This window comes from Syngnathus typhle, linkage group LG9 (assembly GCF_033458585.1).
Source record: "Syngnathus typhle isolate RoL2023-S1 ecotype Sweden linkage group LG9, RoL_Styp_1.0, whole genome shotgun sequence".
In the NCBI taxonomy this organism is placed as follows: Eukaryota; Metazoa; Chordata; class Actinopteri; order Syngnathiformes; family Syngnathidae; genus Syngnathus; species Syngnathus typhle.
Window position 1 is genome coordinate 8,250,709 of NC_083746.1, and position 64,320 is coordinate 8,315,028.

The 64,320-nt window shown below is 40.5% G+C and overlaps 5 protein-coding genes across 8 annotated transcripts; 1 reads left to right on the forward strand and 4 right to left on the reverse strand.

Annotated features, from left to right (window-relative positions):
* Positions 1-902: 902 nt before the first annotated feature.
* Positions 903-5,854, reverse strand: gmppaa (GDP-mannose pyrophosphorylase Aa). 2 transcript variants are annotated; one of them, XM_061287440.1, is made up of 13 exons: positions 5,695-5,854; positions 5,454-5,551; positions 5,253-5,356; positions 4,940-5,132; positions 4,737-4,796; positions 4,529-4,659; positions 4,382-4,396; positions 2,833-2,967; positions 2,651-2,748; positions 2,532-2,578; positions 2,366-2,458; positions 1,979-2,147; positions 903-1,891 (listed from the first exon to the last, which is right to left on the reverse strand). In XM_061287440.1, exons 1-13 carry the CDS (start codon positions 5,732-5,734, stop codon positions 1,791-1,793), a joined length of 1,284 nt encoding a protein of 427 aa, XP_061143424.1. In that variant the 5' UTR covers positions 5,735-5,854; the 3' UTR covers positions 903-1,790. The 2 variants fall into 2 exon arrangements, with proteins under 2 accessions (XP_061143424.1, XP_061143425.1); XM_061287441.1 differs by lacking the exon at positions 4,382-4,396.
* A 375-nt stretch (positions 5,855-6,229) lies between these two features.
* Positions 6,230-10,123, reverse strand: pnkd (PNKD metallo-beta-lactamase domain containing). Its single transcript, XM_061287552.1, has 9 exons — positions 9,963-10,123; positions 9,507-9,622; positions 9,144-9,256; positions 9,004-9,062; positions 8,600-8,692; positions 8,149-8,312; positions 7,818-7,904; positions 7,479-7,594; positions 6,230-7,274 (listed from the first exon to the last, which is right to left on the reverse strand). The coding sequence occupies exons 1-9, from the start codon at positions 10,115-10,117 to the stop codon at positions 7,101-7,103; spliced, it is 1,077 nt and encodes a 358-aa protein (XP_061143536.1). The 5' UTR covers positions 10,118-10,123; the 3' UTR covers positions 6,230-7,100.
* Positions 10,124-10,630: 507 nt separating this feature from the next.
* On the forward strand, positions 10,631-13,553 carry LOC133159823 (protein lifeguard 3-like). Its single transcript, XM_061287200.1, has 12 exons — positions 10,631-10,706; positions 10,931-11,188; positions 11,260-11,327; positions 11,388-11,452; positions 11,529-11,582; positions 11,685-11,735; positions 11,800-11,839; positions 11,950-11,987; positions 12,080-12,167; positions 12,473-12,568; positions 12,679-12,732; positions 12,847-13,553. The coding sequence occupies exons 2-12, from the start codon at positions 10,939-10,941 to the stop codon at positions 12,994-12,996; spliced, it is 954 nt and encodes a 317-aa protein (XP_061143184.1). The 5' UTR covers positions 10,631-10,706; positions 10,931-10,938; the 3' UTR covers positions 12,997-13,553.
* dars1 (aspartyl-tRNA synthetase 1) lies at positions 13,237-27,373 on the reverse strand. Its single transcript, XM_061287198.1, has 18 exons — positions 27,225-27,373; positions 24,397-24,508; positions 23,889-23,918; positions 23,642-23,699; positions 23,039-23,131; positions 22,354-22,456; positions 20,499-20,601; positions 20,306-20,386; positions 18,843-18,902; positions 17,070-17,181; positions 16,473-16,607; positions 15,375-15,522; positions 14,838-14,984; positions 14,681-14,723; positions 14,515-14,595; positions 14,323-14,434; positions 13,908-13,979; positions 13,237-13,702 (listed from the first exon to the last, which is right to left on the reverse strand). Exons 1-18 carry the CDS (start codon positions 27,245-27,247, stop codon positions 13,611-13,613), a joined length of 1,605 nt encoding a protein of 534 aa, XP_061143182.1. The 5' UTR covers positions 27,248-27,373; the 3' UTR covers positions 13,237-13,610.
* A 3,002-nt stretch (positions 27,374-30,375) lies between these two features.
* Positions 30,376-32,338, reverse strand: LOC133159978 (C-X-C chemokine receptor type 4-like). 3 transcript variants are annotated; one of them, XM_061287462.1, is made up of 2 exons: positions 32,184-32,338; positions 30,376-31,950 (listed from the first exon to the last, which is right to left on the reverse strand). In XM_061287462.1, exon 2 carries the CDS (start codon positions 31,915-31,917, stop codon positions 30,799-30,801), a length of 1,119 nt encoding a protein of 372 aa, XP_061143446.1. In that variant the 5' UTR covers positions 31,918-31,950; positions 32,184-32,338; the 3' UTR covers positions 30,376-30,798. The 3 variants fall into 3 exon arrangements, with proteins under 3 accessions (XP_061143446.1, XP_061143447.1, XP_061143445.1); XM_061287463.1 differs by having other exon boundaries at positions 30,376-31,923; positions 32,184-32,333; XM_061287461.1 differs by having other exon boundaries at positions 30,376-31,953; positions 32,184-32,333.
* Positions 32,339-64,320: the final 31,982 nt, after the last annotated feature.

Below are 64,320 nucleotides of genomic sequence, written 5' to 3' on the forward strand. Positions count from 1 at the left end.
CTTTTGAGTCTAATTATTGTTACCTTTGTAGCCGGCACATCCCGAGGGGTTGCCGTGTTTTTGCCGGGGAATGGCATGATAATCGATTATTCATCGATATTATATGAATACACGCTGCCGAGTTACACAATAAATGGATCATAGAAGGAAGCCGAGCCCTCACCTATTGCCCGTGGAGACACTTACACCTGCAAGGTTCTTAAGTGTGATGTTTCTCGACTATTTTACGGACATGATTGTGTTTGACAGGTTAGTCTTTCCTGCAATTACTGTGAGCCTTTCCATCGTCAAGACGAAAAACAACATTAGCGCCTGAACGAGAAAACAAAAAAATTCACAGCACACTGTACATTGATACCATTTTTTTTTTTTTGCCTTTTAATTCAAGGGAAAAACATCTTAGCGGGTATAACGATGAATTTGTGTCAAAGCAGGTGACTGATGAAATGGTACATTTGGATTAAATGTTTGAGGTCAATTTAAAGTTGAAACTGTTAAATATCTTGTGTACTTGCCTAAAGTCAGCTGGGATAGATCCCTTCTCATGACCCTAATAAGAACTACTGCTATGGAAAAGTGATAGTTGCTACAAAAAGCACATAAGGTCACTTTAGAGACATTTCCACCTGCGAGGCTCTAAAATGCACCACGTCCGTATTATTTTACTGACATGATTGTCTTTGGCAGGTTGTCCTTCCTTGAAATTACTGCGAGTATTTCCATTGCCAAGAAGAAAAACTAATTTAGTGACCGAGGCGGGGAAACAACATACAAAAAAATAGAGGGCATCAAAAGTGGGTCAACTTCATTTGGACTAAGTGAAAAATAATATTAGTGACATTGTGTGGCACTAAAAGTGAATGTGTAAGTCACATGACATACAAACTCAAAGGAAACACTCGTTGTACAACTTGTATCAGTTTAATATGGTGATGCTATTTTACAGAATCCCCTTCGGATGCATTAAAGCAAGTCATTTGCAAGTAAAACTAACTCCGGCTCCACTATCCCAATTTTCACGTCCCCCAAATGCCGCAATAATTGAAACTAAAGTGCAGAAGTGATCATGATGGTTTCAAGTGCTTATTAAGTAAATGTTAATCTGACATATCCGCCGATGGATGCAGAGTTCCTCCAGTGATTGCAAATGCTCAGATGCGTTGTTGATTTTATGAAAGGAGTGCGGGCCCCCTGCTATGCGCGCACACACACACACACACACACACATAAAAAAAATAAACTACGTGATTGCAATCTCATTATTAAGTCTCTAATTTATTTTTGCTGCTAGTCAGTTTTACACTTAACACACTAAAAGGTTTTAATCAAAGCGCCGCGCAAAAGCTCCCCTCTAATTTTCTACCAACACTCACTAGTTCGTCATTTTTATTTACTTACAATTACTGTTCTTGCATTAGACTCTCAAGTTTGTCCTTGCGGGAGAAACATAATGTGCTCGTCCATAAACCTCTTTTTACATCATATTAACATCAAGCAAATATATTACTCTTGCTCTGGCGGTAAATTAACAGTTTGGTCAAGTTAATAACTTTGACCCCCCCCCCTCCACCGACGGCACTTTTCAAGGTGAATCAACATGTGTGATTGCTCTTTCTTTGACGATGCGTGAAGCCTTGAGGACAAACACATAAAAATCTATCTTTCAAAACAGCCTAATGAATGTCCCATATCTTCCCTCCTGACATCTTATAAACAGTAACTCAAGAGCAGTGCCTTCGGCGTGATCCCCACCGGTGAGGGAATAACAACGCGAGGGTGAAAGGAGGAAGCTAGAGAATAATTTGGTTTTTGAAGCTGCGGTTGAGGTCTTTGTGCGGCAGGACAATCGCGTTGAGGATTATCACCTCTCTTGGAATGGACACATTACAACCTGCGGGCGAGTATAAAAAATTCGTGTGGCAACTATCACGACAAGTGAAACAATGCGCGGCCCAAATGGCATATAAGGAAATGTTACCGAGGATAGTGATGGACGGTGTGAGTTTTCCTTCTCTGAAGAGGGTCTCGCTGTCAATTTTTGCGTAGGGGTCATTGGGGTTGGGGTCACTGGGAGTTCCTTCCACCCGTGCCCATTTTCCAATCGTGCTATCCCATCCTACAACGCTGTGGAGGACGCAGCAATGGTCCTAGAGGAGAAAATATAGATACAAACATAAATCAATGAACGCTAAACCATTTTGCAGGCAAAATCATAACAGGGATTTGCGTTATAAGAGTTTTATTTTGGAGCGTGTGTCCAAGTCACACATCTGAAAAGTTTCACATGCAAACCACATTTGAAAGCAAAATGCCAATAACAGAGCTGCCTGAAGAGATTTGTCATTTGCGTAGTGTTTTGGCTTACCTGTAGAGTCGCACCGTGGAGGATAATGGATTCTCGAACTCTGACCCCAGCACCAATGGTAACGCCAGTACCGATGGTGACATTAGGACCCAACTGCACGATGACATATTGCTTTAGATCTCTCTTGTGCTTTCACAGAATAAAAACAATGTTGAATGATGCTTACCACAGCAGTGGGGTCAATGTTGGCGGTGGGATGAATATAAACATCACCTAGAGAACAAAAGAGGCCATTTTAAAGCGGTCGGGTCGCCGCCGTGTTGAAAGACAATAAGGCTGCCGTACCGCTTATTTTCGGCCCTCCAACTTTATTGGAGGCCAGCCTTTCCGGATGACTTTTATGATACTGGTTGAGGTACAATCGACTGGCATAAATTGCAGACCTGTGGAGGGGGGGGGGGGAATTCATATCAAACACATTTCATCAGCTAGACTGGAAGAAAATGACGTTCACGTCTTTCACTCACCCTGCCGATTTTATCTGGCTCCAGAATCGAAGTGTTTTATAAACGTAGATTTTGCCCTGTCCGGCGAGGGCGGTGAAAATGTCCTGCTCCAACCTGATGGCTTCCGCTCTGTGCCAGCCGTTGTTTGTTTCCTCTCTGCCAGACATAAAAATGTGACGTTATGCCTCTGATTTGACAATAGAAATATTTTTGTGTGCCGACATAATTGTTTCTGGTCAAGACCTGTTTTTGGATTAAACCAATAAAACAAACTGATGGTTGAAAAGTCTCCTCCTTTTGGGAAAAAAAAGGAAAATTGTGCCATGGCATAATCTTTTTAATAGAGCTCTTCGCTCTATATGTGACGAGCCACTCGGATGATAAGCTGAAAATCCAGACGAAAATTCATCAAACGTTCTCCAAAGCAGCACTCAGAAGCAAACGCGAGCACAAGTTTGAGTTTAAACGCATCACTTGTCAGCTCGGGGGTTCAAACCAAAGCCGAGCCAACATTTGATCAAAACCTTAAGTGGATGGCTCTCCATACTAATCAGGATCTCTCTAAAAGTGAATTGTGAGAGCCAAGAGATGAAACAGAACGTTAAATATTGATGAAAAGAACATGTTTAAGGATTCCACCCATAATGGGAGATTTGCCAAAAAGGGGAGGTATGGTTCGAGGCAAAGTCAGCCCTGTGAGATTTTGCCCTGAATCCACTTTCATTCCTTTCCAAGTTCCAGGATCAGAAAATATGCTGATTCAGTACTAATTTTCATTTTGGTGGATTCTTGGTTAAGTATGCAGTATGGCTTGAGTTTTCTCTTTTAAGACCTTGCGGCACAATATTTAAGCACGCAAAACAAAATTGTAAAGTGTAAACCCACCAAAAAATAGTTGGGGTTTTTTCCCCCAGTTGTGTAGCCAGAGTACAGAGTTGATTATGATTATTTGTTTAAGATGATTGAGAAAAGGAACTGTGTTTTCTTCTCTACGTCACTTCCAAAACAAATGTTTACTTTATCAAGTTCAAGAACCAATCGTTTGACCACGTGCAGAATCTCCTCACACAAATATTTGCCAACTTCACAGTGCAGTAGTACAAAGTGCGGAAAAGGAAACAAAACAGAGAAAAGTGTGACAATCAACCAGCTCTTTTTTTGTTTCAGTAAGCAAGTCCTAACTTTCAGGTGTCGCTCCAACATAAACCTGAGCCATTTTTTTTTTTTAATGTTGTCTCAGGAGGGATTTTATTTTTTCCTCAGGGATTTTCTTGGGGAAAAAAAGCCCAAAACATTATCAAGATTGATAAACCAATTCCAAATTTCTGATCTGGTGAACTTTTCAGAGGCCTAAAAAAAAAGGTAGTGGAACATTTTAATTATGCCTGTTCTTGTGATAGCTTTGCAACAGTATCTCACTTAAACTTTGTTTCTAAAAAAGATAGCGAAAGAAGAGCATGGCAACAATCACAAAGCCTCCTATGCAAACTCAGCCATAGTTGCTAAGTAACGCACACCAAACTATGAGTGCTCTAACACCACGCCGTGCAGTTGACATGTACCAACTTACCCATCATATGGAAAACTGATGATTGTGTGGGCAAACACAAATCATAATGGGGGAAGGAAGGGGAAAGAAAGACAAATGAGGACAACCAAAATCACCCAAAAAAAGAAGACACACACAGATCCCTGCCAGGCGGTTCCCCCAACTCACAGCAGCATATCTTGTTGATTTTTCTGGAAGACCGCTCCAATATGCTGGAAGATTTCCGGATTAAAGAGGTAGATACCACAGTTGATGATGTCGCTCACAAATGTGCTGGGCTTTTCCACATAATGCAACACCTAATGAGCATACAGAAAGACCGTTATGATTTGAAGCGGATGAGTACGTATGGAAATAAATCAGGGAGGTTATATACCTCATTTGTTTCCTCATTTTCAACTATACAGCCATAATTCAGGGATTGTTTTCTGTTTGCCTGAGAAAGGGAAATGGCAGCGTGGAAAAAGTGAAATCTTTTGGAATAATATCACAAGATTTAAAGCGCTACAATATTACATGGCAGTGAGGACAAAAAAAAAAAATTCCATAACAAGACAAGTGCCAATAGGGAAAACTCACTGTTGTTCCGAGTATAACAAAGCTGTTTGGTTCTCCGTGTTCTTTCTGGAAGCTGAGCATCTCTGTCAGAGGAAAGGCAGCGCACACATCAGCATTAAGGACAAAGAAAGCCTGAGGGCCACCAGCGATGATTTGATCTCTGAAGTGATAGATGCCCCCTCCTGTACCCAGAGCTGCATATTCTTGCAAATACCTGCGGTGCACAAGAAAATCGGAGTTGTGGTTAGTATGCAAGAGATGTGTAGCTGCAGGACGAGGTACAAGCATTCCACAAAGTGCAAAACCAACGGTGTGATTTTAATTTCTTTTTTACCTGATTGGAATTTTAAACTCCTGTTGTGCAGTCAAAAGAAATCTGCTCAGCTCTTCATTAGGTTGGTAAAAGCCAATGAGCAGGATCTCTTTCATATTTGGTAACTTGGGGGGGGGGGGGGGGGACACACAAAAATAAGTTGATGAATACTGACAAGAGTTTTAACAGTTTGAATGCTGCCATAAACTTGGCAATGCTCACCTTGGCGCATGCTTCGATGTGATGTTGCAGCATAGGCACACCAGCTACTGGGAATAAAGGTTTGGGGACTTCAAATGACAGTGGTCTAAACCTTGTGCCTGCAAAAGAAACACATTTTGCATGTTATCGTTGCGCCACGTCAGCTAAATATAACCTTACCAACGTAGCATTGAGTTTTAGCACTAGCGATTTAAATGCCTGGAAAAGAAAAGGCAGTGTGTGCAAAAGACAATGCGCTCACCTTTCTGAGGCCCTCCTATTAAAATAACAGCTTTCAGCATTTTGATCAGCAAGATATGATTTGATTCTGCACCAAAACAGTGACAAATACACGCTGATGCTACTCCTGGGATATCTACTTCCGCATACAAATGATGACGTAGTTCGAAGTGTAAAACCCGGATGGAAGTACGGATTGGAGTGCAATAAAAAACGAGATTAAAATAAAAGTAAAATAAGAAATACATTTTGAATCGTTTCTCAGGAGAAGTCTGTTTTAGATCACACTAATTCCATTAATTTAGTGTTCATCTGCACCAACATTATTCCAGCCCAAAAGTATCAATTATTGTATTGCCGCAATGCTTATTCTAATATTGTTTAAATTGGACGACAGTATCATATCGCAATTTTGTTCCTGTAGCATTTGATAGTCATGTGTGATAGTTTATCTTTGCAAAATATCTCCTATTTGTTGTTTATGTTGAGTAGATCTGAAGAAGTGGGAAAAAAAAAGAGTCAGCTGTCAGGCTAGAAAGCTCGCAAAAGGCAACAAACAGTTTCAATGGTAAAAGTTTACTTGAATATTTCCTCATTAAAACATAACCTAAAGTCAAAGTGTTTCCCGTGCGGTTGTGTTCTGAACTCAAACATATGCAAATCAGATATGCAACTGCATCAAACAACCCGAATAATATTTTAGTCAACAGTCACCAGGGGATATTCTGCTTTGGTTTTAAACTTCCAGACAGAAACTAGCATCTAAAGCGCTTTCATATCTTGCAGGTTAGTTCTTTCCCCAGCTTTCCCACAAACACACAAGCTGCATTCTATTTTCTCTCTCCAACAGTCAACTGAAAGAATACATGTGCTATTATACGGAGGGATTTGTATCACAGTACAATGAACTGATAAACATACAATAAATCAAAACATGTATAAAGATTATTTTCCAAAATGTTATGCTGTTTCGTGAAAGCATTCTTTTTGACAATGCAGGTCAAGTGCAAACGTCAGTCACATTTAATTATAATTGCATCTTTAAACATCAAGTCCATTCGCATTGGAAAACATCATGTACCATATAAACGTCATAGCTCCAAGTGCCTATTAAATTTCAAGTAGCTCACACTATATGTACATTATATGGGAAGTGCTGAGGCTCACTCACCATTCCTCATTTGTGATTGCTTCATTAATGAAATCTCACTTAAACTCTTGACGTCACACTAACAACAGTTGTCCAGGAAACAATAGAGTGCAATAAAACTTTTCCACACAAACCCAAGTTGACGTACAGTACATGTAAGGTTGGGCTCGACCTTGCATTCTAAAGCAAAGCTCAGCCTTGGCTTATCTTTAGACCGTATCAACCAAGATAACAAGGCGTACGTCGACTGTTCCATCGTCGGGCTTCAGCTCTCATTGTCATCTTCTGCTGTGCTGGTCTTTGCGTCGACGCAGCTCCTCCAGGATGCGAGCCCGAAACTCAGTCCAGTCCTCGTTCTCCATCTGCTGGACTCCGAGCGCCAGATGGAGGTCTGTGCAGTGAGTGCGCAGGAAAGGATTGTACGCCTTCTCCTCTCCAATTGTTGAAGGGCACTAAAAAGCAAGGAGGGGATTTTGAATGAATACTTTTATTTAGCAACACATGCCGATGTTCTTTTCTCTTCCGTGCATATTGTATCCTGCAATGAGCATGTGACAACAACCAGGCCTGACACATTGCTAGGTGATAAGGCTTCGCTTCCGGGATCTGGAAAAACATTGTGCAGCATGACGAGAGCGCCGATGTATGATTCTCACCGTGCAGCGCTTCAGGCCTCGCTGCTGCAGCACCCACTGATATTTGTTTTCCATGGCTGCATTGCGTGGCTCCACCTCAGTGGCGAACAGCAGATTGTCCGTGGCATATTCGTGACCTGAGGGTGACCGGTGTGCAGGCATTCGTGTGGCCCCAACAAAAACAAGCATTAGCTTGCCAGCATAATAACACTTGAGTGCACACTTTGCATTTAAAGTGACATTAATTGTGTGATAATTGCAGCTTTGTCGTGAGTGCAAATTGCATCAATGCACATCCACAACACATTAACATTGACGTACGTTAGCGTGTTTATGTGCGTGTGTGTGAGAGCTTCCTACCGGGCCAAAGAAGAGTATCATCACTTAAGGAGCCGACAGTGTCGAGCGATGACAACATTGTTGTGGCGCTGCCCTCAAACATCCTCCCTTCAAACAACAAAAGTGCACTTGACACAAGTAGCTTGTTTTGTTTTTTTATTACACTTCTTTTTTGTAAACCGTGGCAGAAAGGAAGACAGGGACAGCAGTTGCAACTCAAAAATTAAGAGTCCCTTAAATTTGCCACTATCACATTTCTTTGTTTTTCAATACTACATTTATGGCTGAAACAATTAATCAAATAACTTTTTGCATATAAATCATTTGATTAATTATTTTAGGCCCTACTTACCGCATCCTGAGAGAAAGACCAGGTCACCAGAGAAAATACTTTTTGGAGCACCCGGTACCTGGCCATCCAGCAAGTAGATCATGTGGCCCACTGTGTGTCCTGGCGTGAAGAGGGCCTTGAAGTGCAAACAACCGACTGTTACCGAGTCCTTGTGTGAGAGAGGGCTAAAAAAAACAAAAAAAAAACAATCAAACACCGGTGACGACATGACACACCTAGCACTTTGGATAAGGGTGCAGAAAGAAATGTATTATTCAGCACGTTAACTGTGAAGCGCATACCATTAGCTGAACGCGATAGAATTATTCATAGGAGAAAAACATGACATTATTTGTCGACCTTCTCAACAAACACAGTTACAACATGCGCTTCGGTGCAGTTCATCGGGCCACGATGATTCACTGCGATGCACTCTCTTCACGAGTGTTAAAATGAGCAAGCTGGAACTTACTGCGTCAGGCCGGGAATGTTATCGGCTGCATTTCCATAAACTCGACATGCGCTATGACGCTTTTTCAGCAATTTGTTTCCCCCGCTGTGATCCCTGTAGATAACACAGACAGTGGCAACCGGACGTGGTGATTCGACTCGACAATTCCTTTTAACCTGTTTTGGGTGATTTGTGGAGAGCAAGCAGATGGGGTCAAACATGATATAGAAGCTCACCGGGTAGTTAACCTATGAAGCTTGACTGTTTACACTGTATACTTCATGGATTTATACTTTGAGTGCAAATCTGAATGAATCATTCAGTAGATTATTTTGTATAGTGCTTTTCAAATTTGCACTACCTGCTTTTTATCCACATTTGTTGTTTATACAGGGCGATATTAAAAATAACATTAAAAAACTCACCAATGCTTGTGTGTACAGAGGATGGCTTCTAGTGTCACGCCCTCCTCCTCGAGCACAGCCTTAAAGGTTGATAAAGCTGTTATTGATCAACACAAATATAAATAATCAGGGGGAAAAAGCACCGTACAAAACCAGGTTACCTGAACAGTTTGAGGGTCTGCCGGGTCTACAACAGCCGCTACGCTAGAGGTGGTGTCAATAATGAGATAGCTGTAGTTGTCTGACAGAACAGAGATGGGAATGATTTTCATACCTGTAGGAAAGCAAAGGACAAAATGTACACTGGCAACACACTTAATCATTTACTGCTAGACAGATCTAGCCATTCATTTGCTTTAGGGGTCACGGTGAGCTGGAGCCCATCATGTATGTTTTAGGGAAGCCCCATACAAACATATAGAGAAGATGCAAACTCAATGCAGGAAGACCAGAGACAGAAAGTAACCCCTGAATCTGCTGATAGATTTAACCTAAATGAAATATTTAGATATTCCATGTCATACCAGTAAATTGCATTGGCAGAACTGTGGAGTGTCCAGTTGGGTAGCGTTCCCGAGCTTTTCTCATCTGCCTCTTGTAAAACATGTACCCGAGAAGGGTCTTGGTGTACAATGTGTATCTGATTTAGAAAAATAAAATAAAGAAAGAGAAAATATATTAGAGCCAGGCAGATGCAAAGGACAAACAATGACATTATGATCCTCATAATAATCTGTCATTAACAATATTAGTATTGTTATTGTTACAAGCATACTGTTTGACATTTGGGTGCCTAAACTTTAAAATGTATACAACACTAACAGAGTGTCCTTCACAAGCTTTTTAAATGATAGTCATGAATGTAATGTTGTTAAATGACCTCAGAGCTAACGCTAGATGTTGCTACGCTAAAGCGAATCAACCAAACGAACACACAACACTACGGTATATTGTTGCAATGGAAGCGAGAACAAACTTACGCTATTCTGAATAATGGCTTCTCTGTGCGAGCCATTATTTTGCTAAATATTTTCCTCCAAAGTAGCTGTGCGGTGCGTCTGAAGCGAACAAATAGACATAATGAGACGAACGATACGGAGACAGTGATAGGTAGAACCCAGTCAGGAAGCGCCATCACGTCTGAGCCAGGAAGAACGTGATGACATCATAGCTACGCGCCGTACGTAAAAATAAAATTAAAAATGTCTTTTACTATTAATAAGTAATGCTAATAAACGCAATAAAAGACAATAGTCCAAATTTAAAAAAAAAATAGGGGTTGATGAGTTAAGTGTCTAATTTCCTTGCGTTTTGTTCCTCACACCCATCAAAATTAGATCAAATAAAAGTTATTGTGCTATGGCTGATACAGTAACAAAATTAACATTATTAAAATGATTCAGCACAGAAAAAACAATTCATATCTGCTAGCGGTCCAATGGTCTGATCCTTAGAGAATGTCAGGGCCATTTTGTTAACAAATAATAATAATTATTATTATTATTAGATAAATATTACAATAAGAGAATTTAACTTATAATTTGGCAGTAAAACATTACCTCATTTTTTTTTCTTTAAAAAGGATTAGAATGTGCAACAGGAGTATCCGTCATATGACACAGTGTTGACTAGTGTAAGTTACAAAACACATATCCTATGACACTGAGGACCAAGGTGCACATTTAGGAAAGTGCAGAGCACAGGGGACAGAGCCGCTGAAACAAGTAAGAAACATCAAATTTATTACGCTTTATTCATCTTGTACACTGTGAACTAGTCCATCATGTAATATCTAAATACCATTGTATACCTTTCTCGATAGCACAATAATTGCACAATCGAGCCCCACTAATAAATGAATCAGCTTGTATATGAAACGAGGGTTCAAAACTGAGCAATCAAGCCATTCTCTCGTCTGTAAAATGTCCAAATCCTCTTACTTTACAAGGTGCAACCATGACATCTAAAGTGGATAATCCTCCAGCCTATGAAGATGCATTGCAAGATCCAAAGTACGAGCCCACCCCGCTGCAGCATGGTTCATCTGACGCGCCGCCTCCATCCGACAGTCCTGGCCCTGGCATGTACCCCGGCCCTCCCGGCTACTGGAGCCAGGCCGGCATGTGGGCAGCGCCTGGCCTCTCTCCATCTGGGATGCCCACCACAATACCCACTCTGTCTGCCAGCATAACTGCAACCAACCCAAGTCAGGAGCAAATGTGACGCATGACCTCCTATTTGTGCGCACTATACATGCTGTCTCATCCTAATTTGCAGGAGAAATGGAGGGCTTTCTAAGCACGCAGTGGGACAGTACATCTGTTCGACACGCTTTTATCAGAAAGGTAGGGCTGCTCATCATGCGTTTCATCTTATTGGATCTAAAATGTGTGCTTGTTTGGCAGGTGTATTTAATTTTAGCAGCTCAGCTCACCGTCACCTTTTCAGTTGTGGCCGTCTTTACATTTGTGTAAGCGCGGACACAATATCAAACCTCTGATGTCTCGTCTACTTTCTGAGTGATCTCTCTATTTGCACATCTTCAGGGAGCCAGTCAAGATGTTTGTTATCAGGTATCCTGGAATCTACTGGGCATCTTTGTGAGTTACAAAATGATTTTGTTAAAAATTGTAATTGCAGCCATTCAACTGGATGGAGTTTAGTTGTTCTTATGCAACTTGAATGTTTTGTCTTTTTTTTAGAGTGGTTTACTTTATCGTTTACTGCATTCTCATATGCTGCAAAGAGCCAAGGTACCTTTAAAAGCTACGATTATGAGTTCGTTGCATGCATGGATTGATTACAATGTGTGTCTAGGAGGCGCTTTCCATGGAATCTGGTGTTGTTGGGAGTTTTTGTGAGTACTTGATTATACATCAGAAGCCATGTTTGATTTAGCAGAGCCTTAAGCAGCATGTCAAATTTTAAAAAGCAGTGACTTCTATTTGTATGATTTGTCTTCTGCAGACTGTTGCCCTATCTTATATGTCTGGAACAATTTCAAGGTTTGTTTATCCCCCTTTTATTTTACACACACCACACGGTCATCATGATGTTTTTTTTTTTGTTTTAAACACCCAATGTATCTTTTTTCCAGCTATTACGAAACCAAAGCAGTCTTACTAGCCATGGGAATAACGGCCTTAGTTTGCGTAACTGTCACAGTCTTCTGCTTTCAAACCAAGGTAGGTGCAAGTCAAAAGAATGTCTGTGTCTGTGTGAGGCTCAGCAGCCTGTGGCTTGTCACACAAAGTCTTTGTTGTCGGTGTAAAAGAACGCCTTTGTCTCGCATTACAACTGTGAACCGTGTTCCTTTTAAGTATTAATAAGATTTTTGGGAGAAGATGTGAATCCATCTTTCGGTCTGATGCAAGGGAGATGAAAAAACGTCACATCTTTGCTATATTCGAAAGATTGGTGCCTCATTATAATAGGAATTTGAATGCACCTTCCAGACATTCACTTTTATGCGAAATGTTTCTCATCATAGGTTGACTTCACTTCCTGCGGCGGATTTCTCTGCATTGCCGCCATTCTGCTCGTCATCCTCGGTATGGTGACATCCATCGTGCTCGCCTTCCACTACGTAAGGGCCTCTTTTATGAAGGATTCTGTCTACTCATGTTTCTCGGAGAAGAAAGTGTATCCATGCGACTAATTTACCATTCCGAGGCCTTTATTTGTGTCACTGAACAGGTGCCTTGGCTTCATATGCTCTATGCTGCCATTGGAGCAATCGTTTACACCTTGGTGAGCTTCAAAATTCCCTCTATGGACTGTTAAAGTCCCCGAAAAGTGAAAAGTAATGTTCTCAGGGCAACATTGCTTTATTTAGGGTGCCTAAACTCTCTCGTTTTCTGTTAGTTTTTAGTATACAACACGCAGCTTCTCATCGGAAACCGGGAGTTGGCGATAAGCCCGGAGGAGTACGTTTACGGAGCGCTGTCACTCTACATTGACATTGTTCATATCTTCCTCTTCATCCTTCAAATCAGTGGTTCGGCCACTGACTGAGAGCTTCAGAAGAGCTCAACGCGTCCCTTGGGAGTTTGGACTAACGTTATCCTGTGTTAACTACCTATTGTAAAATATGTTCCATAGTCAGATGTAAAACATCTTAAAGTTGTCCTTGCTGTTTTGCCGCCAACACTTGAGCACTTTGGATTTTTCTTGTCATATATTTAAGAGGGTCAGCTGACATTTTGTTGGAGGAACCGTTTAGTATGTTTGCTGAACAAATGAACACAAAGGCTGTTTTATGTTTTGAAATTATTTTTACGATCCATGGTTTGTTCTTTTGATTTAAAAAAACCCATCTAGTTACAGACATATTGTAGGAGACCATGATGGTTAGTTGGAGGTAGTGAGACAGTAACTACAGGTAGTGCATCTTATCAACCTAACTTGAGTGCACGCCTCCTGTTGCTCAACTGTTGCTTGTTGTTAAGACATCTCATCACAACAATCAATAAAGTTTCCTACTGTTGCACTGACTCCAATAATCTGCCTTAGTAGAAATAAATCCCAGTAGCGTGTTAGTGTCTAAGAGTGGCACTAACCCGCGAAATCAGTATTGTGAATTAGTAGTTTCCCCGTCACTGTTATGACGATGTCCGCCTTTGACAGTTTCAAGGCGTCAGGCGTTTGGGGTCACGGGGGAACATGGAGGTCTGGCGCACATTGTGGAGCCCGAGGTACAACATGCAGACTCTCTCCAGGCCTACAAGGGATGACAGTAAAGTTACATCAATATCTTTTGATCAATAAAATAGGGGTGGAAAAGGTATAGCAACAGACAGCAGATTGGTTTAAAAATAACAACAAAACCATATGCAGAACAAAACTGTAATGTATAATGACTGTTAGAGAGCATCAAAGTATCAAAACTTTTGTTTTGTATCTCAAATAAGAACAGTGTTTCTTACCAATGCCTCCACCGCCATGTGGGGGGGCGCCATAGCGGAAGGAATCAATGTACGCCTTGATCTTCTCCAGATCTGTGACATAGAACAGAAGGCACGCGTTTCTATATTTCACCCACATTCACAAAGCACTGCTTCTGTGATTAGCACTGCTTCTGTGATTAACATTCAATTCTTTGTGGATTTTTTTATTTGTCCCCTGCAGAGGGAGACAAACTTCGAAAGTGCCTCACATGCTGTGATTGAGGCATTGGGATGGGACGTGCGTAGAATTGTTATTTCAAATAAAAAAAAATACTGTACTTTTTTTTTTGTTTTTTTTAATGAAGTTACCAATTATTGTGAAAATAGATAGATTGCTTGATTAATACTAAAGGACTACTGATCAAGTAAATTACTCGCTGGGCCCGAGTCTTACCAATCTGGTGATACATGGCCCGTTCGGTCAGCAGCTGCGCATCATGGATTCTCTGAGCCCCGGACAGAATTTCCTCCCCACGCATGAACATGTCATAGGAGTTGGAATTTTTCTGGAATTCAAAACATAATATGTCGGCTATGACGTTTCTCACTGGCGTATGTCTGCGTTTTGAGTTTGTGAGACACTTACAGGGTTGTTGGGATCAGGCATGGTATAGAAAGGTCTCACAGCCAGCGGGTACTTGTCCAAAACGTAGAAATCGGTATCATACTGGAAGGTGAGGGGAAAGAAAAGATAACAGTTGGAAGTAGGTAGATGACAGAAACTGAAACACACTGAACGCATTTGGACCTACCTTCTCCTTGACAAGGCGGCCAAGTAGTTTTTCATTCGGCGTGCTGCAAAAACGAGAATTTATCAGTAACTTGTTCATTCCAACGTATGAAAATATATTTGTACAGATTCTCTAGTTAGGATATTTTGGCTTTCATCTACATGTGATCATTTCTGACCTCAGGTCTTCCTCGTCACCCATCTCCACCCCGGCCTCACGCAGCATGGCCAACCCCTCCTTGTACTCAAGTCTCAGAGTGGGCTCCAGAAATTTGAAAGGCTCACTAGGAAACTGTTTGTTTACAGTCTGGATCTCCGTCTGGAAGCTGACATAAAAAGACAAAAGTTACTGCAACCAAATAATTGTTCACCTCTCCGTCAATTCATCCTGAAGAAGCAGACATAGTTGAGGAAATTAACCACCATGCCACCATGAGGGGGCACTGAAGGAACATGGACCATCATCTCATTGGCCGTTTAGCTGCTTTGCACAAAGCTGACAAACGCTTGACAGCCCATAATCTAAACTGGTGAAATAGTTTTGTCAGGAAATACAATAACTGACTTCTTCATACTAGGAGCTTGTCAAGTTTGATTTTATGTCATAAAAAGAAAATATTGCTGCATTCATTTCCTAACCATTCATTGAACACAATGTTTGACAGAGCCCTCGATTTACTTCAAACAAAAACTGAACACGAATTAGTAATGCTTACTTGTCTCTCAGGCCTTTAAAGATCTGGACCATGGTGTCAGTGATGGAGTCAATGACCTCATGGTAATGGTAATTGAAAGCCATTTCAATATCCAGACCCACAAACTCAGTGAGATGCCGATGGGTGTTGGAGTCTTCCGCTCTGAAAACTGACAAGAATGACCATTTAGATTGACATCAAATGTTTAAAGGAGTCATTAAAAACTTAACGCTGCTTTGTGTTAAAATACTCTAAAAGAAGCGATTAAAATAGGGTCTCGATCCCAATCGGATTTTAAGATCAGTCTTCACGCCATAAACATTATGAGCTACTGGAAATTAGCCTTGCATAGCAAAAGTATTATCAGAAGCCGGCTACTTTTTTTTTTTATTCGGGATTCGGTTCATACACGATTGTGAAACACAACATAGAGTCCTGACTTTGTTTACTGAATGGCTGATGACTGACAGGTACCTTTATGATGACTGACACAACTATGACCATCACATACTAATTAGCTGCCAAACATAATTAGCCGCTAATTGCTATCGGCCATCGAGAGGACGACTAATAATTCATGCACTTCGTGTAAGTGTGAGGCTATTAAAAAGCTGCATCAATGAACGCCTGCCTTCACGGCGACATCAACAATATCTTTCCAAAAGGACATCGTGTCCCCCTCGGGGTCAGATGCGAACTCTGTTAACTGGACCACCGATGGAGTTTGCAAATCAATCGAGGGGGCTGGGCACAAATCGTACAAGTCTGTCAACCGCCACAGTCCAGAATCTACAAAGCTGCAACCATCCGATCTCTGAATAATAACTCAAAAACCAGCACGACATCTGATCCTCTTTGCCCTCGACCTATGCTATGTTTCCATAAAAATCGTTCCTCGCTGGATGCACAAGTCCGCTGGCAGAGCGTCGGTCCCAAATGGACCGTCCGTAACTAAGGCAACGTCAGTAAAGGGTATTCAAGCCTTAGATGCAGTAATGACCTTAAGTCCTTTTATTTCTCTTGTGAGGCGACAGAAAAAGACAAACCGAGGCTTCATTTTGGTTGTGTAATATCTGCCCTGATACAGAATAAGCAATTAATCACACTTTTTTTTTTTACCTGGACCCACACAGAAGACCTTGTCAAAGTCAGCACAGATGCACATCTGTTTGTACAGCTGGGGAGACTGGGCCAGGTAGGCGCTGGTCTTAAAGTAAGACACCGTGAAGACGTTGGCTCCACCCTCACTGGCAGCTGGCGTAAGAATAAAAAAAAATGTTCTTTTCAATGTTTTGTTTTTGTCTGATATTTGCATGCCAAGAGGAGGGCGAGGGCCCACCTAATGTCGCAAACAGTTATTACGTGTCACGGGTGTTAGCAAACAGGAAGGTGTGGTTTTTTGCAAAAAGCACATCGTGCGGATTTACAGTTGCCGCTCGAATCAAGAGCGCCACGTTTGAATTGCGAGGCGCTAAACCAAAACCTTTTTCATTGGCTCTTGCGGAAAGGAAGAAGTGAAAGTGTTGCATAATTTGTACAACGTGTTGTGTAACAAAACCCGGACTCTCCAGTTCGTGATCAAGAATTCTCATATGAGCATACTAACGTTTTAGTAAAGCAATGACTTGCGTTTCACCTGTGGCTAGTCATATAGAAAGTGCACTTCTGTTGAAACCTATCTCAGATTTCCCGGGAGATGAAAGTGTGTGTGTGTACCTGATATGATTTTAGGTGTCTGAATCTCCACAAAGCCCTTTTTAGTGAGGGTATCTCGGAAAAGTTGGCACACTCCTGACTGCAGACGAAAGATGGCTTGGCTGGTGGTTGTCTTTGAGAGACACAAGCAAACATTGCCACAATGAAATCAGTTAATGCAACAAAAACAAAAAAAAGAAGGGGAGGTTGAAGTGAAACTCAGGTACAGAGTAAAACCACAGGTACAAAAGAAATAAAATACCGGTAATACCAGTAACACGAAATCCGCCAAAGTGCGACAGTTTGACAGAAGCCAGTCAGAACATAACCAAACACCGCCCTACAATTCATGATTCACAATCAACAACTTTACTGGCTTTCGATTCCAGGTATTAAACAGGCTCATGACCAAAGGACCTCGCCTTTTCAGTCCATCTTTTTTTCCCCCCCCCTATGCGGTTTAGTGTCACTTTATTCTTCTTTCTTGTATCAAGTGACAGCTGCATACGTGAAAATAAGCAATCACATCCAGACAAACACTTTACATCAGCATAAAACACTTCTCTAAACTCAAAACAACAACTCAAAACTGTCCTGACCTGGACTGTGGAAAAAAAAAAGGCTCTTCCTGTCACAAGTACACCTCAAGTGAGTAGGTGTCAAACTGTCAACGTTGTTACCATTGCGCACAGCAAACAACTTGCGTTTAGCGGAGTTCAGCGCTGCGCAAAACATACTTGAACCAGACGGGACTGTCTGTGCTGCGGTGGTAATTTACCACAGACGTTTCAGAACGTGGAAAACATTTGTTTGGGTGCTTACACCCCTTTCTTCTTTTTAGTCGCACGTCTGGCCGTTACGTCAAACTGAATAAACCGATTCTTAGCTCTTAGATGTGCTGCATTAATGTAATGGATTAGCTATGATGATTAAGTTGAGCTATTTAGACTAAATGCAAGATCATTGATTTAATTTATTGCTCGCTAAAAGACTAATATGAAGGCTGGAGAGTATTCTTACACATATACAACGTTAATGTAATGGTTGTAAAAATGATCACAAACTTGTCGACTCAACAACACAACAGCAGCTTGCTCCCAACTAATTTGCACAATCTAAATTAAATCAAGTCACCCTTTGCCACTGTGCTGTAAAAGAAAGCACATTGTGTTTAAGGGATAGTCTTTAGCAAATGTTTTATGGTCTCCCTTTGGAGAGTCTGCCCGCAAGTGCGAGAACCACTTTTATAGCTTCACTGGACCCTGATGTGTCCATGGACTTTAAGTGCAGAGTGTTACGGGAGCAGGTGTTCTTGTGATATGAGGGAGGGTGTGAGCACCATCCTGCATTGTGTGTGTGTGTGTGTGTGTGTGTGTGTGTGTGTGTGTGTGTGTGTGTGCGTAGGAGGCAAAAAAAAAAAAATCAAAACGTTTCAGGTCATATCTACAGTTGCTCACCTAAGTTCAACATTCCTCCCACACAGATGTATAGCATCAACACATTAAATCACAAACTATTGGAGATCTGAGTGATTTGCAATGCATGTAATAAATACATAAATAAATAAAGCTGGGCTACTATCCCGATTGAATAAGGTCACCGACATTACGCATGTCGATGGAGACAAAACATTTGTGTCCTGCAATCTTTTGCCGAGCTCAGCATTTTGTTGTTGTTTTTTTATGAAAAAATGAAAACAGGCTCATGAGTCGTGATTAAGATTGGATGGAGTATGTCTCTTCATAGGAGAAGACTCGAGGCAATCTCTCTTCATCTCTCCAGGCAACAACTTACCCTAAGATCAATCACTCGGTTGTCCAGTCTGGTGTCCTGGTTGACAGTGGCTCTGCCCTCCTGCAGGAAGACAAAAATATATATATATAGATTTTTTTTTTTTTAAAGCCATTTTATTTGATTAAATATCAAACACAGTTTTCAACTGAATCTATTCTTATTTTACCAGCCGCCAGAGATGTATGAAGGTTTTTGAAAATACTATCAGCTGGAGACAAAAGCCATCCACCTTTGATTTCCTCCTCCCCCCTTTTAGTTTGGAAAGCAAAGAGAGCGATAACGGCTTTGTTCCACCTGGCAGCCCAATAAAACAAAAGACACCTGGTGCTATGGAAATACGGTAGCAAAAGAACACAAATGAAAGAGTAAATTTTTCATCACAGGAGGAACCACGGCTTTCAGGGTCATGCATGTCGGACTTCCTCGGAGGACCCGCTGGGCTTTGCGCTAATAGCTTGCGTAGCCACATCCTGCTCCCAACAGCCCGGCACAGCAGGGCAAAGGGTGAGACGGTAGGGCGGGCTGACTAAGGCCTCGGTCTCCCAGGACAACATGTGCGCCTTTTAAACCTGAAACGGGCATCTTAAATCCCACCTGAGATGTGGTTGCAGCTGCACACGTTGACCAAACAAAAACAAGCCCTAGGCTACCACAAGGCATTTCATTTTTAGAACAGAAATTAAATCATGGACAACTGTGAAGTAGTGATTTGTTGTAATGTGTTTGGATTTATTACCATTTATAGTTAAGAATAAGATTCCGATTCAGCCTCACTCGACTGTAGATAAAAATGGCATTTAATTCTAAATGGATTGATTCCTTTTTTTTAATGCAACCAAGAGAGTTAGGACTTTTTATCCGCTTTGGACTATAAATTGTAAGCAATCCTGCATTTGAAGAAAAGAGGGAGGGAAAAAAAGGACCGGCACAAATCACATCCCAGAATGTCGGCATAAACTGATGTTTGAGAAGTCTCTGCAAATGTAAAGCTTGCAAAGCTCAAGTTAGGACCATGATGGAAACTTAACTGCTGTTGCATAATTTCCACCAGCATCAGACAAACCACAATGCCAAACAACGCACATGAACCATTCCTATCTTGAATGCTACTGTCAACCACAAAAATGCACACACAGTGAACACAACTGCATGATTATTCTAACGAGCATGTATAATTTACAAAGAGAATTTCAAATGATATTCATGACTATGTGTAAACGAATGTAATGATTCGGCATTAGTGCACAAAACACCCTAATTAGAATTCTCTGTGCTCTGCAAGGCTACACTTTCTTTGAAATCCAAAATTCTGGGTGAAGGAGGGAATATAATCCTTATTTAACAGATTAAGACAAATTAAGGTTTCACTGCATCAAATGAACTCACTCTCACTGATGAATGCCTAAAACTTAAATAGTACCCTAAAACGGGGTCACCAAAAAGCTAAAAGCTGTCATCCTCACCTCATCCCCTTCTCCTTCGGGCCTAACTGCATCATCCAACTGTAAGGGGAGACGGGCCTCGGCCTGGCTGATGACAAAAATCTGGAAAAAGCAGATTAGATCTTTAATTAGATCTACCTTACTGATTTGGCATTTTGAGAAATAGCCTATTAAACTATACCAACGTGCATCAGTGGTAGAAAAATAATGATACCCTCTCAATGTGAAGCTCCACATCCTGCTGGGAACAGCTCTCGATCTTCTGGTCCACTTTCCTCACGGATGCCTCCACGTCCACGATACTTTCCTTGCTGATGCTGTTGTGCGGGGAAAGTGGGACATTAAGATTCAAAGCGTTTATTGTCATATGGACAAAGGAAAGCACTTTTTCTTTGCACAATGAAATTCTTTCGCTGTCCGTTAAAGTGCCAGACAAGGTAAGGTGATTAAAAGAAAGTTTAAAAAAAAAAACTTTTTAACCTTCTTTTAATCTCCTTACCTTGCACTTTAACAAATAAGTAATAGTACACCAAGAAGGAAATCTGTTCAAATCTGAGCGGGAGGATCGCTGTGTGATAGCATATTTTTTTCCACTAAAGGGGGGGGAACTTACATTTGACACGTAATGTGCCATGGAGCGTTTGGCACTTTTTAGTAATTGTGAGGGCTGAGACCATTGATTTATTTAGATACCTTTTTTTTAAAGCAGCTGCATATATTACAAATAAAAGGTTTGAGCATAACAAAAGACTGTTTCACTGTTTCCAATTGGCAAAAATATCATTAATCAGCATAGGGAAGTAAAATCAAACAATACTATCCAAAATTAATTTCCATCTTTATGTTCATTATTTCTTTTAGAAAATATTTGTGTACAGCATACTATATAATGTCCAACTGTGACCGTCCGGTTCTGAAGCCCAAACTAATGATGAGCCACTGCTGTGACTCTGCTAATACTGAGTTCAAGAACAGAGGGGGGTCTCAGGGGTGGGGCGTTTTAATCCATCACTTCTCTTCGGTCCATAACATTAATGAGGGACAGAACGTTGATGTGCTCGAGTCCCTTTTGGCCCCACGACAGCTGCTACCCGTAGCCCCTTGCCGCCTCGTAGATGACTTAGATAAATAAATCCCACATTAATGACTTCCGCTTAAGGGCTGGGAGACTGATAATAATTCAGGGCACATGAGGTAAACATTGATTTAAAACAAGACAGAAAATTGGAAATAGCTCAGATTAGATAGCCCGATTATTATTTTTTTTCCAGACACCTTTCGATAGCGTTCACCACAATACGTGCCTGGATGGAGATGCGCTTGCGGAGCCCGATGATCATCTAATTAAACTGTGCAAAGTGAGGGTGGGATGACATTCAATCTACAAAATGATGATTTGCCAGTATTATCATCACTGCCCTCACCAGTGACAGGATTTACTTGTAATCCAGTCTTATGCTGTCAGTCATCAAAACAAATTTTTACAAAAAGCGACAGGACTGATTGTCGCAGCTGTTTTTGAGATTTAGATGTGCGAATTGCTTCACGTTTGAGCCATAACTGCCAGAGGCGAAATCTTTCATGTCAAACTCAACCAGTGCTCTTGACTTAATATACTTAATGTCATCAGTGCAATCGAGACAGTGGCAATAAGCTGCTTCGATTTTTTTCAATTAAACAAACTCGACAATTAATAGTCACGAGAACCGTTCAGCACATATTGAAAACTTTGTGTTTAAGTAGCTCAGGAGTTCCTCATGTAAGCATAAGAGAAATGCTCAGACTACACTCGGTAACCGCTAACAAGACTAATGATGCTTGGCTCATAGCATTTGAAGTACTCCGTCGGCGTATCTGCCATCTCAACAGGAACCGCTCTATTAAAAAGCTGCCATATCCGACCGACCCTGTTAACAGGCAGCTTTTGTGGTCAAGTGAAAAATGATTGATTTCCTCAGCCCACGCCTCTCTCAGAATGTGTGAAAATGGATCGGCGGACAATTAGTGCCCAGGATTTTCCCACCATTGTTTAGCGCCTCCCTAACAGGAAACGCAGTCTCCGTACTCACTTTGCTGCAAACTTGACCATCTGCTTGCTGGCACGATCTCCCACCGCCACCAGCGCCTGCACGTTGAACTGCTGTTGGCGCAGCACCAAGAAACACTGCTTCCCTAAAGACAAAAACAAGTGATGATGCCAGAATGCAAAGATGAATGGCCGTTATAAAGCTGCCGTGTTTGTCCAAACAATGCCGACTTGGCCGGTCGAAAAGGTGATGTATGACTTGAGGAGCAACCCGGCCCCTAATTGAATCTTTGTCCGCACTTACAGGTAAAGTTGTGAACAGGAACACTCTTTGAAGAGTAGTGAGTGAAGAATGGCTGATTGCTAGCTTCCTAACAAACACACAACTATAAGGAGAGCAAACAATTCAGCGGGCGAGCGAGCGAGCTCCTGGGGAAGAAGGCGGCCGGACCACCCATGGACTTTGATGTTTGCTGCCTGTGATAACAGCCATGTCATACTCCCACCGCAACAGTCATCCTCGACTGAATCAGGATGTTATTGTGTTCACACGGACATGCTTACAATGACGAGAACGATGGAGGACATGAGCGTTGAGAGGAGACCCTTGACCCCCGGAAGCTATCTTCACAGGAAATGACTAAAAGGTCGTCGTCTCGTTTCGAAAAATTGACTGATGACTGGATTCCACCTAAGTGGCGTTTTGAAACAGGACAAAAACAGCTCACCTTTGGCCCTGCTGGTGTGGACCCGGGCACGCAACCAGATCAACTCATCGGCCCTTTTGGGAGTGAGGTCCTTGACCAGCGTCAAAACTCTCTCTGCAAACACAAGTTGAATTGCTTCAAAGAGGCCTTTTGGGAATCCATTTTCACTCCACGGGGCGCACGCTCAAACTGACCTTCGATATTTTCCAAAGACACCAGACAAAAAAACTGTGCCTAAGCATGCATGAGCGTGTGTGGCCAAGTAAATAATACGATTTTGAAAATAACAGCAGTGCCAAGTGAGACGCCGCCTGACTGCTTTCTTCTGAGGGATTTCTGACAAATTGGCCTCACACGCGTGCGACTTAGAGGCATGTTTCGTCCTTATTATCGGAGCACAGCAGACAAAGAGGCAGCATAAAAAAAAGTGGGGCTGCCACTGTGCCTGAGAACTCAACCCACTTGAAAGCCTTCGACCCTCTCCCCCATCCTTGTGGACTTCCCGGGCACGGCACGCAGGTGAGCCATTTTGAAGCGGAAATAAATGGAAAACCTGCGGTAACGTGATCAGATATACCAGCTCATGAATGTTTAGTGAGGAGTAGAAACAGCTGCCCAACGAACCCATTTTCTGTTGGGATTGCACCATTGCCATCACACCATAACGGTCCTTGGCAAAATCCTGAAAATTCAGACAACAAATACCCATGAGAGTCTTGCACTTTCATTTCGCAAGCCATTATTAAAAGAGAGATAACAGATAGCGGCCGCTTATCTATAGATTGGGATAACCGACACAGGTAGGCTTGCCAACTGTGAATGCGGGCGTTTACACAAGAGTGTGAATCAACAGGTGAGTCAGTCAACTTACATCCTCCTCTTCGGTTTTCTGATCACCTGCCTGAAACACAAAAAAGCTTGTGTTTAATTATAGAAGACCAGTTTGGGCTAATGTACTGCCAATATGTAAAACTCCAAACATGTCGCCAATTGAAAGGTCAAATATAAGCTAACACACAAAAACAAAATCTGAGTACAAATAATGAATGAAAGCTTCAGTTGGAAGCCATGGTCTTGGACAAAAAAACAACAAAATCTTTTTGATTGACATGTGAGTGTTGCGTGTTGAGGAGGGAGCCAATGTGTTGAGGTCTCAGCTTATAGGAAAACACTTTGTTAGGGCCGCTCAGACGTAAACAAGTCGAAAATGGCAGGAATACTTGGACAATGGTGAGCGTTAACACTCCCTCCCCTGGCTGAATAACAACCTTGCTGGAACCACAATGCCCATCAAGAAGGCACGACAGTCCTACCAGCTGCGAGAGGACGCAAAGGATGTGAGACACACTTGGGAAAAAAATAAAATAAAAAATACTGACCAGCTTGGCTTGTTTCTCAGCCTTTTTTGCAGCTTTCTCTGCTTCCTTCTGCTGTTTCTTCTGGGCTTTCTTTGACGGGGCCTGAGGGTCCTCCTCCGCCACCGCCGGCGCCCTGAGACAGGAAAACATACGCAAGATAAACACTCAAGTCGACTTCCACCTTCTATTCGTCCCGGAGGACGGAGGAAGTTGTTCACCGCCATTGTCATGTCCCGCTTGTAACCTTTAATTCCATTGTTGTGTACAAAAAAAGCAGCTGAAGTCGGCGATGAAAGATGCTCATTCAAAGATTTCGTTGAATGGATCCGCAAAGACGATACTGTAGAGCTGACTCGCTTTGTGTGTGAGGTTAACTGATGAATTGTCTCAAAATTACCAATCAGCATGAATATGATTAGTTGATGGTAAATTGGTGCGTCTCCCCCAAAGCAAGACAAAGAATTATATTAATGTTACTTTAGAAAAAAAAAAGACTCAGCATTTAATTTAAGGTTTTATGACGTTGGGAGTTTGGACTATGGAACAAGCAATTTGTCATACGAAAGGTCAATTTTTCTTTGAGAGTCAACCAAACACTTTATTCAACTTTTGAGGCACCACTCTGGTCAATCATACAAAACTGAAGTAAAAACATCCCCAAAAGTGACAAATGGTGTCTCATTCACAACTGTCACTTGGTAGTACAGAAAGTGAAAATGATGTGTTTTATTAGAACATCGCTACAAACCGTTCTGCGTAGCGTCCTGTACTTTTACTGTCTGTATGCACACTGGCTCTTATTTGTTGTGTTATCTGTTTATTTATTATTACTCTTATTATTTATTGTTCGTGCCTTTTTGTTTATGATGTTTTTTACTTTTGCGCTATGCTTGCTGGCTCCGTTTTGCTCCTCTTATTTATTGTGTTATCTGTTTATTTAGTATTTATTCATCACTCTTACTATTGATTGTTTGAATTTTTGCCTTCTTGTTTTATATTGTGTCGCGTACTTGTATGTCTATCGTGTTATGTGTCTCGTCGCCGTGGGATAGAGAAAAACGTAATTTCGGTCTCTTTGTGTGTTGTGACGTGGAGAGATTGACAATAAAGCTGACTTTGACTTTGAAGATGCAATAAACCATATAATCTCATAAAAACACCGACCTTTGCATTTCTTTAAATTAGTTTTGCATTAACTTTAACTAAGAGTGCAGGTGCATGAATAACTGCTGTTTGGATTTCCCAGTCCAGGTGTCCTGACCTAAAGGAAGCGAGCTGTTTTGTCACAGGAAAAAAAAAGGACTAAAGTCAGACTATGTTTAGCAATAAAGCCTTCAAAAATAACCGGAATTCATAATAGCGCTTGCCTTTCATAATGGGTCCAAAAAAGGAGCGCACAACCCATCTTTTTTTTATGAATGGAATTGCCTCCAAACAAGATTTACGTCATAAGCACACTATTCTGATTAGATCACTTTTACTGGCATTATTTCATACAATACTAAAAAAAAATTCAAAGGGGTAGGTGAAGTAAGGATTTATGTACGAACAGGAAAATGTCTCTTTTAACGAGTTGGTAAAACTGAGTTGGGGAATAATAACACATGTAAATTTGAGTTAATGTCTGTCAAACCTGTTGCTTTGGATGAACTGCAATAACCACTTCATTTTTACAGCAGCAATTAGTGTGTGGCGCAGCTATTCACCAACTTTGCATCAGCTCAAGGCATAAAAAAAAAAAAAATGGCAAAAGGTTGTTACGCAATCAGAACATTACATTCGGTCACCCTGAATACAGGTCACAATAACGTTTATCAAACATGTCCTCTGATGTTGCGAAAAAAACAATCCCATAAAGAGGACAGTAAATTGATAAAACATTAAATGAGCTCATACAACCAAATGGTGCGTGGAATGAAATTATTCAAAGAACACCAAAATACAAGAAAAAATGTGAAGATTCTGACCCTGAGCAGAAGCAACAAACTAGGAATTTTAACTTGAACCCTATTTAGCAAAAGCACCCACTACTCTAACTAACTACATGGCAAATGAGCCGAGCGTTGTAAAGTAACAGAGAACAGCCGAGGAATGTTGATTATCATGTACTAACAGGTAGTACTTTGCAGAGCAGCTTTGAAAACAGAACTCTGCAAACTGTTTTTAAATCATCTAAACACATATTTGCTGATAATACCTTCGACATTTGCAGACTGTTTTTCCTGGGCCCAATTTTGTCAGCAATGTATCATTCAGTGCCAACATAAATGGAGAATCGAGGCCGGTTTGTTAGCTTTTATTTGGTGGATTTTAAATCAGGGTTCGAAGCGTTTATTCAAAAAACAGAATACGTGGGTGGTGTATGCTGCTTGTACATATGTTTAAAAGTAAGACAAGGATATGTTGTTTGAAAATAGATACATTCTTGGACACAGATGACTAAACATAACAATAATCCCTTGCATCTGCAAATAATGTGGTTAAGTGCTGCATGCAATAACAATGTTTTTGGCTCATAGTCCTCAACCAAGACAGACAATATCAAAGTTTGTATCCAATAGTTGCTTGTCAACCAAGTATGACAATATCTGAATTCGTGAACCCTGTAATCACAAGTTACTTAAACATCTAATTTAGATTAATCAGCATATGAATATATTATGCAATGACATCTGGAGACATCGTGGGAATATTTTTGTTTTTTTTCCACTGACAGATGATGCAATCCAATGTGTATGAAGGCAATGGCACCCAGCTAATGCTAACTCTAGTTTAACCTTCTCGAAGCGACTTTAAAGTCAGGATTCAAACAAGACTTAAATATGATTAACCTAAAACACATTTCTTACCCCTGAACGCCGTCTTTAGTCATGACGAGTTATTTTCTGGGAGAATGTGCAGAGCTGCAAACAACAGAAACAGGCGTGCACCGCGTCAGCTGTTACAGCATGCACGTAAAGCGGAAGTGAGGACTTATATTGAGGGACACCAAATGCCGGTTGCTTTATCAATCCGAATAGAAACAATGTATGGGAAAGGTTCCCATATGTCAGTAAAATAAGTTGTGAAACAAATAATCACGATCACACATTCTAAAACACTTTTAATAAATACAAAGCAAACTTTATCTGTGTTTCATCACGTTATGAAGAATATTGCCCATAAATTATTAAAAAGATTCTTCTACTGGTCTTGTTTATTGAAGTGCATTTAGCATATTTTAAATAAACTGACAAATAAATGAATAAATGAATGAATAAATAAATAAATAAATAAATAAATAAATAAATAAATAAATAAATAAATAAATAAATAAATAAATAAATAAATAAATAAATAAATAAATAAATAAATAAATAAATAATGCTTATCGAAACTCCCAACTGAGATTCATGTGTAATTAAATCAACCACATTATCTAGATATTTGCTTTGGATAAATCTATTTCACTCACTGCAAAATGACCATAGATGGGCTAGCAAACTGTATCGGTGTCAGTGCATTTCGGGCAATCAATATTTGAACACAAATGGTGGAGCAACACATGTAGCTGGAAATGTCATACATTGTCTAATATTACTGCAGCAGACTGAGGAATTATGACTGGCTTCACATGCATCTAAATTTACCTTAATTGCAATATAATAGTTTCAGTACTGTACAAAATATGACAATGAGGTCCAGATCTGTTCAATTACGCCTCTTTGGTGCACATAAATAGGTGACTTGAGCTAGGCCATTAAATCGCAGAGAGCTTTTCAGCTGAACAATTCATACTAAATGAAATACTGTAAGTACTAAATGACATGAGGTACTAACTGTATGCTTCCAAGCAGACATAAAAGAGTCAGCCTCTATTAAGTTCCCTCTTTCGCCTTTGTCGAGTGCACTAAGGGTGTTCGGCTATCAAGAGAGCTTTGCAAGCTTGGCTTTCAGTGTAAGTGATGGTGGTTTGAATACAGTGGGGGGCCATCAAAGCTTTTCTCAGACTGTTTGCCACATGAGATATTGATGCAGGAAACAGTCTCCCTGCTGCTCGCTCTTCCAGCCAAACAATGTGACTATTAGTGAAGCAGGTCACTGCCCCAAGGGAAGCGTTAGTATTTACGTTCCATTCATCTCATGTTTGCAATGTCCCTTAGAAATAGTTACAATCGGCTACAAACAAAACTGTTATTTTATTTGTGTGCGTCATCAAAAAAGACTACCTCAGCCCATGGTGGTACACTGGTGGTAGAAAATATTTCCCCATCCGTTTTAACAACTTTGGTCCTTAACCCATACACTGAAGACCTTTCACCGCAACAAGATGCACACCAATTTATGCGGTTACAACTCTTGAATTAGGTATGAGAGGGGATGCATGTGACCCACAGGTTTATTCTTAAGTGGGCTGTGAGGATATAAATTGTATGCACTCAAACCGGCGCTTTGGGTCATTTGCATACATGCATTTTGTTTTGACATGCTAGCAAAAATTCATGATGAAAGTTCACTGTAAGGGCAGGGAACTCATCGCAACTCACAGTCAGCAGATTGGCACATACTAAATAATTCAAGCAAAGCAAAAACAACTTCATGTTGTGTATTTAAAATAATCACGCAATATTGCCTTAAAGTCCGCTAGCTCATTGCTAACCCGTCATGTGAAATGCCATAGACGGGCTAACGAATGAGTAGCTCAGATAGTTATGTGTTATGACACTTCACGCAATAAATGTAAACAACTAATATAACAATACTCACAAGAAAATCTTCTTTATCCTTTAGAAAAAACACTCAACACTATTGCAGTTTACTGACTTTACACATTTTTGTTAGTGTTTTTTGCATTTCCATTCATTTCAATGAGGAAAGACGGTTTGAAGAAACGCTTGTATCTCAAGGCACCTCTGAATTTCAAAAGTGTATCCAAAAATCAAGTAAATCCATGAAACAAATACCAAGGGGTGGACTTTTACTTTCCAAAGCATAACTTTACGTTCTCTCAGTGTCCTTCCGAGGTCAATCTACTCCCTGCATCGATGCGCCAGTACATTTCTGTGTATAATAATGTGATTCTCCACTCAAATGCTGATGCATTTTGACAGGCAAAGAAGCAGATGAAAAGGTTTTGGATGAACACAGTGACGTGCTAACCTAAGATGTCTTCCTACAGTACACCGGCTGCGAGGCAGTCAAGGTCTTATGCTAATCCTGAGCCATTTGGGAACATTTCCAATTGAAGAACCATCTCTGGGTTTTATCCTGTTTCTCTCTGAGAGGCCACAAATAACCATTAAGCATCCGACTTGACGAAGGCACTTCACACCTTTTTACATGTAAAGAAATGGAAATGTAGCCCCATCGGTCGATTGGAAAGAAGGCCATCGCTCGCCGCATTGCACAGTAGCCTTTTAGTGGCTCCATTCTTCTCTCTGTCTTTTGTTGCCAACTTCCTTTAGTTTCCAACTTGAACATCACTAGTCCTAGTTAAAAAGAAACTCTTAATTTGGATGACAACGTGTGTAACGAAATTGATGACTTATAATATATGATGTGAATACCAAACAAAGAATCTGTCTGCTCTTTTACTTTCACAAAATTTATAACCCATTTTGTGAAGACAATAGTGACGGGGATAACAAAACTTTTGACCTTGGTTAAATGGTTTAACACTTGTATACAAGCCCGGTGTCAAGAGGCCCAAAAGAAATGGGGTCAAAGAAGATCTTCACAATGTTTTCCCCCTTTTTCTTATAGCACCATATGGATTTTAATTCTAAAGCAAGACTCTTAACATTGGTGTCAAGACTGCTTAAGATAAAAGTGCACAGATGTTCTTGCAATTACAGGGTCTGCACAGACCTCCGTCTGCTTCCCAGTTAGATCAGGTGGGGACATTTGTGTTGAGAGACTCCGTGTCTACGCCCAACAACGCACACTTACACACACACACGCCCATCCCCCAATCTCTGAGGGCATCAAGAGCCACTTGAGTGAAAACACACACGACAGTCATTATAAGAAGCATTGAATTTGTTTATTTTCAGGTAAAAAAACAACAACAACATGCATTTACATATAAAAAAAAAAGATTTAAAAAGCAGCATGCAATTTCCTGTACAAAACTTCCAGTGTAAATGACAATAATAAATAAAAACTTTTAGATAATCACACAAGTGCGAACACACAAAACTCTTCAAACTATTTACAGTTTCCAGAAGCAGCGACATCGCTCACAGCAAAGACAATTGAAGCTTGACCTAAAATGACCTCACAGTTTTTACAAAAAACAAAACCTAACTGTAAAGCACAAGGTAATCACCTGCTTTTGGGAAACAACCTTTTTTTTTTAATTTGGTTTTTACAGCTGTACAAATTGTAGTAAACTGTTGAATTAAAGCTTAGTTTCAAGTCTCACATTTTAGAAGTTCAGTCGCGTTAACTTGACAAAACACTCGAAGACTCCGACTCAGTCGACACTGATGATATCTGCCCGCGCTTTTTTGTCATGAGAGTTGCTTTCTGGCTCGATCTGCTGTTCAGCGTCAATGCGCTCTTGGCTGACTTTTTGAATTTAACTCCCAGGAAAGCATACAAAATGGGGTTAAGGCAGCAATGGAAATACGCTAAAGCTTCGGTGATGGAGATCCACTTCTCCACCGCTTGTTCTAGTTCACAGGAAGGCGTGACCACGTTGAGCATCATGAGCGTGTCCAGAAAGAGGCCCACGCAATACGGCAACCAGCAAGAGAAAAAGCAGAGGATGAGGATGACCGTGGTCTTCAGGGCTTTCTTCTTCAGCGCTTGACCCTTGGCGCCTCGTGACAGCTTGGCGATGATGATGCAGTAGCAGATGAGAATGACCAAACCGGGAAGCACAAAGCCCACAAGAATATGTTGGAAGCGGAAAACCACCATCCAAGTCAGGTTGCTCTCATCGGGGTAGATGCGCTGGCAGACGATCCTGGAGTCGGCCACTTCCATGCTTCCATCGTTCATGAAGCGGTAGTTAGACGAGCCCGTGTCTTGGGTTCTGGCGAACACCAAGTCAGGGACGGTGAGGATGGCGGCGGGGAGCCAAACGGCCACATAGATGATTTTGCTGGCCAGGAGCTTCCTCGTTGCTTGGCTGTTAGTGGCCCTCACTACAGCCAAGTATCTGTCCAGGCTGATAAAGGCCAGGATGAGCACGCTGCTATACAGGTTGACGGTGTAGATCATGTGCACAAACACACAAAGGAAACTTCCAAAGTACCAGTTTCTGGCCGCATCCACCGCCCAGAAGGGCAGCGTGAAGACAAACAGCAGGTCAGCCACAGACAGATGCAGCCGGTACTTATCTGTCATTGTTTTGACCTTTTTCTGGTAGCCCATCACAATGACTACTAATCCATTGCCGATGACGCCAAGAACAATTATAATCCCAAACACGACCGGTAGGAAAATCTTTTTGAAATCGTCGCCGAGTGCCCGGCCGCACGGCTCCTGAAAGTCCATGTCGAAGTCGCCAGACCCGTCTGAGAAGTTGTCAGAACTGTTGAATATGTAGACGGCCATAGCAACCTAAATGGGTGCAGTCAGAATATGTGACTGCTTTACATGGAAGATACAAACATGAAAAACAGTTAGAATCTGCAACTTTGTCCTGATAAACTTTTTAAATAATACACTCAATCAGATAAAGTCAAAATAATAAGAAACAGCAAGCAGTCAACTAGAAACTTATTAAAAAATAGTGAACACAATTTGGCATTTGCCACACATAATTGTAGAAAAGCAGTTGCAGTCTAAATTAGATAAACGACAAAGAAAAAAAAACTCACCTCAGAGTTTGGAAAACAAGTGAATGTTAGGACTACAATGTGTGTGCGCGCATCTGAACTGCGTGTTGTGAGTGCCTCATTAAATGTCGGGGGTGTTACCCCCCCGGCCTGACCCCTCCCCTGCAGGAGGCGGTACCCACTGTTCCAAAAACGGGTAGACTTTATAAAGATTCTGCAGCTCTCAAACTTTGTTGTTAAGCCCGCCTCATATATTAAACACAAGCAGTTATTTTCAGCACGTTCATACACGCGCATGAGAAGTTGCAAAATTAGTCTCACTCTGTAATTCAGTTGAAGTTTAAATACTCGTGTAAACAAACAAACAAACAAACAAACAAACAAACAAAAAAAGTGGTCGTTAAGTAAAAAGTAAATAAAAATATATGAGGACCTGAAATTGCTCCTGAGGACTTAAAATTGAAAAAGTAGCAAGCCACTTTTGACAAAGTATATTAAGTAGAAAGTATAGATTCAAAATGTAGGGCGGAAAAATAAATAGTTGTCATAATAATAAATACTCAAGTAAAGTCAAGATATGTGTGAGAAAAAACAAACAATTGAATTGGAACAATAAAGTACAATGTGTACTGTTCTCACGTACTTCACACCTCTAAGCAGAACACACGCACAAACCCACCAAAAAAGAAAAAAGGTTGCTCATTTCGTTGAGATGGATTGATGGACATTTGCAAGACTTTATCTTCACACTGTGAAGTCAGATATTTGTATCTAAACACATTATATATGTTTGAAGATAAATACTGAAAATATGCAAACTGCTAAGACTGAGAAGTATCCAGTCCTCAATTGTGGAGTTAGTTACTATAGTATTAACTTTATCATTTCAGTTCTCCTTCTATTTTGGGCGTGGCTAAAACGTTGCCGACTGACTCACTGGCTCCAGCACGAGTCGCTCTTGAATGTTTTTCTTTTTATAACCTAACTACATCCCAAATGCACACGGCATGTTGTTTTTAGAGTGCCTCATAGTCTGCCACGGGTGTGCACACATCACAAAGAAAAGGCGGAAAAAGAGCTCCCTTAATACACCGTATTAAGCATTTTTTGAAATAATCAATCTAATTTGGCAGGATTGTTAACAACACTGCTTTCTGCATTTTTTTTGCATTGTATACTTCTTTAAATCATTTTAGGAAGTTCTGTACTTTTAATGTCTCTGTAAATGCTTTCAAATGTACTTTGCCTTGCCAATAACATTTTGGACGCCACCTAAAGGGGGGGGGGGTCTCTCCATTTTCCTTCATACAGTGCTTAAGTGCTGTTTCTACACGCCAAAGTGCCGAATAACCCCAGTGGATGTGTAAAGTACCTTACATGCTATAATGAGGGATTTCAATCAAACAGCCTCGGGACATACGACTCGACTCTCTCTGGCAGCTTTGCCAATCCTCTCTGATTTCAGTTAAGTTAGTGATGACAGGTCCCCGGCCACACCGAATCCGCCTCCCTCCTCAGAGAGCGGGCTGGCGGGTGTCTGAAACATAATCTGCACCAGGAGACATGCAAATGCTAAGCCGTGTCTTTGAAATATGAGACTGGTGATAGATTTTATACATTGATGTGTGTCATTGATTTCATTGCTTTCAAGATGGTTTCAACAGCATCACGCATGTTTTGAAAGAAGATGCTGCTATGGGAAGAATTTTCTTTTTCTTACATATCCTAAGTAAACAGTCACGCTACACGTCTCTATTACCTTTCAATCCAGTGAATATTTACAATTTACACTTCAGCGACGATGAAAAAAAAAACCTCACCACAAATTTACAGCTGCGAGTGTGAAAACAACCGCAACGGCGTGTTATGCAACTGCGACAGCAGGTTGATATTTTCAAATAGGGAAGTTCACACTTTGCACGCAATAATAAACCTTCGACCAACTTTCTATCACGGGTTGGCTTGAAAAAAGTTTTATTTTTTTTATTTGTACTTTTTTGTTACATTCAATACATAAAATGAAGATTATGTGCTTTCTTGCCAATTAACTGTCAGCTATCAATTAATTATGACCTCAATCATCACAGCTCTGATACAGTAACTAAATAATTATCATTTACTGATCAACATCAGTCACACACATGCTGATTGACCTCAAGAAGATCAACAAGCACTTCAGAGGCTTATCAAAGTAGTTTTACAGTCATCTTTTGTGTTTGGTGCCCTGAGAGGGAGTCCCGATGACAGAAACGGGGAGAATCTGCAATTTGGAGGAAGGCCACTGTATTGCTATGTTGCTCTTATCAACACTATCCAGACGCAGGCATTTTCTGTGTTATCAGTCTGTAAGCACAACTCCTGGGTTTCATCTGTGCACACTATTTTGTCTTCACTTTCACTTGACCACTCTGTGAAACCGTTCTTTTTTTCTAAATTGAATTTTATATTAGATGTACTATACAATAGTTGTTTTTTTGTTTGTGTCCTCAAATTCCCCAAAAGTGTCTGTCTGGTTGGATGGATTATACAGCACACCTCAAAAATGTACCAACAATAAATGTATTGAACTAAACATGACCATTATGTATTTGATTAAGGTTGTCTTATGAAAGTCAGCTATCTTAATGCTAATATACACTGAAAGACGGAATAGGTAGGCTCATGATGTTTCAGTAATTATAAAAAAAATAATTAATTGCACATGCCAACAGATTACATAACAATTTACATATACTTTATTGTTTATGAAAGAAAACCTTTAGAGATTTATTTGCAGTCTTCTTCTGTTTTATCATTAAATCCACAGTCTGTTTGTTTGCTGTATATCGCCCCCTGTTGGGATGTGTTGCTACCACCGTTGCTCTGTGGCCAGAAGGGGAGATCCCCATGTCAAGGCAAGTCATTATTACCGTGTGCCATTTTGATTTAAGAGGTTCCCTCCCCTTAAAACAAACAAGCTCCCTCCCTTTCAGCCCTGGCAGGATAGCCGCTGTCTCCACTGTCGACACGAGGATTCCCATTGCTATCGTCCTCGGCATACAAAAGATCTGTGAGCTACTTAGAATACAAATCAGAAGAAGTGTGAATGATGGCGGAGGGGGCTCTTCACTGGAGACTGGCTATTGAAATGAAATAGAAGAATGCCAGCCAGATAAAGGAAAGAGAGCAGTGTTGTGCAGTTAACGGCAAACCTCCAGCTGCAAGTCGTCCCTCTGCAGGATCATTTCTGCATAATGACAACTCCACTTAAATGTCACCTTCACTTTTCACGGGTCTTGTAGAAGAATAACCGACAGCCTCAGTTGTTAAAGTTGACTTGAAACGTTAACAATCAGAAGCAGACACACACTAAAAAAAAGTCACGCTACAGTCTGGACTCCATAAATGCATGAAGGTAGTATCTATGATTGTCAATGCTTCAAGATTCTATTCTATTCTATTCTATTCTATTCTATTCTATTCTATTCTATTCTATTCTATTCTATTCTATTCTATTCTATTCTATTCTATTCTGTCATAAAAAAAAGTGTCTGGTCAGTGTCTGGTCAGGGACTTCGCAGTAGTCTGACTTCATTAGAGCGCCTCGTCGTTGCACCGTGGAAAAGCCAGATGACGACCTCGCAGAGATTTTGCAGCCACCACCGGCGCCGGTTTTGTTTTTCTCATATGAGTATGTGGCCTCTGAAATATTGTGGACTGAAGAATGTGATGTTTTTATTTGCTTTATTTTGTTATGAATGTCTTGCATGCTTATGCACATGCAAAATGTGCACTTCTCCACTCTGGAATGCATGACTTCTTTATCGAGTTATTCATCAAGCAGTCAAGGTTCCATCAGGGTATTTTTATCTATCAACCAAGAAAGAGAAGATTGCATTTGTTGCACTCCATTCCTCACTGCCTTGCTGTATAACTGTCATCACCAACAAACACACCAAATTGTCTAACTGCGGGACACACGTCAATACAATTCATAAAAACCTCACAAACAGGAAACGGAGTAAAAAAAGGTGTTCAGCTATTATGATTGATTATATTTCTACACAAGGCATCCTGTTTGCATCCATGTAAGTTTGTGTTTGAAAAGAGCACCTGAACAATAGAGCCTCTTAAAAAGCATACTTCTTATCTTTGGAAGGCACCCTCTTAAACTTCCTACTTTTCTTAAAGGGTTCCATGTGTTGTTGGTCCCATTAAAACACTTTGCTTCACCTCAATCAAGGTCACAATGTTACATTAAAAAAAAAAAAATGAAGAGTCTATCCTGCATATAAAATCTTTTTGTGGCTCCAGATTCCAGGATGAAATTTATTCATGGTTGTGCACAACATGCGTGGTAAAGTTATTTCAGGGTCACTGCAGGACATCAATAGAAACACATAAACAATTGTCTCGCTACTTCAGTAGCAGACTCTGAGGCTTTATTTCATTTTTCGTCTTTGTAGAATACTAACAAGGTAATTTCGTGCTCCTCTCGACAAAGTTGGATGTCGGCAGTTTTCATTTGAACTACTTTCCTTCGTTTTTTCCGCTACCTGTTCTGAAATGGTGTCTCTACATATCAAGCAAACACAAGATTGAGTTTGCCACTGGCTTTAAGCATTAAAGTCAGAAATGTCAATTTACAGGAGATGAGATGCAATCCAAGACTGGTTGGGAAATGTTAAGTGTTGCATAAGAAGCGTGGTTTTATATGACTTCATGATGGACGCAATCGGGGTTCCTTTTTCACCAACGTCTCTATTGTGGTTTCGCTCTGCTCACATGAATAAAATGGCCTTCACTTCACAAAAGTTCCTCCCACATGCTTTTCTCAAACATATGTCCCAAGAAGAATGTCAATGTTAATGGCATCTTGACATTTCAATACAATCCTTCTGCTACCTTTGTATATGACTGAAGATCCCAGCAAGTGTTCTTTCAGGCTCCCTGCAGGTGGAGGTTCATCCATATGGCCTGCAAAGATGTTGCAGGGGCTCAACTCAACCCTGATCATCTCAGATAACAGAAACAATGGGCCAGATGACAGCAGATAAGCTCGTGAGATGGTGACCAAGGAGAAAGAGCCAATCAACCAGCTGCCAACTGGACTATATCATTACCTTCGACAGGAGAGCACTCGCCGAGGTTAAAGTAGAAAATCATTTCGCGTACAACCTCTCATTGAATGGTTTTGTATGCATGAAGGTTGCTTTGTTTGAAAGTAGAGAGTGTTGGTGCTGATGCTGTTGTTCAAACAATTTCAAATGCATATTACAGCTGAGGGGAAAAAAATTATTCATGAAAATGATTTACATTTTTTTGCAAACTTGGCCGTTTCCTTGTTGATCCCTACTGGTTTTTTCCCAACTTTTCTCTTAATTATCAACAAAATTGCCTTGGTGTAGAATTTGGTGGGGTGGAGATCATATAGCTTTAAGCATGGTGGACATGTCAAATAATACTTCCTTGCTACCCATCAAAGTTGCAGCAAGATTGATTTATTTGCCTCGATCAGCTCTGAATAAAATGCTGTCAATTGTTTGAATCTCAAAATTGATTCACCATATTAAAAAAAGCCTATCACAGCAATGATAAGCTAACGGTTAGCCAATCTTCTATTTCTTCTTCTTCTTCTATGGGTTGAGTAGTAAACAAAGTTTTTGTATGACCGCCCCCCCCCCCCACATTTAAAAGATCCGTTCAAATGTTATAAATTAGTGAGCACTCTGCTTTAGTATCTAGAGGATTTCTCTATCACTCACACACGCACACAGGGTGATGGATAGGTCAGTTGTGACACGTACATTTTTTTTTCCCACTGGAATCGATGTCTTTCCAATTTGCTCATTTTAAGTGAGAGGTGAGAGGCCAGTCAGCAAGGTGCGTGTAATCTTACAAAGAGGGGTAATCTTGTAAAAGTGTCACGGGTCATGCTCATCACACGCCCACCATTAGAGTTGAAAGCGTGTTCACTTTAGCCGTCATGTGTTTAAACCTGTCAATTTGGACTTCTTTTTATCATGTGAGGGAGGATGAATAAAAGCAGTGAAGCTACACATGGAGGCTGATAAATTCACCATCTGTAAAAAAAAACTGCACGGGAGTGAGAAAACCAACAATTTTCCATTTTCACATCACAACCATCTTCCGCTGAGATGTTTTGGATCAAGCAGTGAGACACAGGAGCACAGCGTCTCAATGTAAAATCTATGAAAATCTTTGTTTTCCTGTCACTCTTTACTGACCGTGCTGATTTACAGCTCCACTTAGCACAAGGGGGCCCCAGTCATCGTCATTTATTATTTAAACGCAGTGAGGCAAAAGAAGAGCGGCAGATGTTTACAGAGGAGCACCTCTGTCCATGAAGAGCTGTCATAAAACCCTGTGACTTAGTTTGGGGACAAATGCTCAGCACCAAAAAAGAACAAAGCGCCAAAGGGCGGACATCTATCAGGTTGTGCCAAAGGGACGTTTCACTGCTCCAGCGGTGCCTCCTTGTCTGAAAGATGACACCGTCTACATCGGGAGCCTCTAGCTAGCGGACTCAGAACTTTTTATTTTCTACTTCCTGCCGATTGGAGCTGTGGACCTCCCATTCTGTTGCCATGTAAACAGTAGCTCAAACTCATTTAACCAGATGACTTGAATAATCCAAGAATTATTCTTCAAGCAATGAAAGAGATGAATTTTTTTTCCCAGACTATTTTATCGAAGGACTCACGGATTCTCACTGCCACATGTATTACTTCAAACAGCTGATGTTTTTGTGCAGCAGCAGGAGCAAGGAGTTCCCCCCTTGTGAATCACTTTTTTTGTTTCTAAGATAAACATACCAACGGGCTGTGTTTCACCATCAAATGATACAACTTCCTCCTCAACACAAACTCTCTGGCCTCAAACGGTCTCCTTTGTAGTTATGCCTCCGGGTTTATTTTCCTAGCACAATTGAATTCTTTGCAAAGACTGTAGATTGGGATTGCTGATACCGAATGTTGCCCCTGCTCCAACCCATCGCCTCAAATCTCTGAGGATTATTGTGTTTTTGTGTAAACAAAGATGTGGACTCAATAATACATGTGGGTTTGTAGGGCTGGACCAACATCCGGGCTTCTAGTTTTTGGAAATTATAGTAGCAGACCTCTTTGTCTTGGAGTTGTTTATGACGTGCACTGACCAGTAGTTAGTCGCACTGCATTCCACGGGAAAAAGAAATGTTGATCAGGATATGGCAGATGCTAATTGCATTTTGCTGTTTGTGTGGTGAAAACACATCTCCAATTAAAAAAAAAAAAGTATCTAGTATCCAAAGGAGCTGAATTCGGACCCATATACAGTATGTGTCCATGGTCGGCTCTGGGAGATATTAGACTGGCTTTCCGGGGAATCATTTTAAGGCCTCGGGTAGGAGCGTGCCACCATAAAGTAATTTTTTTTTTTCCCGACTGATTATTATCTGTCAGGTAGTGAGACACTTGGATGTTTGCTTTGAGCAGCGGTGTCTGAAGGACGCTCGGAGGCAGCTGACAGAATGTATCATTATCAGAAGAGTCAACAAAGCTTTTGGGTTATCGTCGGTAACATCACTATGACAGTGTGTGTGTGTGTTTCAGTTGACTTTTTGTTGTTACGCTCCGTTTACATTGGTCCTGTAACTAGATACTAAAAACATGTGTGTATAAAGTGTTATTTGCCCTATGAAGGAGACACCTTAGCTATATCTCACTAGCTAGCTAGCTAGCAAGCTTGTATCACTTCTCTATAACACGAACATTTCATTTCCAACTGAACCCACAAGTTGCACAAAAGGTTATTTTGAGCGGTCCAGCTAGTGTATTAACTTTTTCCCCAAGCAAAGCCACCAGACAGCCATTGCTCAATCATGGTTCAACCTCTCTGGCAGAGGCCATGACGGAAGCTTTCGCACTCGCTTCAAATCAAATCAATTCCTGATCCATCACGGGCCTCTTGCCTAAGGGCAGTTCTGGACCAGTTAGGACTTTTTTCTCTTGTACCCGCTGGCTACTTTTGTTTTTCACAGACATATGTGCATTTGTGTGTGTACTCAGTAATTGAATTATAGATGACCCCTCCTGTCCCTTGGGAGCTTTCAATCTGGTTTTATATGTTGTTTGACAAATGTAAGACCCTTTGACATATACATTAGCAGATGTTGAGACAGGAAGCTGAGGTCACAACTGGCTGGCTGTTTTGAGTATCTTAAGTGTTTTACATGTAATAAGATTGAATAGTACCCAATGAAGTATGAGGGCCGGAAAGCAATCTGTCGCAGAGGAGGAGGCCTTCAAACATTTCCTCCAAGGTGTCCAAACTTTACAGAAAAAATGAAGCATACAAGGGCCGCTTTGACATCATCCACCGTCAATCCAACATATTGAATAATATATTGTTTTGATATATATTTATTTATTAATCAGCTAGGTAATCCAAAATATAAGACTCAAATGAAAGATGACACAGAAGTACTCAATGGGAATGTGACTTAACGCTGGATTTACTTTGAAAGTTTGATTTGGGTGAAAACGCCAAAGGGAAACGTTTTTTATGGCCTCGACGATTGCTTAAGCAAAGCAATTTGAGAAAGCAATACCTTTTCTGTCATAAAAAAAGAGTCTTTATGTGTTCTTGGCTGAGCTACAGAAGAAGGGCTCAATTCTATGCTTGTTTATATTTCTGTCTTTGTCTTCCTTATTGATGTCAGCTCCCTCGGTGAAGACGTAGATAGCAAGATTCATCCGTGTTTGCAAATCTTTGTTGTGGTATTTGCTTTAAATCCCTCCAAAATTAGAATAAGCACATTTGTCAAAATGTCAAATTATCTGCTTTTTTTATGATAAGGGTGAAATCTAAGTTCAGGTTGTATTTAACTGCTGAAAAGATATTGACGAGAATCTTCTACCCTCATTCCTTCATACTATTCCGCAGACATAATTGGTTGCCCTTTAAACTAAGGTTAATAAAAAAAAGGTATGCAAAAGTAACCTGTTCTGGCATACTGTAGCTATAGCGGGTCGGACTTCTGGAAAGGTTACCCCTACAGTCGGTGATTTTGTGAGTTAGAAATTTCCTCATCTAAATGTGCAAAAAGTCATCCGACAAGTTAACATGACATTTAGGCACACTTGGGCATGTCTGCACATGATGTTATCCGAAACATGCTCATGACCGCTCTGCTAAGGATTTCCAATCAAAGTTCATTTTCGTGCTATATAAATTTGAAATCAACACAAGAACTGTATGAAAAAAATCTCCCTTTAATATGATGCATTTTCTATTATGTTTCCAGACTCCTGTATTGTGACCTAAAAAATTAAAAATAACAGTTCTCAGCATGATGCATTGCTGTGCACTTCAAACTCCAACACTAAAAAAAGCAATATGATGTTTGTGGCAAAAAAAAAAAAAAAAACATTTTTATTTGATACACCCCTTCTACATTGGATCACATTAGGCGAGACCAAATGAAGAATCCAGGAAGTGAATATATTTAAAGGGGCTTTTTCCATTTAACTGCAACCTGATCTTAATCACCTTTCTTTTGTGGAGACTTTTATCCATCTTTCTCACCTTACATCGTCTGGCGCCTTTGACAAGGCTCCGGTAATGATGACTCACACAACACAGCACCCACTGCTTCGTTTTTTCGTCCCGCATCGTGCACAGATACCTTTTCTTATGTTATCCTTGTCTCGTCCCCCATGATTCATTAGATTTTCTCGTTTGGAAAGCCTGGGGGCTGGCTGCCATCGAAATAGGCGGAGAAAGATCGTTTCTCCCATCATCAAGTTTCTGAATCATCTGGAGGGCTTTTATATTTCTTCTTCATACATAACAACAGCACCTGGCTTTGTTTCACAGAGAAACCAGATGTCATAAATCCACATATTTTTTTTAAATACTAATTCCTTTTGCATTATGTTATATGTATCATTTATCCAACAAGCACTTCTATCTATCTGCAAGCCGCCTCGGTTCTTTTCTTTAATAATGGGCTTCGGTGTCAGAGCTGCTTCATATTCTCATTTTTAAAAGATCTCATATGCGTAGTTGTGAACAGTAACGGTGATTTATAGATATTGGATCTCTGGGACACGTGGCCATTATATCTTGTGGGAAAGCGTTCTATAAGATCTCTCTGCAATCTTTTGCTCATTCATCCAGAAGAACATTTGTGAGGTCAACGATGTCGGTGGTGTGTGTGTTGGGGGCGCTGCCTGCTCCTGATGTCTTCTGTAGGTTACCAAACCAAAAATAAAACAAGCCCTTTCCAAAAAAATTGACTCGTGACATAAGAACAGCACACATCTTGGTAGGTCCTCCTAAACAAGTGCAGTAGTGTGCTATAAGCGGGTGATGAGAAGTATCAAGAAAGAAAATCCAAACAGGCAAAATGAGGACAGGATAGTAGTTGATGGTGCTGAGAGAACATGTTGAACTCCAAATGAACTTGTTTTTCATTTTTGTTGTTGTCTGACTACCTCATCACACGCACACACAAAAAAAAACCCACACTCGCTTCCTCTTCTCTAAGGCCGGACCTGTCCGACCGATAGATGTTGTCCGCCGTCAGATCAATAACCTTTCACACTGACACATATCACAAGACACCACACAGCATCCACGGTGGCCCCCAAGTTACACTTCCCTCATTTTCAGATAGCGTGAAGTGAGAAAAGACGAACTGCCGAGTTCGGCAACGAGGCTCATCTTCCCGTGCCGCCGCGCTGGCGTCAGACTGTGACAAAACAACTCACCCTTGTTGACACAGCAGCTGCGTTTTGTCACGATATTCTTGCGCAATTTATGGCATCGTTTGCGAAATGATATTGCAGGTAGTTGAATATCTGTTAATAAGAAGAATATCGTTTCGGCTATCTGAAAAGTTCACAACAGGAGGCCGAGGATGAAGTTTTACCATTAGAAAAGCTTTCTTCTGAATTGATGTCAAATGTCATTTGGTCTTGATTGTGCGAACAAATGAGCTGGTCTAAAACATTCATGTTGGGCTATTTCATTTGTCAATGCCCTAAAAGCACGGACTGGCGTGGTGGCTTTGTTACAAGCAACAATATATAGCCGACAGCCCATCTGGCGTCATAGCCGGGCCGCGGTGTTTATCCTCACCCCTCCCCTCTTCCTCCCTGTGCACCATTAGCTGCTCACTAGGCAGGAAAAGACCAACATGAGGTCCTGCCGCCAATCATTCATGACGCCTTTGCTTGACTCAACCCAGCCGACATCCACTGCATCACAGCGGCCCTGTCACCCACAACGGTGCTAATATGTTCATGCTGACTATTCTGTCTGGCTGTCATCATTAAAAATACCCAGGCTAGATAAATGTATTCATAGGAAGTGTAGGAATTGTTAGCTAAAAATAGGAAAAGACAAAAGCATTCTCCAAGTATGTTATACATCATTCTACACACCAGAGAATTCAAATTTTGGCACTCAAATCAGAACAAATCTTAGTATATTGTCGTAACTTTGGTCGTGAAAAGACTTCTCCTCAGTTAGTTAGCTAGAAATCTAATATAGCTATCAAGAATGTAGCTGGTCCCAGCCAACAACCCTTTGGCCAAAACGGGCAAGGAATCCTGGTTAAAGTAAACCATTTTAAATTAATGAGACAAGGTACTTTTTGGTTTTATCAAATTGAGTGTTTTGTTTGTTGACGTCTTCATTTTCCCGAGAACTGCAAGCAGAAACTACGATTCCACATTGTCAACACAAATTGAGATTCAAACACTGAAACTTGGAACTCTCCAAAAACATGCTAACTGCAAGCAGTCATTTTATTTGGAAAATTAAATTAGTAGCTGAAGTGGGCCAGTTTCCGCAAGCTGGTAATTGTTTTTCAACAACTGCAAACTATGGGCCATGATTAACATCACTTCTGAATAGAAATTGTGTCTCTTGCACACCGAGTGGAGCTCCAAAAAGGCACAATGACCTATTTTATTCTTCATCAAGCACAAAGTGAAAGGCTTGTATCCAAGGAGCGTAAACAAATCTAATCTTCATCTGGTTACCTCCAATTCAACCAAATGACCCCATACAATACAACTGATTAAATTGTGTTGTCCTACTGCCACCCATTGTTCTACATTTCCCTTTAAATACAATATAATTAGACCATTTCAAAGAGTTAGGGGTTAACAGCGTATTTTGGGACATTTGTGTGAACAGAGGCACCTAACGCAGATTTAGGGCAGTGTTGTTTTTTGCGTCAATTTAGTAAGACTCCTTCAGATAAACAAACAAAAGCGAGCGCAGAGCCGACGAGTGAAAGGAGAGCCGTGTGACCTCTTCCCAGACGTTGTGTTTGTTCAGGGAATTTCAAGTCATTAAAGTCCTAACAAGCCAACACTCATGAAAGGCTTGATAGTAAGTAGTTAAAGTGTCGCACAACTAATGGCTGAACGGGAGCGACATTTGTACAATGACTTTGTTTGGTCCTCTGTCTTCGACACAATCGGCGCAACAAAGCTATTCCCAGAGTTTAGAGACGGAGTTATTGGATGATTAGGATTCGCTGCACAGATCTACTGAGTGCAATGATTTGGTGGTAATTTCAGAGCGATCCGCAATTCCTGACGGCAGTCACATTGCAAAAAAAAAAACTACAAGGCAATTTAGAAAAGTAATATGAGCAACATTCGGCATCTGCGGCGCCATTTAGATTATTAAGGTACCCCGTGGTTGCTATCACTAACTATTAGAGAAATAATGGTTAAAAACAGCAATGGAATCAGGTGTAAAACAACATGAACTATATCGACGGAGCATTCTTCCACCTTTTCCTTTTCCCCCAACACACACGCGCTGTCAATATAACCGTTAAAGCGGTTGAATTTAACCCCCAGTAAATTTTGTTACAAGCTTCCCCTCCGCAAGTTTCCTGGTTTCACAATGTGGCAACAGGAATAAATGTGACCTCTCTCAGACTAGTGCTTATTGGTTAACTAATATGGATCAGTTTTTTTTTTTTCTTCTGTTTGGGACTTTTGATTCACGCACACACATTACATTTTCAGATGTAAAATATAGTCAGTTAAGATTTGCAAGCTTTCACTCCCATATTTTTGACCGCCTCCTATAAATAGAGCACAAACAGCCGTGAAGACCCCAAGCTGAATACTTTGGGTGGTATTTTATTGCCGAACATCATGTTGTAAAAGTGAGTCCTGTCTGAGCAGTTAATGACCGTCCTGCATCAACAGCGCCTGTTCACAAATACCCTTGGAGCATTTAGTTCCCCCCCCCCCCCCCCTGTAAAAAGCAACAGTTCAGACTGAAACAAAATACAGACGACGCTTATCACTTTAACACTTTTATTGAATCTTTTATTTATTTATTTCAGCGTTGTCATCCGTCTCACTTTATAAGCTTGTAAGCTTACATGTGATTGTCAGGGTTGTTCCTCTTTTTTTTTGGATCTACATGTCTGCTTTAATGACTTATTGATGCTGTCGGCTGCCTTTCATCTAAGAGAGGCTTTTTTCTCCTTTCTTTTTTTTTCTCCCCTGCTCGTTGGATTGTCCAGCTATTCCCATGTCTAGGGTTTCGCTCTGGACTTTCTCCTTTTTGATCATCCCTCGGTCTTTCCCAGTCTCCTTTAACTCGAGTTGAGCCGCACACCGCCCTCCCTACCACGGGTCCTCTTTGAATTCTCGATGAGGATAAATGCGTTGAGAAGAAAGACGCTCAAGGAGGGCTGACAAGCTTGTGTTACCAGAGAGAGATTTACATGGGGTCATAAAAGCTCGGGTGAAAGGAGAGGAGGTATAGGCCATATTAAAAGGTCAGCGTGCTGGGATGGGGAGGTAAATTGACCCACGACGGAATGAAGGCCACACACACCACCTGCACACCCTCTCGTTCCCGCCCTGCCCTCCGGCCGGTGACTTTTTGACTTTTCGGACAAAACCGCCCCACCTAACAACCTCCTCTTGCTCATTCAACTTTCTTGTTTGTGTTATCATGATACCCTGGTCTATAAATCATCCAGAAAAATGATTGGAGCTCCACCAATCTAGCTCAACTTATGCCCGGGAGCGACATTATGGTTGTGAAGTCCTCTGACATGGTGTCCAGGACTCATGCGGGCCCCGTATGGATGGATCTCAGCGTGTATACCCGCTGCCAAGAGAAACAAAAGAAACCTTGTCACTTTGCGAGTGAGAGCCCACGGGCTGGCTAGTGTGAGGGGAGGGAGGGAAAAAAAAAAGCGGTTCTACTCTGGAAATGTTTATGAGAAGCCTTGGGACGGAAATCCATCATTGCAGAGGGAGCAATTTATGTCCAACATGAGATTGTGGCTGACATCTCACATCCTGCGAAGACACTTTCTCTGCTTTCAGACTCAAGATTTTGTCAGTGGTCTCGTGGCTCATTGTTCATTTGGGCAGCTACGGCAGGCTGCTTGCTATTTTGGCTCATGAAATTGTTATGTGACCTGACTTCAATTGAAGACATTAATGCAGTTTGCGTGTGACACAGTCTGGTGAGCAAAGGACTTCCTCAAATGAGTGGAACAAATTGTACTCTGCATAACACTTGTCATTTTTTAATGGGGTGGTCAAGTTTGGATTCAAATTGGTTTGGGTTCGTTTTATGGACGATGCTTATTGTATGCGACATAACGCCGCGCAGATTGTTAATTTGTGGTTTGACACATTCTGATGTGAAAGAGCAAATGAGAAATGAGAAAAACTGCTGTTCTTATCCGAAAACGTTTTGAGGAACCATATGTTTTATTGACGCACAAACAAAAAGGCGCAATTATCAGAGAAGAAGCGGATTTCTCCTGCCGATGTAGCTATTTTATATTATTGGACAGACGCTCTCCACACTTCACTCTTTGCTGATACAGACACCATTACATTACAAATAACGATTACAATAAATACAAATGTAGTTTTTGATATATTGTTATATATATTTCAAAGAATTTGGAAAAGCATTTTAAAAATCATTATGGCACCGAGTGTCTGTTTATCATCTTTTCTGCTCCAGAAAAAAGCCTGTTAAAATATTTATATTAACAATTTAGAGTGATATTGTTATTCCAAATAGACATCATTGAAAGACTGAAACAACAGATAGCAGCTAAAACCTTTTCATATATTGTACCATTCATTATAGAAAGAATACTAATGAGGCTGGACAGGGGCGGTGATGCATCTGGATGGGGCGCCATCTAATGGGAGCAGGGCTGCCATTACACATCCCCCCCCTCCCCCCCAAACAAATATCATAAAGTCTGTCAGTGGCTGTAATATTTGATAATATACAATCAGCCTTCCTAATTCGGGGATTTGACTCTGTATACTGTTGCTGCCCACAAGTCCATTTATATTTAAAGGGTTACTGATGAGTGCCTTTGGAAATATATGCTTATGAAGAATTATTGGCTTGGCGGCCATTGGTTATGTTATCAACACTTGCCGACTTATTTATTAGCAATAGACTGGCCTGCTGGGCGACACAACTGATAAGCCTGCCAAAAGCTTGTTGGCGTCACTGAGTGCTATGAAGATGTGCCTTGGATCAGTTGCTTTTCTACACACACATAACACAACAAATACTTCATTAGTAAGCAGAGTGAAGCTGAAGTGCAACTGATCAAAAAAAAAGTTTGTATCGATCACAGCATGGTGTCAACATCACATCCCATTTCCGTCATGAAAATGCTAAGAATATAATCAGTGACATAATTAGACAGGTAATTACTTCTCACCTTTTGTTCATCTAATGTGAGAAATGAAGCTTTGCTCAGCAGCAAGCAGCATCACCATCATTATTTCGGATAATAAAAATCTCTTTCTTACCAGTCATTCCATTTTGACGAGTATGAACAAAAAAAAAAATCTTTTGTACTTGATTTTCACTTCTCAAGAGAAATCTAACAAAGAGAGTCAACAACCCACTCCAGTACTTTTTTTTAATTCTATTTTTTTGCCTTTTGTTGAAATGATGTCACATGTCACAAACTTGGCTCGACGGAAGTCACAACAAAAATAAATCTAACTGTGGGGGAAAATTCAAAGCATTCAGGCCAATCAAGATGGTTTCTTTTACAAACAATAATAATTTAATACAAGGCATTTAAATGTGAATAAGAACCAGTGGTGTACGCAGTGCATGAATGCAAATTAATGTGTGGGTGCAAATGTTTTGACGTGTAAATCAAAGCAAGTAAGAATGGAAGTGTTACCTGGTGGCGGAGAGAGCAGAGAGCGAACGAGCATAGAACAAACAATTTAACAGCACAGGTCCGACCACTCAGGCGGCCCCACCCCGCCATCACACATGATTGGAGTTTGCCTTATTAACCTCGACGTGGCTTTTTAGTCGGGTTTGAATTTATGCTTGGGCTTGTGTGGGTTGTCTCTGGGTACGCAGACATATTCCTCACATTCTAAAAGATTATACAGAGTCCTCGTTTTGATAAAAATACCAACAGGTATCTGAATAGTACATGTGATTGTAATTAGGAAAGGTACTATAAAAAAATAGATGAATGACTGACCTAATTTTCAAAAATAATTTCAATATGTGTTGGAAAAAATGGAAAAAAGGAAAGAATGAATAAACCAAATATTTTCCAAGGATTGATTTAATGAAACACCCCAAACATGTACAACGGGGCAAAAAAAATCTCCCTTGACTTCGGTTAAGTTTCTCAAAACGTGAAAGTTAATTTTGAGTCAAAAGTAACTTTCATTTTTAAAAATATTTGAGAAAAGAAACCATACAAATTTAACTTGGTTACACTGATTTAGTTTTTCAAAATGACAATCTGTAAAAAACGTTTCTACAATAACAAACAAATGGCTTACCAAAACGCCAAATGGCTGTGTGGCATTTGACTGGATTATTGAGCATCACTAATGAAAATAAAAAGTCTGTGAGTGAAATTTCAGACTGCAGGCTTGGAATCACACAGAGTAAAAAAGTAGGACACGCTGCTGAAGGACGATAATGGTGGATTTTAGAAATATACGTTTTTCAATGCTTTGAGCAGCTTAATGTAATTATTTTTTCCTGTGTTGTGTTTACAGGGCAGAGCCAGATGTCTTCTGGCCCAAATGTGTGCATTCAGCAAAGGCGGGATGCTCAACATTTACTTTACTTTCCACACAGCATAAAACAGAATAAAAAAGGTTTGGATGAACTCATTCATCTTGCTTTCTTGGTTGATCTGCCCATGGAAATTAGCTTAGACCAATGAAGGGAAATATAGATATCTTTTCCATGTGTTAGGAAAATAATTTAGGTGGCTGCTTGTCTTACTAAACTGTTAACGCTGGCCTTTAAATTGCACTGCCAGTTTAGCTGTCAGTCTATTTGTTACTGTCAGTGAAGCAATGCTTATTTCGCCTGCTCTAAACCACGTCTATGTGCTGCTGCCATTTGCTAAACTGCTGTAAAGTGTCGGAATGCTGAGCAAATGGATGAAGACAAGGTGCTGGAAGATGTGTTGGAACATTCATCTGAAAGAAATGGGAGGTCTTTCGACAGAGCAAAGCCGGTGTGAAGTAAAGCATTTACTGGCTGGTTCTACTAAATTATGTTGGCTTGTTTTTGCCACAAAACATTTTAATTTTCACCTGCTAATATCGAAAGTGGAATGCGCGCGAGATCTCAGCGAATGGACTGAAATATTCCCACGAGGGAGGCTTGAAGTGGACAGGTGCAGAAACAAGGCGGATATTGAGAACAAATTGACAAGGCAGTCTCCTCGGGCTCACTCTTCATTTAGACGTTGAATGATCCAGATCAGCTGGTTGGCGGACAATTTATCCTTGAGAAGATGAGAATGTGAGAAAGGAGGACATCTTGAACAATAAAAAAATAAAATAAAAAATAAATGAAAACACAAAAGTTCAAAATAGAAATAGAAATTTCTCTATCTATGGAGGACATCTTGAACTAACTAACAATAAAAATAAAACAAATATTAAAAAAAATAAAATATATATATAAAAATAATGGAATAAAAATGCATCCGATTTATTATGCACCATCTGATACGTTAGACAATATAGTCGTCTAATAAGTCAAGCAATTAAAATGATACAAAACTTTTCAGTGAAGTAGTGAATAATACAGTCTAGCGTGGATGATTTCCACACGGCTTACTTTGCAATTACTGCCAGTGTTTCTGGCAACAAGAAGAGCTAAGCTTGCTCCCGTAGGCAGGAGGGAGACCACAATATGTAAGAAACATACTGCTATACAGCGAGTGGGTGTTGGAAGAACCATGTGGCACTGCACGCTTGCCGATACCTGACGGATTGTTTGTGTTTTTGTTGTGGCTTTTTTTCCGCTCCTGCTAAAATGACATTTATTTCAGGTGCTGTCACCGCGAGGTGTTCAGCACATTAATGAGTTAACTGACAGATGTCTCGTCTCAACATTGTTAACTGCAATTCAAAGTGGAGCAGATGCTACATGTTCGAATCTATCCGCCCAAACCTAATTACGGCAAGATTGCAGTTACTGGCTCTAAAATGGCGGCATATCTCACTAATTTGCCCATGAAATTTGAAAAGGAATAAAAGTAGGTTTCATTTGCAGGTGGGTGTAGAGGAAATGTCACAAGCTTGCTCAAATTGTTTGAAAATCCCAAACAAAAAGGAAATGTTCCAGTCACACTTGAAAACTCATAAATATGCAAAGAACCTGTGAAATAACAGCGGAGGAATAAATTAAGCAAAGTCAATTGATACTGTTCAATTTGGGCATTAAAGTTCATTAATTTCCTCTCAGCCAACCTTATAAAAGTTAAGAAAAAAAGTTGGTGGGACTTCATTTCAATAACAGTCTCTGATAAATGGGAGAAATATTTCCAGAGCAATAAAAACATGACATATAACGTGGGAGGGAATGAGAAATGCATGTGATGCCCTCAATATTGTGCTAAAAATATTCCTATCCATCCATTTTGGGGTGATTTTTCTCTTCCTGTGAAAACTGATGCTGACGTTTGACATGACAAGCCACTATAGTCGTAGTCGGATCTTTTCTATCGAAAAGCAATGTCAACTTTTGTGCTGCGAAACGACAACAACATTTCCCCCCCACAAAAGAAACACAACATATATATATATTTCGCAGTCAATGCTTTTGCAGTTTTTAACTGAATCCACACGTCTAATGTTGTGAAAAACACGGAAAACAAATTGTAAAAATCAACGACGGCGGAGAATTGTCATCATCCGCAACACGTGAATTTTAATATCACTATTCCTTCTCCTAATTTCAATCTCAAGGCTACGTTCCAGTCGCTTAGCTACCCCTCTTTGATTTCCCGTCTTCCGATGATTTCAACGTTCATTTTCCTTTCGCTCTTTTGTCCACGGGTTTTTTTGCTTTTGAATGTTGTCATTGACCCGCCAGTTATCAACCCATGGCAGCTCTGAATGAACATTGTACCCTTGAGCCTGATTTTCAAGCTCCCCGAGCAATTTCCGTTTGTTTGGCACGAGGAATTGCATAACCCTACTTGTCAAGCACTTTTGTCGAAATAAATACAAGATAACACTCCCTTTTATTTATTTTGATCCTACATGTACAAGGCCTATTCTGATATTTCCATGTGCTATCAGTCTGAGAAAAAAAAAGTCCTTCTTGCACAAGCAGAGAATAAACAGCAAATATATCAGCTTTTGTATCATTGAGAGTTAGCGCTACGACATAATTCAGTATTAAAATGCCATACTGAAAGATGAAGGGCTTGATATGCAGTGAGGTGAACAAACAAAAGCGCGGTGAGCTCTATCACTTCGTCCAGAGACACGCAAAAAACGGAGCGGCTCTGTTTTCATCGCAATGCCTTTAGTGTTCTCTTTGTTCTATCATCTGTGTTTTAATCCGCCGTCATCCATTGCGGTTTCTTATCGAATGCTGTTGCTTCTCATGTTGCGAGGGAAATCAATGATACAGTTTATCCCCAGGCCATTATCTATATTAGCGACAGTTCTGGCCCCGGCGCCTTCATTGTAATGACCTGTCATTTTTCTAAACCACAACCATTTGTAAAAGCCGTGTCATATTGATCAATGTTGTTTACAAATTCAGGTAGCCTGCAAAATGATATCAGCTGTCTCTCTGTGGCCCCCAAAGATCCCTAGATAGATATTCACTTGTCAGCACTCGGTATTCTCAGATTTCCACTAATTAAACTGGACCGCATCCAACGATCCGGTCTGGTTCATTTCTCAACTCGGGAGTGTGAGAATGGGACATTGACAGCCTAAGCTTGGCCCAGCTCGGCCTTCCTTGGCTTTCTTGCACATTTCTTAACGTGGGACATGGCGTGCCATGGAAGAAACAAAAAAAAAAAACAATCAGATCAGATGAAATGGGCTCTAAAGGAGGCGGAACATAGTACATGGTAAAACGTGACTATGTAAGCAAGCCAATCAGAGCTTTGTCATTACGTTGTCTTCATCTTACCAAAAAAAATTCCATGTTTGGATTAAAGTCGTGTACACTTGAACCTCATTTTACTGACTTATTCTTCATTTTTCTGCATCGCCAATTAGAGCGGGAGATAGTATACCCATGAGGATTACGGGAAATCCCTGCTAGTTACTGCTCTCCTCCACAATCAGAAGCAGAATTTTAATTTGAAAGCCATACTTTGTTGTGCTCCAAGGAAAAAAGATGCCAGCGTAAGTCTTGTATAAATTGTCAAATGCCTGAGGGGGGAAACTCCATAACTTGAGGGTCGTAAAGTATCTTAGGTTCATGTTGCTTGGCAACAAAGAGTCTTGGGGAACATTTGAATGCAGCTCAGATATGGCTAAATAATATCCACTTCAGATATTTTTTCCTAAGCTATGTCTTTTGGCTGATGTTTGGTAAATTACATGCTGAATTCTGTGACCCTTAAAATTGACTCACTGAGGAGATTCACACACATCTAAAGAAATGAGGTTTTGATTGACAAGTGTAGTGCGATATGGATGCAATGTACACGGAGCAAGTAAGCTTTGATTGAAGATCTATCCATTTTCTATACCTCTTATCCCATTGAGGATCACAAGAGGCTGGAGCCTATCAGCTCAGAGGCAGACTGCACCAGAGCTGCCAACCTAAAGAAATTCACTTCCTGAATAATGTATCTGAATTTTAAAATTCAGTCTGGAACATTACGGCGGGACTGAGGGACATTGTGTGTATTGTACGTAAAAGGAATAAAGTTGTCATTAGTACACAGTGTGCATTATTGGACACAATAATGATTGTTTCAAGATGTTAGCTTTTTGGCAAATAATGGACCCTACGTTAGCTTCCAACGCATTGCGTTAATTAAGCGGCAGGTTATTAAATAAGTATTTTTTCTCTTTTTCAACCTGTTTGAGCTAAATGAATATTTGAAAAATATTCTTAACAGGCATAACGAGTCACGTTCTGCAATGCCAATTCAACGAGATTTTTTTTTCCACCCAAGGCAAGTTGTTCCTATGATCGTCGATGCCGAGCGAGGAGCTCCGTTTGAACTCCTGCATTCTTGTCACACTCTCCACAACACGCTACCCGCAGCTCTACATTCACTGTTTATTGATGCAGTTAAAGTGACATTAACATGAAAGATGCAAGCCTTTCCCGAGACAAGAAGCGGCAAGTTTGCTCTCCGCTTTAACGGCAAAGTGTTCAGAATACAGATATTTTAATGGTAACGAGCTGACGCTCTTTGATCATTCTTCTGTGAAGGAAAGGCATATGAATAGATTCACTACCAACAGGCTTTTATTTGACTGAGCCAAATTGGAAACCATATAAAGCACATTGTGCTCTAATGAGCTCCATCTACCAAGTCTCTAAACTAACAGGACTGTAATTTATTATATATATTTGATATGAAGAAACATAATTATGTCTGTGTCTTCTTGCCCTGTGAGTGAAGACCGCCTTAAACGCTTGGTCAGCAGAAGTGAGTCGAGTCAGCATGTCTGTTTTAGATAGCATCTTAAGACTCCTAGTCTCTATCAGTCGGGCCCTTATTATATTGTACCTCCAATTTGTCCAGTGAATCTTATCTACATTTCCATTTGCCCCAGGCAGAGGTTTTGCTTGACTTGCTAATTGGATGCACTTACCAAGCTTGGAATCATATTTTTGCAGACCGGCTTTGTCTACTGTTTCTTATTAGTGTGTCATGGGATTGAATCCATTGATGATACAAATAGAGAGAAAAGGTAGATGGGAAAAAAAAAATCCTCTTAGTTGTGTACACAGCAGCAGGTAATGACGTCATTTACATCTGTGACATGGAGGTGCCTGAATGCGCTCAGTGGACCATGAAGTGAGCTGACTATTAGACAAGCATCATTGAACTTGGTGTCGTCCTCCAGCCACCCACTAGGTGGCACAGTTTTTCTCATTATGCTGCAACAATGGCGAAGAGGCTTGCAAAGCAGGAAAGGGCAAGCATACCACGTGAGACGCTGGTATTGTTTCAATTGTTCAATTATGCTCGCTTTCATTTTTTTGAAGTGAAACTTCAGTCTTGCACTTATGTTCTAATGAATATGTTACCTGCAACTTGTAAAAGCCTGGTGGGAACACTGCCGTATAAAATTATGCGTGGAAGTACACACTTTTGTGTAAACAAAACAATGGAAAAGGCAGAAGCACTTATTCAACTCATTTCATTAAGCGCAGACTTTGAAATGCACTTAAGTGCAAAAACCATTGATGTGACTGGCTGCTTATTAAAGGAACATCACATGCATTGTAGGTGATCTCATTTTCTTGTACAGCAGTCGATAGACAAAGCGCACAGCGTCGCCTATTGTGCTCCAACAAGCCGCCCTTGCAATCAAGGACGAGTATACATCCACTATCCTCAGGTTCTGCAAATGTGCTGTAATCCTTTGAGAACAATTCTGCAGATTCGGCATGTAAATCCATCACTGCGCTGACGTTTTGTCGTTCACCATCTTAGGAAATGTGGACATATGTGAGCTTTTCTTTAATACACATGTGAATTAGGGAACCTACAAACCTGCTGAATCATCACTAACCGTTCCCGTCATATGTGCCAGGCGACTCTGTTAGATCTTCCTTTGCTTTGCTCAACTCTGACATCAAAGTTGTCAAGATACCATCTTTTCGCCGTTTGATCAAATGACGGATTTATTTGGCTTCATCGTGCAAATTTTAAGCCTTATGAACAAAATGTGTTGTGCAATCCTACCCGACAAAATATGTAATCATTTCTAATGTTATGTACATTTTTTAAAAAACCACTACACTTAAAATTTTACAACGTGGTAGCTGATGAAAAGAACCTTAAAATAAAAAGTATTCACTGTGTTGATACCAAGCAAATCAACATGATCAGTTCAGCAGTAATGAGGCAATCTGGTTCAGTAATGCTGAGTGAACTGCAGTCGGACTCATTTCTCTGTCTTCTTAAACACAAACACTCACTCAGTCGGAGCGGTTGTGCTTCCTTTTGACACCTTTTTTATTTCAAAGAAAATATTTACCCTTTTGTCTCTAAAGCAGACTCTTTCCAGTATAATACATATATTCAAAATAGTATTTTTGGATTGGTATCAAAACTTTCAGGCGGCATCGAAGCACATTGATGATTAATCTTTTCAAATTATAAAACCTGATCAAGACTCTATTTTCTAGTCCAGGGTACCGGCTGCCTCAAGTTCTCACCCCCTCCCCCAACCTGTGACGGATGCCAGGTCTGTGTTCTGTTATGTGTCTGGTTTTCTATGATAACAATAGAACAGAACACTGGCAGAGAATCTAAAATGTCAACAGGCAGCTCATTAGGGAGTAAATTCGGCTATAACAATTAAGTTGTGTTGTTGTGGAGATGCTCAGCTGCACCCTTATCAGCTTTATATCTTATCATTTGACTATTGTAGAAAGCAACGCATTCAGAGAGTGTGAAATCCAAAGGTCGTGCTAAAGATCAGAAGCTCGGGGGTGGGCCGGCTGCCCCCCCCCCCCCCCCCCTACACACAAACTACCAGCACCAGCTGATATTGGCAGCATCCCTACGTGATGTCCTTATATCCTTCATACATTATTCATGCATTGACTGAGGGGGTTGAGTCTCACAGACCACTTCCAGAAGACCTCTGTCTGGTGTCTGGTTAGATTTGTGTGGGCTTCACCAAATATATCATATATTTATTTATCACTTATAAGATTTGCTCAAAGCAGGCCGCTGTATTCATCCATCCATCCAGACTTCATGAACATATCTGGCAGTCATCAGTAATAATAATTATAATATAATTATAATCAGTTTTGCTAGTTGTTCTGATCCGCGATAAATATTGCGTCACTGTCATTTCAAAACAACAAGCTGATGCATGTCGATATTCATGTGCAAGAAAATTGTCGATGAGCCAATTTTTAGTCTGACATTTCAGAAAGATGGAGGCCACTATGCTCTCGGGAACATTAAGTGCCACCGAATTTGTTTCGTAGCCTTGCCCAGATATGTGCCTTGCCACAAACCTGTCTGTGAACTCTACAGGCATTTTGTTTTGACTCATGGCTCAGTTTTTACTCTGATATGCTTTGTCAGCGATGAGACCTTGCCCAGACAGGTGTGTGAATTAAATCACAAATTTAAATTGAGTTTATTGAAAACATAAAGCACACATTATTTCGATATTTTTTGGTTATTTCTACATCCTCCCAGTTGCACATAATGTCATTTAAGGATGTTTAAATTTACTTAGAATCCATTTTAAAATCCAATTCTTCAATTGATCCAAATTCACAATTTAAATTTTAAAAACGCTCAAAAATGTCTTTAAGAAATTAACTAGCTAATCCTTACACACCTGTTGATCAGCTCTCTAATATTTTTTTACTTCTTTAAGTTAACATAAGATGAGCATTACGGTTTTTATTTTCAAATATTTACAGACCTTTTGTTTTAATGTATGCATTTTTCATGTGCGCAATAATTTACCTTCTCTGATTACAACTGCAATGCATAAAATATAGACTGCTGCAGAAGCTTGAAAAAAACAACAACACCATGGCCTGCCAGTTATTTATGGCTTGTGTTGTACTCGCACTTGTCTAGATGTTGTCAATGAACGGACAAGATGTCTGTTCAATTAATGTACAAAAAAAAAAAAAACATTCCGTGAAAACAGCCCCCAAATAGCTTTTCCCAGCAAATACTTAAAATCAAAAGTGTGATAGTGGACAACGTGATAGTGGACGTAAAAGTGTCGATCTCTCTTGACTCGGAGGGCACCGCTGTGAGTTTCCGTGCATCAGATTGCTTTCTAATCGCTTTCTTCCTTCATCTCTCACTGGGACCAGCACTTATCTATGTTGCTGATGGATCGAAAAGACTGTGAACTGGGAGAAAATGGAGCCGCCCTTGCTGCATTGAAGGTTGGCAACAAAAGGTCCGTCTTTGTCTTTGTCCCCTTCCATCTTTGCCCAACTCTTAAATATCTTGCAGTGGCTTTAAGCCGTTCGCTTCCATTCCCTAATTTATTCCCTTTAGCAGCTGTGCAGGCCATTATGAGCTCCGGATTCAGCGGTTTTCATTCCCCAGGATTGTACACGAAAAAACACAAGCAAAGTGAGAGCTTAAGCTCTTTATTGTCCCAATCAGTCGTTGCAGCTAATGCTTGCAGGTGCTTTGAGGAAATCACAGATAAGCTCATTGCTCCCGCATCACTGGAAGAACAAATAAAGGAAAACAGATCGAGGGGCAAGCATTGCCTGACTGATGATGGAGAGCCGCTGTCACAAATGCATAACGTGACACTTTCTCGCCCGGCGACTCTTCTCTCTATTTTCTACTTGCGCTACTGCGGATGTCCAAAATTCGGAAGCGATTATCTGGCCAAATGCTCCTCCAGTGTGACGGTTAGACAGCCTTAATGTGATCATCACTCATACGATCTGAGGCCTTACGATGTTTAATCATAAATATCTTTGGCACAAATGGATGCTGCATAGGGGCTGTCACTTTTCATTACACTATGTTAGATCAACAGTCTAGTCATTTCCGGCTTCTGCTATTCGCCGTTAACCAGCCGTAACGTTAAGAAAATATATATAAATAATTGTCTATTTTGTGTCTTTAAGACAGTTATTATTATAATCGAGTTGGAAATACAATTTGCAGTGATACAAAATTTCCTGCAAGGCTTTCACAATGAATTTATTAAACTATGTGAGACAGAAGGGAAAATTCTGGTTTGCAACTATTGTTTCTAAAAGTCATTGAAGTTGGAACAAATTTCAAATATAAATTCTTAACATTTATGGCAACAATACACCGAGCCTTGTGTTCCGATAATATTTCCCGACAAAATGCGAAATTGCATTGACGGATTTTTTTTCTTCCAGTACGGAAAATGCCTCAAGTTCACCGACTCCTCTGAATCCACAATAGCACTCTGTCAAATTTTGTAACTTCATTAGGTTGATGATCCATTAACTCATTATATTAAAATGAAATGATTTTCAAGCTTCCGTTGGCGATAATGCATCCCAATGATATGCCTTCCAGTTTCCTTAGTTACGAAAAGGTGGGCAGGTTGAGCACTACCACGGTAGAAGACTCATTATTGTGTAGCGTTGGTGACCTCTGCCAAGTACCATCTGTCTTCTGTCAAGAAGATGCAAAGTACATTTTTAACGTCAGCTGGCCCAACCAGGCATAGAGGAGGAGAAGACGATGTCACATCTTGCATTGTTCTTCCTTCCACATGGCCTGTTATATAATCACAGCATGCTTACTTAGAGACACGGTTTTAGCACCTATTCAATAAGAAACAAAAAACTTCTCAAATGTTAGACAAAGCGAGGATCCTGTGTGTAGTTTCCAGCTCAGCTTTTTAACACAGTTGTTCCTAATAATCTGGTTACAAAGTTGAGTAAACTAGGGATCCGCAAGTCACAGTAACGCCCTGGATACTGAAATCCTCATTAACAGAAATGTCAGAATGGAAAAATACCTAGTCCACTCTCATCCAGAATTCGGGCACACCTCAGGGATGTGTGGTCAGTCCCCTCCTCTTCTTCTTCTTCTTTATGCATGGCTGCTCTCTCATTCACCCTTATTAACATTGTTGTCAAATTTGCTGACAACAACATACATACTTGTAGGGCTTATCAAGGACAATGAAGAATTATACTACAGGGAAAACGTCCGGCTTGAAATCAACATCCTGACCCTGAACACATCCAAGATGAAGATAATCAGGGACTTCAGGGAATCTTATCCACTTTTCTTCCACTTTCCCACCATGTTGTCTGAGCTTCATCTAATATCCTTTTTCAATTATGGCAGAAATCGCACAAATCATTGGTTCCGTGTTTTTTCATATAACTTCTTTTCTCACGTTGAATACTTGATGTATTATTTGTGATTCCAGTCCAAGACTAGTTTATAGCTCAGGAAGTCTCACCTCAATTGTGTGAAGAATCACCCCGGTATCTCATGTCGCCTTTTAACAGCATGTGGCTGTATTAATGCTGCCTCAGCACATTAACTATATTTACTACCATCCGTTTCCTCTGGAAATTGCCTCTGCAGACTGAAGAAGCAATAGGATGAATTTAAGTCCCCCCCCCCCCCCAATACCGAATGCCACATTTGTTTTCCAGCCATGCGTTGACTTAACTGCGCCTCTCTTCCTTGTTCGTCTCGGGATGCTAATGGTGAATTACACGTGTCACGCTCAAGGTGTAATCTGTCAACGTGGCTCGAGAAAAAGAACGACTACCGGGTACCATGATGGATGCCAAAGGAAATGTACAGTACTTTCGGTGATGTATTGCACATGCGTGTGCAATCCATATGCAGAAGGTCCACTGAAATGACAAGATCTTAAAATTCTCCCGTTTGTCTTTCACACACTTATAAAAAAAATCTAAAAATCCATCCCATCCATTTTTTGGGGTTCTCTGAGTTAGATGTCATTCTTGACAATCACTTCTTGTGTATTGCTTTTACAGGGTGCATGTCCTATCACGTTATTGCACCTTGTGACATCAGATTATTCTCTCCTTCACTTGTCACTCTCTGTCTCCATAAAGATACGATTGCTGGGCCAGTTCCGGCATGGTCAGTGCTAGCAAAGGTGAGATTGACAGCCGAGTGAATGTGAAGCTCAAGAGCACATAGCGCAGGTCAAACGAACAGCCCGCGGGCTCAATCAAGATTTTCTTGGAGCCTGTAAAAGCTTGAAAATGATATGATGCATTCTATGCCACTTTTTCTTGACAGTGATTATTAATTATGAGCCCTACAGTGCAACTTGAGACATTCTTAGGGAAGATTATATTATTTTATGCTTTCAGAAAGAATACAACAAACGGATGGAAATTCTTTGTTGATGGTTTGGAAGGCGAATGGTGATATTTTGAGCCGTATCAGGGCAGCCTATCATCCTCAGACATTATCAAAAAGGAATTCATCTCGACTTTGAAGTGATATGCATATGTCCTCGTTCTGCATTCTCAGCGGGGTTTAAATATTGATGCAGACTTGACAGGCAGCCCGTAAGGAGTAAAGATTAGATAGCCAAACATTTTGAATGAAACCTGCTCTTATGCTCATCTAAATTACAGAAATATTATTTAATGAGTCCGTTGTGGGCTGCCCCAAAACATTCACACCTCACCTGTATGTTTTGTTTCAAGGGTTCCCGAAGTAAGCTATCATCTGTTTTCATCTATGGCAAAAAAAAAATCATTTTGATATGATTGCACCTGCAATGATTATGAAAGACCTTTTAGAATCATGCTGGCAAAATGTAAAACAGGTTATTTCCAAATGATGGATCGAATTCATTAACACGGCGGTATGATTGCGAACCGATTTCAGTGTATGGGAATATAATGTGTGAGATGGTGTGAGAGTGTTTTATAGTACTTGTCTAAACATAACTGGCATGCCTCCTGAAAGCCATCACTCACATGGCTTTGGTGATTCAAAGACTCTGATTAAAAGTCTCTTAACCCGGTCGTGAGGTAAAGAGGTTTTGACATAAAAGAACTACTTATTTAAATGTCAAACTTAACGGCATTTCTGGGTGAGGTTGGGCTCTCAGCCGTAATGGATAACACTTCCCAGGCTGCAATTACTCAGTGTCTATTTGCAGCTACGTTTTCATCACACTCCGTGGAATGAGTTCCATAGAACTAAACGGGGAGGGAATTGAAATGCAAGACATTATTTGTTGGTATGATGACCACCTTAATCCAAGCGCCGACCGACCTCTTTAACGACATTCTCCTTGACTATTCCTGCTGTCGTTAGAAATATGCAAGTTATGTCCGATGTGCTCGGGATTCCCATCCAGATGAGAAAAATCACATGTCAGATCAATTTGAGAGGTTTGAATTCACGGGGAGAATATCGGATAGGCTTGATTGATCGATGTCAGATGTCAGTCGGTATCGTCTTTTAAAGTAGACGATAAGGTGAGGTCCGATTAAGAAAGCAATTAATTTGGTCAGAAGGGGGAAAATAAAATGGTAGATAGTTTAATATGCAGTAAGAATTTAACCACTGCTATTTAAAGTGATGGCCACTGACGGCTTATGTTGGCTGACACTGACAGACGAGGTTAATGACTTGAAAAGCAAACAGAAAGGCAACCTGATGAAAAGCCTTGATTAGGCTTCCGAAAGGACAGTTTCAAATAAAACGTATAATCAGATAGAAAGCAGCCGGAGTTGTGCGAGTGAATCCTTTGAATGTTAAAGACCATCCAGAGGCAGAACCTCTCTGAGTCTCTTCAACACCAGGTGAATTTATTCGATTGTTGCCATTGTTTACATTTGGATTCGGGCTGCGGTGTTTCGCTCTGTCACTCATCATTGCGATATAGTGTGAGTTGTCTCCTTGTTAGTTATTGCGCCATAGAAAAAGAGCCTCAAGAAGGGATGTCTGGCATTGTTATTGCAGTGAGACTCAAAGTACAAAGTCGGGGACAAAAGAGAAGAATGTACGCTTTAAAACTGGTCTTGGTCGACTGATTATTATTTTCCAATTAAATCAATAGGAGAATTGCATGATGATATTACCCGGTCAATGACACAATTTTTTGAAAGCAACGAAGCGGCCTTTGCAGTAACCGGGCATGGAGAAACATATCCAATTATTTTTGGTTATATTTCTCTTAAAAATAACAGAAGTCGAGTTTGGCAGGAGGATGTCAGAAGAGAACGACGAGAACTCTCCAGGGATATCACAAGCTCAGCCAATTATGCCACAATAGAAAAGTTGGAAATGTATCAAACAAAAGAAGGCTATCAAAAATGCAATTATGGAGGACGCGAAATAGCCAACATGAGAGCTTTTTCAACAATACAATTCGTTCATCAAAGTAACCATGGTGACAATTACCAACCATTGCATGAACGGCTAATCTCGATTGTAATTTAGGTAGGATAAATTTCATTTTTAAATTAAGGCCTAGCCTTGTAATACTGGTGCGATTAGTCGCGGCTAAAGAGGCTAAAGTGTGAGCGTTACTGCAATGATAGCTACTTCTGAGCTGAGTTCAATCAAATCTCCTTTTTCGCAAATCTTAAGAGTAGTGGCATCTTCGAATTTCCGTACTTGATTCTGAGAAAAAAATACAATTGTTTGCCTGCCCTAATTCTAAACTACTTGCCCCTCGAAAGCAGTTTAATTTTAATTTATCTCAACAATTATGATCGCTTGAAGTGACACCGTGCGATGTTATCAATGTAATTTTGAACTACTGTTTGTTTTTCTTTATTGCTGCTCACTCCTTATCATCATCATCTTTAGGGATTATTATTTCCCACCAGATGCCTGTCTAACGTACAATATAATTACTGTTACTTGTTAATTGCTGCTTCAAAGTGGCTTCATTTGAAAGCGTCTGACCTGGAACCTCAGCGGGAAACCGCAAGGAAAAAAACAAAAACACACACAGAAGCAAACAAACAAGGGGAAAAAATTAAATTCCTTGGAAATAAATTATTTCAACATTTACGGAAATTGACATGGCAAGAGAGGAAATAAATGGCTTGGAAGTCTTGGAAGTTGAGCTGTTGGCTCGGGCAAATTTCTAAGCCGCTGTATAGTTGGCACTGAGGTTTTGTTTTCAAATGCATATTAAACAGCATTAGGTGCAGTGCTTTGCCGCTCATGTGTTCATCTCATCGTCAGGGATTTCTTGCAGTTGCAGCGAGAACAATTTGCTTTTTTGTGACTGCTAAGATTTTGGATTTAATTGAGGTTTTTTTTTCTATTTTTTTATCGGAACAACTACCATTCCTGTTCCATTGCAATTTCTATGCAATATGTCCTATTTTATTGCTTCCTGTCATTATTTGATACCATTTTCAACCACATCATATTGTTAGGGGTTTGTTCGTTTGATTGCTGTTGCTCCGTAAAAAATAATCAACTGGGGTGTTTATGCTCACTTCTCGCTGAGTCGGCATGGCGCTCCTGGTTGATATGAGTCCAAGCAGCGGCATTTGCGCTTCCTTTTCTCTATGCACGAGTGGAGACTTTTCCCACTTGGAATGAAAACATTTTTGGGTTTAAGGTGGCAACACTGCTGGCGTTTGTGCTAACAATGCAGTTTGGAGTCATGTTGAGCAAACTTTGTTCAAGAAAAAATATGTCATGTCTCATTTTGTAGTTTATGCAGTCTTGACATTCATTTTCAGCTCCAAGGGAGGGCCTGTGAAATATTTTCTACATGGACGCCTATTTACAAATATCAGGCAAATGTTTGGTTTGCGTGATGGAACAGCAAACACCACTATAGACACATTTCTCCAGTCATGAGGGACAATGTTTGTCTTCACCAATAATTATAGGAGGGTACAATAAGTAACTGTGGAAATGTTTTTATTTTTTATTCAACTCACCAAAAGACTGCTTTGACTTTTGGACGTCTCTCACGGTAAGGCTTATTTATTTGTATTTTTTTTTAGGTGTGCATTCATACTAATGCTAGATCATGACTTTGCCACCATCGTGCCACAATTAAATCCTGGATTACAAGTGGGTAGAAATCTGATCTGATATCTGATGATGTGACTCACTAAGTGCATTGTTATTTTTGTATGTGATGTATTTATTGATTTTTTTTTTAAGGGTGTGGTTGTATTTTGTGTCACTTGGCTTGAGTCCAATGAATTCATTCATTTC

Bases quoted from the DNA above. Each gene is read 5' to 3' on its own strand.
- gmppaa (XM_061287440.1), bottom strand. From the start codon at position 5,734: ATGCTGAAAGCTGTTATTTTAATAGGAGGGCCTCAGAAAG. The intron at 5,133-5,252 runs GTAAAAAAGAAA...TGTGCACCGCAG, and splicing joins GAGTTTAAAATTCCAATCAG to GTATTTGCAAGAATATGCAG. The intron at 2,749-2,832 runs GTGAGTGAAAGA...CCCCCTCCACAG, and splicing joins AGCCAGATAAAATCGGCAGG to GTCTGCAATTTATGCCAGTC.
- pnkd (XM_061287552.1), bottom strand. From the start codon at position 10,117: ATGGCGCTTCCTGACTGGGTTCTACCTATCACTGTCTCCGTATCGTTC. The intron at 9,623-9,962 runs GTAAGTTTGTTC...TTTCTAAATCAG, and splicing joins AAGCCATTATTCAGAATAGC to ATACACATTGTACACCAAGA. The intron at 8,313-8,599 runs GTAAGTTCCAGC...TGTTTTTTTTAG, and splicing joins AACATTCCCGGCCTGACGCA to CCCTCTCTCACACAAGGACT.
- LOC133159823 (XM_061287200.1), top strand. From the start codon at position 10,939: ATGACATCTAAAGTGGATAATCCTCCAGCCTATGAAGATGCATTGCAA. The intron at 11,189-11,259 runs GTCAGGAGCAAA...CCTAATTTGCAG, and splicing joins CATAACTGCAACCAACCCAA to GAGAAATGGAGGGCTTTCTA. The intron at 11,328-11,387 runs GTAGGGCTGCTC...CTTGTTTGGCAG, and splicing joins GACACGCTTTTATCAGAAAG to GTGTATTTAATTTTAGCAGC.
- dars1 (XM_061287198.1), bottom strand. From the start codon at position 27,247: ATGACTAAAGACGGCGTTCAGGG. The intron at 23,919-24,396 runs GTCAGTATTTTT...TTTGTGTTTCAG, and splicing joins CTGAGAAACAAGCCAAGCTG to GCAGGTGATCAGAAAACCGA. The intron at 22,457-23,038 runs GTGAGCTGTTTT...TTTTGTCTTTAG, and splicing joins CCACACCAGCAGGGCCAAAG to GGAAGCAGTGTTTCTTGGTG.
- LOC133159978 (XM_061287462.1), bottom strand. From the start codon at position 31,917: ATGGCCGTCTACATATTCAACAGTTCTGACAACTTCTCAGACGGGTCT.